This window comes from Oncorhynchus nerka, linkage group LG15, assembly GCF_034236695.1.
Source record: "Oncorhynchus nerka isolate Pitt River linkage group LG15, Oner_Uvic_2.0, whole genome shotgun sequence".
In the NCBI taxonomy this organism is placed as follows: Eukaryota; Metazoa; Chordata; class Actinopteri; order Salmoniformes; family Salmonidae; genus Oncorhynchus; species Oncorhynchus nerka.
The window spans coordinates 104,016,843-104,088,931 of NC_088410.1; the positions used below are offsets into that span (position 1 = coordinate 104,016,843).

The 72,089-nt window shown below is 48.8% G+C and overlaps 1 protein-coding gene and 1 pseudogene across 2 annotated transcripts; both read right to left on the minus strand.

Moving 5' to 3' along the window:
* Positions 1–28,258: 28,258 nt before the first annotated feature.
* Positions 28,259–47,339, minus strand: LOC115127867 (uncharacterized). 2 transcript variants are annotated; one of them, XM_065002115.1, is made up of 3 exons: positions 47,271–47,330; positions 44,147–45,675; positions 28,259–31,259 (listed from the first exon to the last, which is right to left on the minus strand). In XM_065002115.1, exon 3 carries the CDS (start codon positions 31,199–31,201, stop codon positions 30,299–30,301), a length of 903 nt encoding a protein of 300 aa, XP_064858187.1. In that variant the 5' UTR covers positions 31,202–31,259; positions 44,147–45,675; positions 47,271–47,330; the 3' UTR covers positions 28,259–30,298. The 2 variants fall into 2 exon arrangements, with proteins under 2 accessions (XP_064858187.1, XP_064858186.1); XM_065002114.1 differs by lacking the exon at positions 44,147–45,675 and having other exon boundaries at positions 47,271–47,339.
* A 9,952-nt stretch (positions 47,340–57,291) lies between these two features.
* Positions 57,292–72,089, minus strand: part of LOC135560270 (BTB/POZ domain-containing protein KCTD6-like) — a 25,285-nt pseudogene continuing 10,487 nt past the window's right edge.

The following is a 72,089-nucleotide window of genomic DNA, read 5'->3' on the forward strand; positions in this document are numbered from 1 at the left end:
GCGCTCTCCACCAGCGGTCTCCACCATGTAGGAGCAGGGCTCTCCACCATGTAGGAACAGCGCTCCCCACCATGTCGGAACAGCGCTCTCCACCATGTCGGAACAGCGCTCTCCACCATGTCAGAACAGCACTCTCCACCATGTAGGAACAGCGTTCTCCACCAGCGCTCTCCACCATGTAGGAACAGCGCTCTCCACCAGCACTGTCCACCATGTAGGAACAGCGCTCTCCACCATGTAGGAACAGCGCTCTCCACCAGGGCTCTCCACCATGTAGGAACAGCGCTCTCCACCATGTAGGAACAGCGCTCTCCACCATGTAGGAACAGCGCTCTCCAACATGAAGGAACAGCGCTCTCCAACATGAAGAAACAGCGCTCTCCACCATGTAGAAACAGCGCTCTCCACCATGTAGGAACAGTGCTCTCCACCAGCGCTCTCCACCATGTAGAAACAGTGCTCTCCACCAGCGCTCTCCACCATGTATGAACAGCGCTCTCCACCAGCACTCTCCACCATGTAGAAACAGCACTCTCCACCAGCGCTCTCCACCATGTAGGAACAGCGCCCTCCACCATGTAGGAACAGCGCTCTCCACCATGTAGGAACAGTGCTCTCCACCATGTAGAAACAGCACTCTCCACCAGCGCTCTCCACCATGTAGGAACAGCGCCCTCCACCATGTAGGAACAGCGCTCTCCACCATGTAGGAACAGTGCTCTCCACCAGCGCTCTCCACCATGTATGAACAGCGCTCTCCACCAGCGCTCTCCACCATGTAGGAACAGCGCTCTCCACCATTTAGGAACAGCGCTCTCCACCATTTAGGAACAGCGCTCACCACCATGTAGGAACAGCGCCCTCCACCATGTAGGAACAGCGCTCTCCACCATGTAGGAACAGTGCTCTCCACCAGCGCTCTCCCCCATGTAGGAACAGCGCTCTCCACCAGCACTCTCCACCATGTAGGAACAGCGCTCTCCACCAGCACTGTCCACCATGTAGGAACAGCGCTCTCCACCATTTAGGAACAGCGCTCTCCCCCATGTAGGAACAGCGCTCTCCACCATGTAGGAACAGCACTCTCCACCAGCGCTCTCCACCATGTAGGAACAGCGCTCTCCACCAGCGCTCTCCACCATGTAGAAACAGCGCTCTCCCCCATGTAGGAACAGCGCCCTCCACCATGTAGGAACAGCGCTCTCCACCATGTAGGAACAGCGCCCTCCACCATGTAGGAACAGCGCTCTCCACCATGTAGGAACAGCGCTCTCCACCATGTAGGAACAGCGCTCTCCCCCATGTAGGAACAGCGCTCTCCCCCATGTAGGAACAGCGCTCTCCCCCATGTAGGAACAGCGCTCTCCACCATGTAGGAACAGCACTCTCCACCAGCGCTCTCCACCATGTAGGAACAGCGCTCTCCAACAGCGCTCTCCACCATGTAGGAACAGCGCTCTCCCCCATGTAGGAACAGCGCCCTCCACCATGTAGGAACAGCGCTCTCCACCATGTAGGAACAGCGCTCTCCACCAGCGCTCTCCACCATGTAGGAACAGGGCTCTCCACCATGTAGGAACAGCGCTCTCCACCATGTAGGAACAGCGCTCTCCACCAGCGGTCTCCACCATGTAGGAGCAGGGCTCTCCACCATGTAGGAACAGCGCTCCCCACCATGTCGGAACAGCGCTCTCCACCATGTCAGAACAGCGCTCTCCCCCATGTAGGAACAGCGTTCTCCACCAGCGCTCTCCACCATGTAGGAACAGCGCTCTCCACCAGCACTGTCCACCATGTAGGAACAGCGCTCTCCACCATGTAGGAACAGTGCTCTACACAAGCGCTCTCCACCATGTAGGAACAGCGCTCTCCACCATGTAGGAACAGGGCTCTCCACCAGCGCTCTCCACCATGTAGGAACAGGGCTCTCCACCATGTAGGAACAGCGCTTTCCACCATGTAGGAGCAGTACTCTCCACCAGCGCTCTCCACCATGTAGAAACAGCACTCTCCACCATGTAGGAACAGTGCTCTCCACCAGCACTCTCCACCATGTAGGAACAGCGCTCTCCACCAGCACTGTCCACCATGTAGGAACAGCGCTCTCCACCATTTAAGAACAGCGCTCTCCCCCATGTAGGAACAGCGCTCTCCACCATGTAGGAACAGCACTCTCCACCAGCGCTCTCCACCATGTAGGAACAGCGCTCTCCACCAGCGCTCTCCCCCATGTAGGAACAGCGCCCTCCACCATGTAGGAACAGCGCTCTCCACCATGTAGGAACAGCGCCCTCCACCATGTAGGAACAGCGCTCTCCACCATGTAGGAACAGCGCTCTCCACCATGTAGGAACAGCGCTCTCCACCAGCACTCTCCACCATGTAGGAACAGCGCTCTCCACCAGCACTCTCCACCATGTAGGAACAGCGCTCTCCACCATGTCAGAACAGCGCTCTTCAACATGTAGGAACAGCGTTCTCCACCAGCGCTCTCCACCATGTAGGAACAGCGCTCTCCACCAGCACTGTCCACCATGTAGGAACAGCGCTCTCCACCATGTAGGAACAGTGCTCTACACCAGAGCTCTCCACCATGTAGGAACAGTGCTCTCCACCAGTGCTCTCCACCATGTAGGAACAGCGCTCTCCACCAGCGCTCTCCACCATGTAGGAACAGGGCTCTCCACCAGCGCTCTCCACCATGTAGGAACAGGGCTCTCCACCATGTAGGAACAGCGCTCTCCACCATGTAGGAACAGCGCTCTCCACCAGCGGTCTCCACCATGTAGGAACAGGGCTCTCCACCATGTAGGAACAGCGCTCTCCACCAGCGGTCTCCACCACGTAGGAACAGGGCTCTCCACCATGTAGGAACAGGGCTCTCCACCAGCGCTCTCCACCATGTAGGAACAGGGCTCTCCACCATGTAGGAACAGCGCTCTCCACCATGTAGGAACAGCGCTCTCCACCATGTAGGAACAGCGCTCTCCACCAGCGGTCTCCACCATGTAGGAACAGGGCTCTCCACCATGTAGGAACAGCGCTCCCCACCATGTCGGAACAGCGCTCTCCACCATGTCAGAACAGCGCTCTCCACCATGTAGGAACAGGGCTCTCCACCATGTAGGAACAGCGCTCTCCACCATGTAGGAACAGCGCTCTCCACCAGCACTGTCCACCATGTAGGAACAGCGCTCTCCACCATGTAGGAACAGTGCTCTACACCAGAGCTCTCCACCATGTAGGAACAGTGCTCTCCACCAGTGCTCTCCACCATGTAGGAACAGCGCTCTCCACCAGCGCTCTCCACCATGTAGGAACAGGGCTCTCCACCAGCGCTCTCCACCATGTAGGAACAGGGCTCTCCACCATGTAGGAACAGCGCTCTCCACCATGTAGGAACAGCGCTCTCCACCAGCGGTCTCCACCATGTAGGAACAGGGCTCTCCACCATGTAGGAACAGCGCTCTCCACCATGTAGGAACAAGCGCTCTCCACCAGCGGTCTCCACCATGTAGGAACAGGGCTCTCCACCATGTAGGAACAGCGCTCTCCACCAGCGGTCTCCACCACGTAGGAACAGGGCTCTCCACCATGTAGGAACAGGGCTCTCCACCAGCGCTCTCCACCATGTAGGAACAGGGCTCTCCACCATGTAGGAACAGCGCTCTCCACCATGTAGGAACAGCGCTCTCCACCATGTAGGAACAGCGCTCTCCACCAGCGGTCTCCACCATGTAGGAACAGGGCTCTCCACCATGTAGGAACAGCGCTCCCCACCATGTCGGAACAGCGCTCTCCACCATGTGAGAACAGCGCTCTCCACCATGTAGGAACAGGGCTCTCCACCATGTAGGAACAGCGCTCTCCACCATGTAGGAACAGCGCTCTCCACCAGCGGTCTCCACCATGTAGGAACAGGGCTCTCCACCATGTAGGAACAGCGCTCTCCACCATGTAGGAACAAGCGCTCTCCACCAGCGGTCTCCACCATGTAGGAACAGGGCTCTCCACCATGTAGGAACAGCGCTCTCCACCAGCGGTCTCCACCACGTAGGAACAGGGCTCTCCACCATGTAGGAACAGCGCTCTCCACCAGCGGTCTCCACCATGTAGGAACAGGGCTCTCCACCATGTAGGAACAGCGCTCCCCACCATGTCGGAACAGCGCTCTCCACCATGTCAGAACAGCGCTCTCCACCATGTAGGAACAGCGTTCTCCACCAGCGCTCTCCACCATGTAGGAACAGCGCTCTCCACCAGCACTGTCCACCATGTAGGAACAGCGCTCTCCACCATGTAGGAACAGTGCTCTACACCAGCGCTCTCCACCATGTAGGAACAGCGCTCTCCACCATGTAGGAACAGGGCACTCCACCAGCGCTCTCCACCATGTAGGAACAGGGCTCTCCACCATGTAGGAACAGCGCTCTCCACCATGTAGGAGCAGTACTCTCCACCAGCGCTCTCCACCATGTAGAAACAGCACTCTCCACCATGTAGGAACAGTGCTCTCCACCAGCGCTCTCCACCATGTAGGAACAGGGCTCTCCACCAAGTAGGAACAGCGCTCTCCACCAGCGCTCTCCACCATGTAGGAACTGCGCTCTCCACCAGCGCTCTTCACCATGTAGGAACAGCGCTCTCCACCAGCGCTCTCCACCATGTAGGAACAGCGCTCTCCACCAGCGCTCTCCACCATGTAGGAACAGCGCTCTCCACCATGTAGGAACAGCGCTCTCCACCAGCACTCTCCACCATGTAGGAACAGCGCTCTCCACCATGTCAGAACAGCGCTCTCCATCATGTCAGAACAGCGTTCTCCACCATGTAGGATCAGCGCTCTCCACCAGCACTCTCCACCATGTAGGAACAGCGCTCTCCACCAGCGCTCTCCGCCATGTAGGAACAGCGCTCTCCACCAGCGCTCTCCACCATGTAGGAACAGGGATCTCCACCAGCGCTCTCCACCATGTAGGAACAGCGCTCTCCACCATGTAGGAACAGGGCTCTCCACCATGTAGGAACAGCGCTCTCCACCAGCGCTCTCCACCATGTAGGAACAGGGCTCTCCACCATGTAGGGACAGCGCTCTCCACCATGTAGGAACAGCGCTCTCCACCATGTAGGAACAGCGCTCTCCACCAGCGCACTCCACCATGTAGGAACAGCGCTCTCCACCAGCACTCTCCACCATGTAGGAACAGCGCTCTCCACCATGTAGGAACAGCGCTCTCCACCATGTCGGAACAGCGTTCTCCACCATGTCGGAACAGCGCTCTCCACCATGTCGGAACAGCGCTCTCCACCATGTAGGAACAGCGCTCTCCACCATGTAGGAACAGCGCTCTCCACCAGCGCTCTCCACCATGTAGGAGCAGCGCTCTCCACCATGTAGGAACAGCGCTCTCCACCATGTAGGAGCAGCGCTCTCCACCATGTAGGAGCAGCGCTCTCCACCATGTAGGAGCAGCGCTCTCCACCAGGGCTCTCCACCATGTAGAAACAGCGCTCTCCACCAGCGCTCTCCACCATGTAGGAACAGCGCTCTCCACCAGCGCTCTCCACCATGTAGGAACAGCACTCTCCACCATGTAGGAGCAGCGCTCTCCACCATGTAGGAGCAGCGCTCTCCACCATGTAGGAGCAGCGCTCTCCACCATGTAAGAACAGCACTCTCCACCAGCGCTCTCCACCATTTAGGAACAGCGCTCTCCACCATGTAGGAACAGCGCTCTCCATGTAGGAACAGCGCCCTCCACCATGTAGGAACAGCGCTCTCCACCAGCACTCTCCACCATGTAGGAACAGTGCTCTCCACCAGCACTCTCCACCATGTAGGAACAGCGCTCTCCACCAGCACTCTCCACCATGTAGGAACAGCGCTCTCCACCATGTCAGAACAGCGCTCTCCACCATGTAGGAACAGCGTTCTCCACCAGCGCTCTCCACCATGTAGGAACAGCGCTCTCCACCAGCACTGTCCACCATGTAGGAACAGCGCTCTCCACCATGTAGGAACAGTGCTCTCCACCAGTGCTCTCCACCATGTAGGAACAGGGCTCTCCACCATGTAGGAACAGCGCTCTCCACCATGTAGGAACAGCGCTCTCCACCATGTAGGAACAGCGCTCTCCACCAGCGGTCTCCACCATGTAGGAACAGCGCTCCCCACCATGTCGGAACAGCGCTCTCCACCATGTAGGAACAGCGCTCTCCACCATGTAGGAACAGCGCTCTCCACCAGCGCTCTCCACCATGTAGGAACAGCGCTCTCCACCAGCACTCTCCACCATGTAGGAACAGCGCTCTCCACCAGCACTCTCCACCATGTAGGAACAGTGCTCTCCACCAGCACTCTCCACCATGTAGGAACAGCGCTCTCCACCAGCACTCTCCACCATGTAGGAACAGCGCTCTCCACCATGTCAGAACAGCGCTTTCCACCATGTAGGAACAGCGTTCTCCACCAGCGCTCTCCACCATGTAGGAACAGCGCTCTCCACCAGCACTGTCCACCATGTAGGAACAGCGCTCTCCACCATGTAGGAACAGTGCTCTACACCAGAGCTCTCCACCATGTAGGAACAGTGCTCTCCACCAGTGCTCTCCACCATGTAGGAACAGGGCTCTCCACCATGTAGGAACAGTGCTCTCCACCATGTAGGAACAGCGCTCTCCACCATGTAGGAACAGCGCTCTCCACCAGCGGTCTCCACCATGTAGGAACAGGGCTCTCCACCATGTAGGAACAGCGCTCCCCACCATGTCGGAACAGCGCTCTCCACCATGTAGGAACAGCGCTCTCCACCATGTAGGAACAGCGCTCTCCACCAGCGCTCTCCACCATGTTTGAACAGCGCTCTCCACCAGCACTCTCAGCCATGTAGGAACAGCGCTCTCCACCATGTCAGAACAGCGCTCTCCACCATGTAGGAACAGCGTTCTCCACCAGCACTGTCCACCATGTAGGAACAGCGCTCTCCACCATGTCAGAACAGCGCTCTCCACCATGTAGGAACAGCGTTCTCCACCAGCGCTCTCCACCATGTAGGAACAGCGCTCTCCACCAGCACTGTCCACCATGTAGGAACAGCGCTCTCCACCATGTAGGAACAGTGCTCTACACCAGAGCTCTCCACCATGTAGGAACAGTGCTCTCCACCAGTGCTCTCCACCATGTAGGAACAGGGCTCTCCACCATGTAGGAACAGCGCTCTCCACCATGTAGGAACAGCGCTCTCCACCATGTAGGAACAGCGCTCTCCACCAGCGGTCTCCACCATGTAGGAACAGGGCTCTCCACCATGTAGGAACAGCGCTCCCCACCATGTCGGAACAGCGCTCTCCACCATGTCGGAACAGCGCTCTCCACCATGTAGGAACAGCGCTCTCCACCAGCGCTCTCCACCATGTAGGAACAGCGCTCTCCACCAGCACTCTCCACCATGTAGGAACAGCGCTCTCCACCAGCACTCTCCACCATGTAGGAACAGTGCTCTCCACCAGCACTCTCCACCATGTAGGAACAGCGCTCTCCACCAGCACTCTCCACCATGTAGGAACAGCGCTCTCCACCATGTCAGAACAGCGCTCTCCACCATGTAGGAACAGCGTTCTCCACCAGCGCTCTCCACCATGTAGGAACAGCGCTCTCCACCAGCACTGTCCACCATGTAGGAACAGCGCTCTCCACCATGTAGGAACAGTGCTCTACACCAGAGCTCTCCACCATGTAGGAACAGTGCTCTCCACCAGTGCTCTCCACCATGTAGGAACAGGGCTCTCCACCATGTAGGAACAGCGCTCTCCACCATGTAGGAACAGCGCTCTCCACCATGTAGGAACAGCGCTCTCCACCAGCGGTCTCCACCATGTAGGAACAGGGCTCTCCACCATGTAGGAACAGCGCTCCCCACCATGTCGGAACAGCGCTCTCCACCATGTAGGAACAGCGCTCTCCACCATGTAGGAACAGCGCTCTCCACCAGCGGTCTCCACCATGTAGGAACAGCGCTCCCCACCATGTCGGAACAGCGCTCTCCACCATGTAGGAACAGCGCTCTCCACCATGTAGGAACAGCGCTCTCCACCAGCACTCTCCACCATGTAGGAACAGCGCTCTCCACCAGCACTCTCCACCATGTAGGAACAGTGCTCTCCACCAGCACTCTCCACCATGTAGGAACAGCGCTCTCCACCAGCACTCTCCACCATGTAGGAACAGCGCTCTCCACCATGTCAGAACAGCGCTTTCCACCATGTAGGAACAGCGTTCTCCACCAGCGCTCTCCACCATGTAGGAACAGCGCTCTCCACCAGCACTGTCCACCATGTAGGAACAGCGCTCTCCACCATGTAGGAACAGTGCTCTACACCAGAGCTCTCCACCATGTAGGAACAGTGCTCTCCACCAGTGCTCTCCACCATGTAGGAACAGGGCTCTCCACCATGTAGGAACAGTGCTCTCCACCATGTAGGAACAGCGCTCTCCACCATGTAGGAACAGCGCTCTCCACCAGCGGTCTCCACCATGTAGGAACAGGGCTCTCCACCATGTAGGAACAGCGCTCCCCACCATGTCGGAACAGCGCTCTCCACCATGTAGGAACAGCGCTCTCCACCATGTAGGAACAGCGCTCTCCACCAGCGCTCTCCACCATGTTTGAACAGCGCTCTCCACCAGCACTCTCAGCCATGTAGGAACAGAGCTCTCCACCATGTCAGAACAGCGCTCTCCACCATGTAGGAACAGCGTTCTCCACCAGCACTGTCCACCATGTAGGAACAGCGCTCTCCACCATGTCAGAACAGCGCTCTCCACCATGTAGGAACAGCGTTCTCCACCAGCGCTCTCCACCATGTAGGAACAGCGCTCTCCACCAGCACTGTCCACCATGTAGGAACAGCGCTCTCCACCATGTAGGAACAGCGCTCTCCACCAGCGCTCTCCACCATGAAGGAACAGCGCTCTCCACCAGCACTCTCCACCATGTAGGAACAGCGCTCTCCACCAGCACTCTCCACCATGTAGGAACAGTGCTCTCCACCAGCACTCTCCACCATGTAGGAACAGCGCTCTCCACCAGCACTCTCCACCATGTAGGAACAGCGCTCTCCACCATGTCAGAACAGCGCTCTCCACCATGTAGGAACAGCGTTCTCCACCAGCGCTCTCCACCATGTAGGAACAGCGCTCTCCACCAGCACTGTCCACCATGTAGGAACAGCGCTCTCCACCATGTAGGAACAGTGCTCTACACCAGAGCTCTCCACCATGTAGGAACAGTGCTCTCCACCAGTGCTCTCCACCATGTAGGAACAGGGCTCTCCACCATGTAGGAACAGCGCTCTCCACCATGTAGGAACAGCGCTCTCCACCATGTAGGAACAGCGCTCCCCACCATGTCGGAACAGCGCTCTCCACCATGTAGGAACAGCGCTCTCCACCATGTAGGAACAGCGCTCTCCACCAGCGCTCTCCACCATGTAGGAACAGCGCTCTCCACCAGCACTCTCAGCCATGTAGGAACAGCGCTCTCCACCATGTCAGAACAGCGCTCTCCACCATGTAGGAACAGCGTTCTCCACCAGCACTGTCCACCATGTAGGAACAGCGCTCTCCACCATGTCAGAACAGCGCTCTCCACCATGTAGGAACAGCGTTCTCCACCAGCGCTCTCAACCATGTAGGAACAGCGCTCTCCACCAGCACTGTCCACCATGTAGGAACAGCGCTCTCCACCATGTAGGAACAGTGCTCTACACCAGAGCTCTCCACCATGTAGGAACAGTGCTCTCCACCAGTGCTCTCCACCATGTAGGAACAGGGCTCTCCACCATGTAGGAACAGCGCTCTCCACCATGTAGGAACAGCGCTCTCCACCATGTAGGAACAGCGCTCTCCACCAGCGGTCTCCACCATGTAGGAACAGGGCTCTCCACCATGTAGGAACAGCGCTCCCCACCATGTCGGAACAGCGCTCTCCACCATGTAGGAACAGCGCTCTCCACCATGTAGGAACAGCGCTCTCCACCATGTAGGAACAGCGCTCTCCACCAGCACTCTCCACCATGTAGGAACAGCGCTCTCCACCAGCACTCTCCACCATGTAGGAACTGCGCTCTCCACCAGCGCTCTTCACCATGTAGGAACAGCGCTCTCCACCAGCGCTCTCCACCATGTAGGAACAGCGCTCTCCACCAGCGCTCTCCATGTAGGAACAGCGCTCTCCACCATGTAGGAACAGCGCTCTCCACCATGTAGGAACAGCGCTCTCCACCATGTAGGAACAGCGCTCTCCACCAGCACTCTCCACCATGTAGGAACAGCGCTCTCCACCAGCACTCTCCACCATGTAGGAACAGTGCTCTCCACCAGCACTCTCCACCATGTAGGAACAGCGCTCTCCACCAGCACTCTCCACCATGTAGGAACAGCGCTCTCCACCATGTCAGAACAGCGCTCTCCACCATGTAGGAACAGCGTTCTCCACCAGCGCTCTCCACCATGTAGGAACAGCGCTCTCCACCAGCACTGTCCACCATGTAGGAACAGCGCTCTCCACCATGTAGGAACAGTGCTCTACACCAGAGCTCTCCACCATGTAGGAACAGTGCTCTCCACCAGTGCTCTCCACCATGTAGGAACAGCGCTCTCCACCATGTAGGAACAGCGCTCTCCACCATGTAGGAACAGCGCTCCCCACCATGTCGGAACAGCGCTCTCCACCATGTAGGAACAGCGCTCTCCACCATGTAGGAACAGCGCTCTCCACCAGCGCTCTCCACCATGTAGGAACAGCGCTCTCCACCAGCACTCTCAGCCATGTAGGAACAGCGCTCTCCACCATGTCAGAACAGCGCTCTCCACCATGTAGGAACAGCGTTCTCCACCAGCACTGTCCACCATGTAGGAACAGCGCTCTCCACCATGTCAGAACAGCGCTCTCCACCATGTAGGAACAGCGTTCTCCACCAGCGCTCTCCACCATGTAGGAACAGCGCTCTCCACCAGCACTGTCCACCATGTAGGAACAGCGCTCTCCACCATGTAGGAACAGTGCTCTACACCAGAGCTCTCCACCATGTAGGAACAGTGCTCTCCACCAGTGCTCTCCACCATGTAGGAACAGGGCTCTCCACCATGTAGAAACAGCGCTCTCCACCATGTAGGAACAGCGCTCTCCACCATGTAGGAACAGCGCTCTCCACCAGCGGTCTCCACCATGTAGGAACAGGGCTCTCCACCATGTAGGAACAGCGCTCCCCACCATGTCGGAACAGCGCTCTCCACCATGTAGGAACAGCGCTCTCCACCATGTAGGAACAGCGCTCTCCACCATGTAGGAACAGCGCTCTCCACCAGCACTCTCCACCATGTAGGAACAGCGCTCTCCACCAGCACTCTCCACCATGTAGGAACTGCGCTCTCCACCAGCGCTCTTCACCATGTAGGAACAGCGCTCTCCACCAGCGCTCTCCACCATGTAGGAACAGCGCTCTCCACCAGCGCTCTCCATGTAGGAACAGCGCTCTCCACCAGCGCTCTCCACCATGTAGGAACAGCGCTCTCCACCAGCACTCTCCACCATGTAGGAACAGCGCTCTCCACCACGTCAGAACAGCGCTCTCCACCACGTCAGAACAGCGCTCTCCACCATGTCAGAACAGCGTTCTCCACCATGTAGGATCAGCGCTCTCCACCAGCACTCTCCACCTTGTAGGAACAGCGCTCTCCACCAGCGCTCTCCACCATGTAGGAACAGCGCTCTCCACCAGCGCTCTCCACCATGTAGGAACAGGGCTCTCCACCAGCGCTCTCCACCATGTAGGAACAGGGCTCTCCAACAGCGCCCTCCACCATGTAGGAACAGGGCTCTCCACCATATAGGAACAGCGCTCTCCACCAGCGCTCTCCACCATGTAGGAACAGGGCTCTCCACCATGTAGGGACAGCGCTCTCCACCATGTAGGAACAGCGCTCTCCACCATGTAGGAACAGCGCTCTCCACCAGCGCTCTCCATGTAGGAACAGCGCTCTCCACCAGCGCTCTCCACCATGTAGGAACAGCGCTCTCCACCATGTAGGAACAGAGCTCTCCACCAGCACTCTCCACCATGTAGGAACAGCACTCTCCACCATGTCAGAACAGCGCTCTCCACCATGTCAGAACAGCGTTCTCCACCATGTAGGATCAGCGCTCTCCACCAGCACTCTCCACCATGTAGGAACAGCGCTCTCCACCATGTAGGAACAGCGCTCTCCACCATGTAGGAACAGCGCTCTCCACCAGCTCTCTCCACCATGTAGGAACAGCGCTCTCCACCAGCGCTCTCCATGTAGGAACAGCGCTCTCCACCAGCGCTCTCCACCATGTAGGAACAGCGCTCTCCACCATGTAGGAACAGCGCTCTCCACCAGCACTCTCCACCATGTAGGAACAGCACTCTCCACCACGTCAGAACAGCGCTCTCCACCACGTCAGAACAGCGCTCTCCACCATGTCAGAACAGCGTTCTCCACCATGTAGGATCAGCGCTCTCCACCAGCACTCTCCACCTTGTAGGAACAGTGCTCTCCACCAGCGCTCTCCACCATGTAGGAACAGCGCTCTCCACCAGCGCTCTCCACCATGTAGGAACAGGGCTCTCCACCAGCGCTCTCCACCATGTAGGAACAGGGCTCTCCACCAGCGCCCTCCACCATGTAGGAACAGGGCTCTCCACCATATAGGAACAGCGCTCTCCACCAGCGCTCTCCACCATGTAGGAACAGGGCTCTCCACCATGTAGGGACAGCGCTCTCCACCATGTAGGAACAGCGCTCTCCACCATGTAGGAACAGCGCTCTCCACCAGCGCTCTCCATGTAGGAACAGCGCTCTCCACCAGCGCTCTCCACCATGTAGGAACAGCGCTCTCCACCATGTAGGAACAGAGCTCTCCACCAGCACTCTCCACCATGTAGGAACAGCGCTCTCCACCATGTCAGAACAGCGCTCTCCACCATGTCAGAACAGCGTTCTCCACCATGTAGGATCAGCGCTCTCCACCAGCACTCTCCACCATGTAGGAACAGCGCTCTCCACCAGCTCTCTCCACCATGTAGGAACAGCGCTCTCCACCATGTCAGAACAGCGCTCTCCACCATGTCAGAACAGCGTTCTCCACCAGCGCTCTCCACCATGTAGGATCAGCGCTCTCCACCAGCACTCTCCACCATGTAGGAACAGCGCTCTCCACCAGCGCTCTCCACCATGTAGGAACAGGGCTCTCCACCAGCGCTCTCCACCATGTAGGAACAGGGCTCTCCACCATGTCGGAACAGCGCTCTCCACCATGTCGGAACAGCGCTCTCCACCATGTCGGAACAGCGCTCTCCACCAGCGCTCTCCACCATGTAGGAACAGCGCTCTCCACCATGTAGGAGCAGCGCTCTCCCCCATGTAGGAACAGCGCTCTCCACCATTTAGGAACAGCGCTCTCCCCCATGTAGGAACAGCGCTCTCCACCATGTAGGAACAGCGCCCTCCACCATGTAGGAACAGCGCTCTCCACCAGCGCTCTCCACCATGTAGGAACAGCGCTCTCCACCAGCACTCTCCACCATGTAGGAACAGCGCTCTCCACCATGTAGGAACAGCGCTCTCCACCATGTAGGAACAGCGCTCTCCACCTTGTAGGAACAGGGCTCTCCACCATGTAGGAACAGGGCTCTCCACCATGTCGGAACAGGGCTCTCCACCATGTCGGAACAGCGCTCTCCACCATGTCGGAACAGCGCTCTCCACCATGTCGGAACAGCGCTCTCCACCAGCACTCTCCACCATGTCAGAACAGCGCTCTCCACCATATAGGAACAGCGCTCTCCACCAGCACTCTCCACCATGTAGGAACAGCGCTCTCCACCATATAGGAACAGCGCTCTCCATGTAGGAACAGCGCTCTCCATGTAGGAACAGCGCTCAGCGCTCTCCACCATGTAGGAACAGCGCTCTCCACCATGTAGGAACAGCGCTCTCCACCATGTAGGAACAGCGCTCTCCATCATGTAGGAACAGCGCTCTCCACCATGTAGGAACAGCGCTCTCCACCATGTAGGAACAGCGCTCTCCACCTTGTAGGAACAGGGCTCTCCACCATGTAGGAACAGGGCTCTCCACCATGTCGGAACAGGGCTCTCCACCATGTCGGAACAGCGCTCTCCACCATGTCGGAACAGCGCTCTCCACCATGTCGGAACAGCGCTCTCCACCATGTCGGAACAGCGCTCTCCACCAGCACTCTCCACCATGTCAGAACAGCGCTCTCCACCATATAGGAACAGCGCTCTCCACCAGCACTCTCCACCATGTAGGAACAGCGCTCTCCATGTAGGAACAGCGCTCTCCATGTAGGAACAGCGCTCTCCATGTAGGAACAGCGCTCAGCGCTCTCCACCATGTAGGAACAGCGCTCTCCACCATGTAGGAACAGCGCTCTCCACCATGTAGGAACAGCGCTCTCCACCATGTAGGAACAGCGCTCTCCACCATGTAGGAACAGCGCTCTCCACCATGTAGGAACAGCGCTCTCCACCATGTAGGAACAGCGCTCTCCACCATGTAGGAACAGCGCTCTCCACCTTGTAGGAACAGGGCTCTCCACCATGTAGGAACAGGGCTCTCCACCATGTCGGAACAGCGCTCTCCACCATGTAGGAACAGCGCTCTCCATGTAGGAACAGCGCTCTCCATGTAGGAACAGCGCTCAGCGCTCTCCACCATGTAGGAACAGCGCTCTCCACCATGTCGGAACAGCGCTCTCCACCAGCACTCTCCACCATGTCAGAACAGCGCTCTCCACCATATAGGAACAGCGCTCTCCACCAGCACTCTCCACCATGTAGGAACAGCGCTCTCCACCATATAGGAACAGCGCTCTCCATGTAGGAACAGCGCTCTCCATGTAGGAACAGCGCTCTCCATGTAGGAACAGCGCTCTCCATGTAGGAACAGTGCTCAGCGCTCTCCACCATGTAGGAACAGCGCTCTCCACCATGTAGGAACAGCGCTCTCCACCATGTAGGAACAGCGCTCTCCACCAGCACTCTCCACCATGTAGGAACAGGGCTCTCCACCATGTAGGAACAGGGCTCTCCACCATGTCGGAACAGCGCTCTCCACCTTGTAGGAACAGGGCACTCCACCATGTAGGAACAGGGCTCTCCACCATGTCGGAACAGGGCTCTCCACCATGTCGGAACAGCGCTCTCCACCATGTCGGAACAGCGCTCTCCACCATCACTCTCCACCATGTCAGAACAGCGCTCTCCACCATATAGGAACAGCGCTCTCCACCAGCACTCTCCACCATGTAGGAACAGCGCTCTCCATGTAGGAACAGCGCTCTCCATGTAGGAACAGCGCTCTCCATGTAGGAACAGCGCTCAGCGCTCTCCACCATGTAGGACCAGCGCTCTCCACCATGTCGGAACAGCGCTCTCCACCATGTCGGAACAGCGCTCTCCACCAGCACTCTCCACCATGTCAGAACAGCGCTCTCCACCATATAGGAACAGCGCTCTCCACCAGCACTCTCCACCATGTAGGAACAGCGCTCTCCACCATATAGGAACAGCGCTCTCCATGTAGGAACAGCGCTCTCCATGTAGGAACAGCGCTCAGCGCTCTCCACCATGTAGGAACAGCGCTCTCCACCATGTAGGAACAGCGCTCTCCACCATGTAGGAACAGGGCTCTCCACCATGTCGGAACAGCGCTCTCCACCTTGTAGGAACAGGGCTCTCCACCATGTAGGAACAGGGCTCTCCACCATGTCGGAACAGGGCTCTCCACCATGTCAGAACAGCGCTCTCCACCATATAGGAACAGCGCTCTCCACCAGCACTCTCCACCATATAGGAACAGCGCTCTCCATGTAGGAACAGCGCTCTCCATGTAGGAACAACGCTCAGCGCTCTCCACCATGTAGGAACAGCGCTCTCCACCATGTCGGAACAGCGCTCTCCACCATGTCGGAACAGCGCTCTCCACCAGCACTCTCCACCATGTCAGAACAGCGCTCTCCACCATATAGGAACAGCGCTCTCCACCAGCACTCTCCACCATGTAGGAACAGCGCTCTCCACCATATAGGAACAGCGCTCTCCATGTAGGAACAGCGCTCTCCATGTAGGAACAGCGCTCAGCGCTCTCCACCATGTAGGAACAGCGCTCTCCACCATGTAGGAACAGCGCTCTCCACCATGTAGGAACAGCGCTCTCCACCAGCACTCTCCACCATGTAGGAACAGCGCTCTCCACCATGTAGGAACAGCGCTCTCCACCATGTAGGAACAGCGCTCTCCACCATGTAGGAACAGCGCTCTCCACCTTGTAGGAACAGGGCTCTCCACCATGTAGGAACAGCGCTCTCCACCATGTCAGAACAGCGCTCTCCACCATGTAGGAACAGCGTTCTCCACCAGCGCTCTCCACCATGTAGGAACAGCGCTCTCCACCAGCACTGTCCACCATGTAGGAACAGCGCTCTCCACCATGTAGGAACAGTGCTCTACACCAGAGCTCTCCACCATGTAGGAACAGTGCTCTCCACCAGTGCTCTCCACCATGTAGGAACAGGGCTCTCCACCATGTAGGAACAGCGCTCTCCACCATGTAGGAACAGCGCTCTCCACCATGTAGGAACAGCGCTCTCCACCAGCGGTCTCCACCATGTAGGAACAGCGCTCTCCACCATGTAGGAACAGCGCTCTCCACCATGTAGGAACAGCGCTCTCCACCATGTAGGAACAGTGCTCTCCACCAGCACTCTCCACCATGTAGGAACAGCGCTCTCCACCAGCACTCTCCACCATGTAGGAACAGTGCTCTCCACCAGCACTCTCCACCATGTAGGAACAGCGCTCTCCACCAGCACTCTCCACCATGTAGGAACAGCGCTCTCCACCATGTCAGAACAGCGCTCTCCACCATGTAGGAACAGTGTTCTCCACCAGCGCTCTCCACCATGTAGGAACAGCGCTCTCCACCAGCACTGTCCACCATGTAGGAACAGCGCTCTCCACCATGTAGGAACAGTGCTCTACACCAGAGCTCTCCACCATGTAGGAACAGTGCTCTCCACCAGTGCTCTCCACCATGTAGGAACAGGGCTCTCCACCATGTAGGAACAGCGCTCTCCACCATGTAGGAACAGCGCTCCCCACCATGTCGGAACAGCGCTCTCCACCATGTAGGAACAGCGCTCTCCACCATGTAGGAACAGCGCTCTCCACCAGCGCTCTCCACCATGTAGGAACAGCGCTCTCCACCAGCACTCTCAGCCATGTAGGAACAGCGCTCTCCACCATGTCAGAACAGCGCTCTCCACCATGTAGGAACAGCGTTCTCCACCAGCACTGTCCACCATGTAGGAACAGCGCTCTCCACCATGTCAGAACAGCGCTCTCCACCATGTAGGAACAGCGTTCTCCACCAGCGCTCTCCACCATGTAGGAACAGCGCTCTCCACCAGCACTGTCCACCATGTAGGAACAGCGCTCTCCACCATGTAGGAACAGTGCTCTACACCAGAGCTCTCCACCATGTAGGAACAGTGCTCTCCACCAGTGCTCTCCACCATGTAGGAACAGGGCTCTCCACCATGTAGGAACAGCGCTCTCCACCATGTAGGAACAGCGCTCTCCACCATGTAGGAACAGCGCTCTCCACCAGCGGTCTCCACCATGTAGGAACAGGGCTCTCCACCATGTAGGAACAGCGCTCCCCACCATGTCGGAACAGCGCTCTCCACCATGTAGGAACAGCGCTCTCCACCATGTAGGAACAGCGCTCTCCACCATGTAGGAACAGCGCTCTCCACCAGCACTCTCCACCATGTAGGAACAGCGCTCTCCACCAGCACTCTCCACCATGTAGGAACAGTGCTCTCCACCAGCACTCTCCACCATGTAGGAACAGCGCTCTCCACCAGCACTCTCCACCATGTAGGAACAGCGCTCTCCACCATGTCAGAACAGCGCTCTCCACCATGTAGGAACAGCGTTCTCCACCAGCGCTCTCCACCATGTAGGAACAGCGCTCTCCACCAGCACTGTCCACCATGTAGGAACAGCGCTCTCCACCATGTAGGAACAGTGCTCTACACCAGAGCTCTCCACCATGTAGGAACAGTGCTCTCCACCAGTGCTCTCCACCATGTAGGAACAGGGCTCTCCACCATGTAGGAACAGCGCTCTCCACCATGTAGGAACAGCGCTCTCCACCATGTAGGAACAGCGCTCCCCACCATGTCGGAACAGCGCTCTCCACCATGTAGGAACAGCGCTCTCCACCATGTAGGAACAGCGCTCTCCACCAGCGCTCTCCACCATGTAGGAACAGCGCTCTCCACCAGCACTCTCAGCCATGTAGGAACAGCGCTCTCCACCATGTCAGAACAGCGCTCTCCACCATGTAGGAACAGCGTTCTCCACCAGCACTGTCCACCATGTAGGAACAGCGCTCTCCACCATGTCAGAACAGCGCTCTCCACCATGTAGGAACAGCGTTCTCCACCAGCGCTCTCCACCATGTAGGAACAGCGCTCTCCACCAGCACTGTCCACCATGTAGGAACAGCGCTCTCCACCATGTAGGAACAGTGCTCTACACCAGAGCTCTCCACCATGTAGGAACAGTGCTCTACACCAGAGCTCTCCACCATGTAGGAACAGTGCTCTCCACCAGTGCTCTCCACCATGTAGGAACAGGGCTCTCCACCATGTAGGAACAGGGCTCTCCACCATGTAGGAACAGCGCTCCCCACCATGTCGGAACAGCGCTCTCCACCATGTAGGAACAGCGCTCTGCACCATGTAGGAACAGCGCTCTCCACCAGCGCTCTCCACCATGTAGGAACAGCGCTCTCCACCAGCACTCTCCACCATGTAGGAACAGCGCTCTCCACCAGCACTCTCCACCATGTAGGAACAGTGCTCTCCACCAGCACTCTCCACCATGTAGGAACAGCGCTCTCCACCAGCACTCTCCACCATATAGGAACAGCGCTCTCCACCATGTCAGAACAGCGCTCTCCACCATGTAGGAACAGCGTTCTCCACCAGCGCTCTCCACCATGTAGGAACAGCGCTCTCCACCAGCACTGTCCACCATGTAGGAACAGCGCTCTCCACCATGTAGGAACAGCGCTCTCCACCATGTAGGAACAGCGCTCTCCACCAGTGCTCTCCACCATGTAGGAACAGGGCTCTCCACCATGTAGGAACAGCGCTCTCCACCATGTAGGAACAGCGCTCTCCACCATGTAGGAACAGCGCTCTCCACCAGCGGTCTCCACCATGTAGGAACAGGGCTCTCCACCATGTAGGAACAGCGCTCCCCACCATGTCGGAACAGCGCTCTCCACCATGTAGGAACAGCGCTCTCCATGTAGGAACAGCGCTCAGCGCTCTCCACCATGTAGGAACAGCGCTCTCCACCATGTAGGAACAGCGCTCTCCACCAGCGCTCTCCACCATGTAGGAACAGCGCTCTCCACCAGCACTCTCAGCCATGTAGGAACAGCGCTCTCCACCATGTCAGAACAGCGCTCTCCACCATGTAGGAACAGCGTTCTCCACCAGCACTGTCCACCATGTAGGAACAGCGCTCTCCACCATGTAGGAACAGTGCTCTACACCAGCACTCTCCACCATGTAGGAACAGCGCTCTCCACCATGTAGGAACAGGGCTCTCCACCAGCGCTCTCCACCATGTAGGAACAGGGCTCTCCACCATGTAGGAACAGCGCTCTCCACCATGTAGGAACAGCGCTCTCCACCATGTAGGAGCAGTACTCTCCACCAGCGCTCTCCACCATGTAGAAACAGCACTCTCCACCATGTAGGAACAGTGATCTCCACCAGCGCTCTCCACCATGTAGGAACAGGGCTCTCCACCATGTAGGAACAGGGCTCTCCACCATGTAGGAACTGCGCTCTCCACCAGCGCTCTTCACCATGTAGGAACAGCGCTCTCCACCATGTAGGAACAGCGCTCTCCACCAGCGCTCTCCATGTAGGAACAGCGCTCTCCACCAGCGCTCTCCACCATGTAGGAACAGCGCTCTCCACCATGTAGGAACAGCGCTCTCCACCAGCACTCTCCACCATGTAGGAACAGCGCTCTCCACCACGTCAGAACAGCGCTCTCCACCACGTCAGAACAGCGCTCTCCACCATGTCAGAACAGCGTTCTCCACCATGTAGGATCAGCGCTCTCCACCAGCACTCTCCACCTTGTAGGAACAGCGCTCTCCACCAGCGCTCTCCACCATGTAGGAACAGCGCTCTCCACCAGCGCTCTCCACCATGTAGGAACAGGGCTCTCCACCAGCGCTCTCCACCATGTAGGAACAGGGCTCTCCACCAGCGCCCTCCACCATGTAGGAACAGGGCTCTCCACCATATAGGAACAGCGCTCTCCACCAGCGCTCTCCACCATGTAGGAACAGGGCTCTCCACCATGTAGGGACAGCGCTCTCCACCATGTAGGAACAGCGCTCTCCACCATGTAGGAACAGCGCTCTCCACCAGCGCTCTCCATGTAGGAACAGCGCTCTCCACCAGCGCTCTCCACCATGTAGGAACAGCGCTCTCCACCATGTAGGAACAGAGCTCTCCACCAGCACTCTCCACCATGTAGGAACAGCGCTCTCCACCATGTCAGAACAGCGCTCTCCACCATGTCAGAACAGCGTTCTCCACCATGTAGGATCAGCGCTCTCCACCAGCACTCTCCACCATGTAGGAACAGCGCTCTCCACCATGTAGGAACAGCGCTCTCCACCATGTAGGAACAGCGCTCTCCACCAGCTCTCTCCACCATGTCAGAACAGCGCTCTCCACCATGTCAGAACAGCGTTCTCCACCAGTGCTCTCCACCATGTAGGATCAGCGCTCTCCACCAGCACTCTCCACCATGTAGGAACAGCGCTCTCCACCAGCGCTCTCCACCATGTAGGAACAGGGCTCTCCACCAGCGCTCTCCACCATGTAGGAACAGGGCTCTCCACCATGTCGGAACAGCGCTCTCCACCATGTAGGAACAGCGCTCTCCACCATGTAGGAACAGCGCTCTCCACCATGTAGGAACAGCGCTCTCTACCATGTAGGAACAGCGCTCTCCACCTTGTAGGAACAGGGCTCTCCACCATGTAGGAACAGGGCTCTCCACCATGTCGGAACAGGGCTCTCCACCATGTCAGAACAGCGCTCTCCACCATGTCGGAACAGCGCTCTCCACCATGTAGGAACAGCGCTCTCCATGTAGGAACAGCGCTCTCCATGTAGGAACAGCGCTCAGCACTCTCCACCATGTAGGAACAGCGCTCTCCACCATGTCGGAACAGCGCTCTCCACCATGTCGGAACAGCGCTCTCCACCAGCACTCTCCACCATGTCAGAACAGCGCTCTCCACCATATAGGAACAGCGCTCTCCATGTAGGAACAGCGCTCTCCATGTAGGAACAGCGCTCTCCATGTAGGAACAGCGCTCTCCATGTAGGAACAGCGCTCAGCGCTCTCCACCATGTCGGAACAGGGCTCTCCACCATGTCGGAACAGCGCTCTCCACCTTGTAGGAACAGGGCTCTCCACCATGTAGGAACAGGGCTCTCCACCATGTCGGAACAGGGCTCTCCACCATGTCGGAACAGCGCTCTCCACCATGTCGGAACAGCGCTCTCCACCAGCACTCTCCACCATGTCAGAACAGCGCTCTCCACCATATAGGAACAGCGCTCTCCACCAGCACTCTCCACCATGTAGGAACAGCGCTCTCCACCATATAGGAACAGCGCTCTCCATGTAGGAACAGCGCTCTCCATGTAGGAACAGCGCTCTCCATGTAGGAACAGCGCTCTCCATGTAGGAACAGCGCTCAGCGCTCTCCACCATGTAGGAACAGCGCTCTCCACCATGTCGGAACAGCGCTCTCCACCATGTCGGAACAGCGCTCTCCACCAGCACTCTCCACCATGTCAGAACAGCGCTCTCCACCATATAGGAACAGCGCTCTCCACCATGTAGGAACAGCGCTCTCCACCATATAGGAACAGCGCTCTCCATGTAGGAACAGCGCTCTCCATGTAGGAACAGCGCTCAGCGCTCTCCACCATGTAGGAACAGCGCTCTCCACCATGTAGGAACAGCGCTCTCCACCATGTAGGAACAGCGCTCTCCACCAGCACTCTCCACCATGTAGGAACAGCGCTCTCCACCATGTAGGAACAGCGCTCTCCACCATGTAGGAACAGCGCTCTCCACCTTGTAGGAACAGGGCTCTCCACCATGTAGGAACAGGGCTCTCCACCATGTCGGAACAGGGCTCTCCACCATGTTGGAACAGCGCTCTCCACCATGTCGGAACAGCGCTCTCCACCATGTCGGAACAGCGCTCTCCACCATGTCGGAACAGCGCTCTCCACCAGCACTCTCCACCATGTCAGAACAGCGCTCTCCACCATATAGGAACAGCGCTCTCCACCAGCACTCTCCACCATGTAGGAACAGCGCTCTCCACCATATAGGAACAGCGCTCTCCATGTAGGAACAACGCTCTCCATGTAGGAACAGCGCTCTCCATGTAGGAACAGCGCTCAGCGCTCTCCACCATGTAGGAACAGCGCTCTCCACCATGTAGGAATAGCGCTCTCCACCATGTAGGAACAGCGCTCTCCACCATGTAGGAACAGCGCTCTCCACCATGTAGGAACAGCGCTCTCCACCTTGTAGGAACAGCGCTCTCCACCTTGTAGGAACAGGGCTCTCCACCATGTAGGAACAGGGCTCTCCACCATGTCGGAACAGGGCTCTCCACCATGTCGGAACAGCGCTCTCCACCATGTAGGAACAGCGCTCTCCACCATGTCGGAACAGCGCTCTCCACCATGTCGGAACAGCGCTCTCCACCAGCACTCTCCACCATGTCAGAACAGCGCTCTCCACCATATAGGAACAGCGCTCTCCACCAGCACTCTCCACCATGTAGGAACAGCGCTCTCCACCATATAGGAACAGCGCTCTCCATGTAGGAACAGCGCTCTCCATGTAGGAACAGCGCTCTCCATGTAGGAACAGCGCTCTCCATGTAGGAACAGCGCTCAGCGCTCTCCACCATGTAGGAACAGCGCTCTCCACCATGTAGGAACAGCGCTCTCCACCAGCACTCTCCACCATGTAGGAACAGGGCTCTCCACCATGTCGGAACAGCGCTCTCCGCCTTGTAGGAACAGGGCTCTCCACCATGTAGGAACAGGGCTCTCCACCATGTCGGAACAGGGCTCTCCACCATGTCGGAACAGCGCTCTCCACCATGTCGGAACAGCGCTCTCCACCAGCACTCTCCACCATGTCAGAACAGCGCTCTCCACCGTATAGGAACAGCGCTCTCCACCAGCACTCTCCACCATGTAGGAACAGCGCTCTCCACCATATAGGAACAGCGCTCTCCATGTAGGAACAGCGCTCTCCATGTAGGAACAGCGCTCAGCGCTCTCCACCATGTAGGAACAGCGCTCTCCACCATGTAGGAACAGCGCTCTCCACCATGTAGGAACAGCGCTCTCCACCAGCACTCTCCACCATGTAGGAACAGCGCTCTCCACCATGTAGGAACAGCGCTCTCCACCATGTAGGAACAGCGCTCTCCACCATGTAGGAACAGCGCTCTCCACCAGCACTCTCCACCATGTAGGAACAGCGCTCTCCACCATGTAGGAACAGCGCTCTCCATGTAGGAACAGCGCTCAGCGCTCTCCACCATGTCGGAACAGCGCTCTCCACCAGCACTCTCCACCATGTCAGAACAGCGCTCTCCACCATATAGGAACAGCGCTCTCCACCAGCACTCTCCACCATGTAGGAACAGCGCTCTCCACCATATAGGAACAGCGCTCTCCATGTAGGAACAGCGCTCTCCATGTAGGAACAGCGCTCAGCGCTCTCCACCATGTAGGAACAGCGCTCTCCACCATGTAGGAACAGCGCTCTCCACCATGTAGGAACAGCGCTCTCCTCCAGCACTCTCCACCATGTAGGAACAGCGCTCTCCACCATGTAGGAACAGCGCTCTCCACCATGTCGGAACAGCGCTCTCCACCAGCACTCTCCACCATGTCAGAACAGCGCTCTCCACCATATAGGAACAGCGCTCTCCACCAGCACTCTCCACCATGTAGGAACAGCGCTCTCCACCATATAGGAACAGCGCTCTCCATGTAGGAACAGCGCTCTCCATGTAGGAACAGCGCTCAGCGCTCTCCACCATGTAGGAACAGCGCTCTCCACCATGTAGGAATAGCGCTCTCCACCAGCGCTCTCCACCATGTAGGAACAGCGCTCTCCACCATGTAGGAACAGCGCTCTCCACCAGCGCTCTCCACCATGTAGGAATAGCGCCCTCCACCATGTAGGAATAGCACTCTCCACCATGTAGGAATAGCGCTCTCCACCAGCGCACTCCACCATGTATGAACAGCGCTCTCCACCATGTATGAACAGCGCTCTCCACCATGTATGAACAGCGCTCTCCACCAGCGCTCTCCACCATGTAGGAACAGCGCTCTCCACCATGTAGGAATAGCGCCCTCCACAGCACTCTCCACCATGTATGAACAGCGCTCTCCACCATGTAGGAACAGCGTTCTCCACCAGTGCTCTCCACCATGTAGGAACAGCGCTCTCCACCAGCGCTCTCCACCATGTAGGAACAGGGCTCTCCACCAGCGCTCTCCACCATGTAGGAACAGCGCTCTCCACCAGCGCTCTCCACCATGTAGGAACAGGGCTCTCCACCATGTAGGAACAGCGCTCCCCACAATGTAGGAACAGCGCTCTCCACCATGGAGAGAGACATGCTCTGGTTATTTATGTTAGTGCAGGATGAGCTGCAAACGGTGGACTTCCTGCTAGGGCACACCGCCTCATACTGTTAGCACCAACTCTGGTTCATAGGCATAGGATTTCCGCATACAATAGCTGTAGGATCAGCAGAGGCATTCAGGGCAGTAAGAGGGACATAAATTAGGTTACTTACATTGTGTCTTCCAACGCCCCCTTCCAACAGCTTGAGCATCTACTTTTAAAGATCCATTTTTATCAGAAATAAGTCCCTCACTGTTGCTGCTTGTTATAGACCCCCCCCAGCTGTGCCCAGGACACCATATGTGAATTGATTGCTGCCCCCCCACCCCATCTATCTTCAGAGCTCGTGCTGTTAGGTGACCTAAACTGGGATATGCTTAACACCCCGGTCGTCCTTCAATCTAAGCTATATGCCCTCAATCTCCCACAAATTATCAAGGAACCTACCAGGTACAACCCAAATTCGTACACCCGGGGCACACTCATAGATATTATCCTAACCAACTTGTCCTCCAAATACACCTCTCTTGTCTTCAACCAGGATCTCAGAGATCAATGACTCATTGCCTGAGTCCGTTATGGGTCCGCGGTTAAACGCCCACCCCTCTTCACTGTCAAACGCTCCCTAAAACACTTTTGCGAGCAGGCCTTTCTATAATCGACCTGGCCCGGGTATCCTGGAAGGATCAAATCAAATTGTCTGTCACATATACAGGGTTAGCAGATGTTAATGCGAGTGTAGCGAAATGCTTGCTTGCATATGAGATTAGTAATGTAGGATATGTAAACATTATATAAAGTGGCTAGTGATACATTTATTACATCAATTTTCCATTATTAAAGTGGCTAGAGATTTGAGTCAGTGTGTTGGCAGCAGCCACTCAATGTTAGTGATGGCTGTTTAACAGTCTGTAGGCCTTGAGATAGAGACTGGAAAACATCTTCTTGGTCCCCGCTTTGATGCATCTGTACTGACCTCGCCTTCTGGATGATAGCGGGGTGAACAGGCAGCAGCTCGGGTGGTTGTTGTCCTTGATGATCCTTTTGGCCTTCCTGTGACATCGGGTGGTGTAGCTATTAACCTCATCCCATCAGTGGAGGATGCCTGGTTGTTCTATAAAAAAAAAGTGCTTTCCTCACCATCGTAAGCATGCCCCTTTCAAAAAATGTAGAACTAAGAACAGATGATATAGCTCTTGATTCACTCCAGACTTGACTGCCCTTGACCAGCAGAAAAACACCCTGTGGCATACAGCACTAGCATCGAATAGTCCCCGCGATATGCAACTTTTCAAGGAAGTCAGGAATCAGTACACACAGTCAGTTAGGAAAGCAAAGGCTAGCTTTTTCAAAACAGAAATGTACATCCTGCAGCACTAATTCCAAAAAGTTTTGGGACACTGTAAAGTCCATGGAGAATAAGAGTACCTCCTCCCAGCTACCCACTGCTCTGAGAATAAGAAACACTGTCACCACTGAAAAATCCACGATAATCGAGAATTTCAATAAGCATTTTTCTATGGCTGGCCATGCTTTCCACCAGGCTACCCCAACAGCTCTGTACCCCCCACAGCAACTGGACCAAGCCCCCCCAGCTTCTGCTTCACCCAAATCCAGACAGCTGATGTTCAGAAAGAGCTGCAAAACCTGGACCCGTACAAATCAGCCGGGCTAGACAATCTGGACCCTCTCTTCCTAAAATTATCCGCCGCCACTGTTGCAACCCCTATTGCTAGCCTGTTCAACCTCTCTTTTGTATCGTCCAAGATTCCTAAAGTTTGGAAAGCTGCTGCGGTAATCCCCCTCTTCAAAAGGGGGAGACACGCTAGACCCAAACTGTTATAGATCTATATCCATTCTTCCCTGCCTTTCTAAAGTCTTCGAAAGCCAAGTTAACAAAACAGATCACCAACCATTTTGAATCCCACCGTACCTTCTCCAATATGCAATCTGGTTTTCGAGCTGGTCATGGGTGCACCTCAGCCACGCTCAAGGTCCTACACAATATCATAAGCGCCATCGATAAAATACATTATTGTGCAGCCATATTCATCGACCTGGCCAAGGCTTTGTGCAGCCATATTCATCGACCTGGCCAAGGCTTTCGACTCTGTCAAATCACCACATTCTTATCGGCAGTCAACAGCCTTGGTTTCTCTAATGACTGCCTCGCCTGGTTCACCAACTACTTCTCAGATAGAGTTCGGAGTGTCAAATCAGAGGGCTTGTTGTCCAGACCTCTGGCAGTCTCTATGGGGGTGCCACAGGGTTCAATTATCAGGCCGACTCTTTTCTCTGTATAAATCAATGATGTCGCTCTTACTGCGGGTGATTCTTTGATCCACCTCTACGCAGATGACACCATTCTGTATACATCTGGCCCTTCTTTGGACAGTGTTAACAAACACTCCTTCCGTGGCCTCCAACTGCTAGACTGTAAACTCTCCTTCCAGACTCACATTAAGCATCTCCACGCTCCAGCAGATGTATTTCACTGGTCATCCCCAAAGCCAACACCTGCTTTGGCCACCTTTCCTTCCAGTTCTCTGCTGCCAATGACTGGAACGAATTGCAAAAATCACTGAAGCTGGAGACTCATATCTGCCTCACTAATGTTAAGCATCAGCTGTCAGAGCAGTTTACCGATTGCTGCAGCTGTACACAGCCCATCTGTAAATAGCCCATCCAACCAACCACCTACCTACCTCATCCCAATATTTGTTTTTTCTACACTTTTTCAAACCAGTATTTCTACTTGCACATCCACCACTCCAGTGTAAATTGCTAAATTGTAATTACTTCGCCACTATTAGCCTATTTATTGCCTTAACTCATTTGCACACACACTGTATACATACTTTTCTGTTGGGTTAAACACACATACAGTCAATAACACATGTGTAACTCTGTGTCGCACTGCTTTATCTTGGCCAGGTCGCAGTTGTAAATGAGAACTTGTCTCAACTGGCCTACCTGGTTAAATAAAATAGAAAGGAATATAGTTAAATGGTACAGTAGTTTTACACCACTGTTGGTTCCATTGGACTGGGCAAACTAAATCAAGTGCAGCTCCAGTATTTGACATATGATATACTTGACCAAGGAAGTCTGAAAGGAAGTCAAGTATTGATGGTACGGAGAAGTAGACTCCACACCCTTGGAGAAGTAGACTCCACACCCTTGGAGAAGTAGACTCCACACCCTTGGAGAAGTAGACTCCACACCCTTGGAGAAGTAGACTCCACACCCTTGGAGAAGTAGACTCCACACCCTTGGAGAAGTAGACTCCACACCCTTGGAGAAGTAGACTCCACACCCTTGGGTATCTCAATCAAATGCATTTTTTAGATTCATTTTATTTTATTCATTTTATTGAGCAATTTCTGAAAATGTAATCCAACACACACTGTACAATTTTGTTCAGCCAATTTCAACCAACTGCAACAAATCGGACACATCTGAGAGACACACGGTTGGTTGAGAAACTGCAGCACTGTGTCATGTGACAAGAGTACTTATCTATACAAGACACAAGAGTGCAACGCAAATAACACAATTATCTAAGCAAAATGGCCATTCTGCGTACATACAAATTGCAGGGCTGCACTCTGCATTTTGAGTAGATAATTACGTTCTTGCGTTCCATACTTGCATGAGGTATAAATGAGGCTTTAAAGATCCCGTGAAAAAAATCTATTTGTTGCAAATAAGTGTTGTATAAAACCCATGACCTGTACATACATACCCTAGTTCAAAATAACAACTTCATTTAATATCGTTACACTGAAATTAAGATTGGCTGAAATAAACAACACAAAAAAAAAAAAAAAACATTTTACAGCCATAGCAATCTGCTGTCATTTTCTCGAAGAACGCCTTTGGCAATCGCAATGACTGGTTGTTCCCTGGCCTGAACGCAACCACTCAGTAACATTTACAATATTTTCAACATATGGCAACAAAGGATCAACTTACGGCCCTGATTTTTGGGCCACAACATAATTCAAAACATTTGAACACTTCACTTTCCCTAACATTAAACCCGACCTAACAAAAACCTTAAACTTAACCCATTCCTTAATTTGACTGTACTTTTGTTCTGCAACTTCTGGGATGGTGAAAATGTTCAATTAAATCCAGATGAAGAAGCAGCAAGCCAATAAAAATAAAACACTAAAGAGTTGCTAAACCAGAATTATGGATGTTTCCCAAATGGCACCCTATTCAGTCCATTACATTTGACCAGAACCCTATGGGACCCGGGTCAAAAGTAGTGCACTATAAAGGGAAAAGGGTGCCATTTGGGACAGGACCCGTGAAGTAGGCTACCCTTGATGGACTGTGCCACGACAATACAACATGTTCAATACCAAACTTAAAATAAGTCATGGAAACAACACATCTGAAACCATTCAACTAAACTAATGATGAAAGATGGATCACAAAACACTGTGGCAACTTCTTCACAAATGGCCAGACTTAGCTGGTTCCCAGTTAGCACCGATGCAAAGTTAGCGTCCGATCTAAAACTAATATCTGTTCCATGTTTCCAATTTTCAAAAGTCTGGAATAATTCTGCAATCCAGGTTCAATACAATACTTCAAAGATGAAGAGGGTGGTTGATGATGCTATTAAATGCTTTGCCCAGAGAAAATATAATTATATATATAAAAAAAAAGCCACTACAAAAATATTATTTATTTTACTTAAAAAGAATAAGGCCATTTTAAACTTAGTCCTGCAATGGAATTGCTACGATTCAAGTGCTTACATTCAGAAAACACAGAATAAATCTGAGGCCGTCAAAGTTTAAACTCAATGAAACAGTCTAGACTACACAAAAGTAGATAAAAATGGCAATCAAACGAGTCAGTGACAACAGGAAGAGCTAAATCAAGAGAAGTCAACAGGAAGAGCTAAATCAAGAGAAGTCTTACACATTCATTTCAGGTGACCAAAATCAGCAAACTGTCGTGTAGGCTAGACCAAATAGGGTAAACATTTTATTTGATTTTTTGTTCTTGCAAGAAAAGTGGTCCTACACTGACACCGTTTACCAAATCCATCAGTCCATCCTCAAGGTACAAAACAGAAGCTCGTAAAAAAAATCAACTAAAATGTGCACCATTCTGCACTGTAAGGTCTATGGAGTGTCTTCCAAGCACCACCGTGTGTGTAACTTCTGTGACGCGTCAGTTTCTTCAGTCCTGTTGACGCGTTAGATCCATGACATCATCCCGTCGTTGCACAATACAAGAAACATACTTTACTGTAGTCAGACGACGATGCCGACGTAATGTCCCCCTTCTGGCTTCAACAGTAAAAGTCAAACCTCAACGTGCTCAGTCAAGCCGTGTTGCAAAATGAACGCTAGCCTAAACCAAGAAGTTACTGGAGATATCGTTCACGCTGGTATTCCGCTAGAGTTTCATATAGCGGTCGTATCTGTATCACAGGGGACAGGTTCACCTGCAGGATCCTCTGGGCCTTCCTCCTCAGTTCCTCCACTGTGATGCAGTCGTCCACTTTGACCACTTTCCACCGCAGGCTGTTCTCATCCAGACGACACTCCTCCTGATTGTTCATCGCCCACAGAGACTGGTCGTCCCTCCAGGACCGTCTGTGGTTTGACACGTCAATCTTGTAGTTGTAAACTCCTCGGCCGTTTTGATACATCACTGGGGCGGAGTCTCCGATAAGGGCCCCGTTCCATTCCGGACAGGAGGGATGATACCTTTGACCGACCAATGCCACGGCTTTTGGTGTTCTACCCATGTTCTGCAACGGTATCCCTGAAAGTTGAGAGTGAATCTGTAGTCTCGCGGTGTGGCCTCTCGTCAAACCTGTAATGTTTGTAAGTTTCAGACATTGCTGTATCAGTGGAGGTTCAATAGTCATAACCGGAGGTCGGGAAAAGACAGATCCTTTGTGAGATTCTGATGCACTAGTAGTCCACGATGCGTACTTGTTAGATTCCTTCTTCTTCTTCCTTCCCCTCTTCTTGCCTGTCCTTGAGCCCTTGCTAGTCGTGTCTGTACAGCACATCTCTTCTGGTAGTGTTCTGGCTGTACAGGATCTATATCCATAAACATCTTTGCTTCGTAGCACTGTGGGCTTGTGGCCTTCTTCTTTAAGCCCTTGGAGAAAGGTTACTAGTTCCTCGGTGTCCGAGAGATCCTTTGACATGGGGTTGAGGATCTGTAATGTCTCTAGAAGGACAGTCTGTCCAGCCGAGGCGATTCTGGACCAGGAGTTGACGGCCTTCTCCACAACCGGGTCTGTGTAATTCATGACATCTGCCTTGAGGTAAAATGTTTGAGAGCTCCCGAAGTCTGTCTTGCTTTTCACCCTGTTGAGAGAAATGAGAGTAGCAGTTTCCAATAAAAAATAATAATTGAGAAGACAAACTAAGAACTAATGCATGCTTACTGCTGTAGGCTGGAAAGGGTTCCTAAAGGGGATCACTTCTATGGGTTGGGACTGAATTCAAGCACTTATTTCAATTGCAAAAGAAGAAACAATGTGACTATCTGCACAAACATGTACAAAAGCTAAACAGACTTGGCTTTCCAAGCCATAAATAACTGAATTGTTTAGCTAGTAGGGATGGGCACAAGTACTCGGTCTAGGTTTGTATTCAGTTACCAATGAGTACTTAACATTCTCAAATGCAACCAATTAGCAAGTTGATATAACATTTCAAACAGGGATTGACACAAAGGGTTGCCTTATTGCCTGAGCAAAGTAAACTGAGCAGTCATGCAAGTTGAGCATGCGCTGAGGTTGCCCTATTGGACAAATAGAGGTGTGGGGGGGCGATAACAACAAAGTGCAAAGAATTACCGTAGCCTAAAGCTGATCTTTCTGGTTCCCCAGTATTCTAAGTGAAAGACCGATAATGTATGGCAGTTGAGCAAGCTGATCTTTCTGGTTCCCCAGTATTCTAAGTGAAAGACCGATAATGTATGGCAGTTGAGCAAGCTGATCTTTCTGGTTCCCCAGTATTCTAAGTGAAAGACCGATAATGTATGGCAGTTGAGCAAGCTGATCTTTCTGGTTCCCCAGTATTCTAAGTGAAAGACCGATAATGTATGGCAGTTGAGCAAGCTGATCTTTCTGGTTCCCCAGTATTCTAAGTGAAAGACCGATAATGTATGGCAGTTGAGCAAGCTGATCTTTCTGGTTCCCCAGTATTCTAGGTGAAAGACCGATAATGTATGGCAGTTGAGCAAGCTGATCTTTCTGGTTCCCCACAACTTGGAGTCCACCTGTGGCAAATTCAAATGATTGGACATGATTTAGAAAGGCACACACCTGTCTATACAAGGTCCCACAGTTGACAGTACATGTCAGAGGAAAAACAAAGCCATGAGGTCAAAGGAATTCTCTGTAGACCATCCGAGACAGGATTGTGTCGAGGCACAGATCTGGGGAAGGGTACCAAAATAGTGACCTCCATAATTCTTAAATGTTAGAAGTTTGGAACTACTAAGACTCTTCCTAGAGCTGCCCGGCCAAACTGAGCAACCGGAGGAGAAGGGCCTTGGTCAGGGAGGTGACCAAAAACCCGATGGTTTGTGGAGATGGGAGAAACTTCCAGAAGGACCATCTCTGCAGCACTCCACCAATCAGGCCTTTATGGTAGTGGCCAGACGAAAGCAATTCCTCAGTAAAAAGAGGCACATGACAGCCAGCTTGTAGTTTGCTAAAAGGCACCTAAATTGTCTTAGACCATGAGAAACAAGATTCTGTGGTCTGATGAAACCAAGATTGAACTCTTTGGCCTGAATGCCAAGTGTCACGTCTGGAGGAAACCTGGCACCATCCCTACGGTGAAGCATGGTGGTGGCAGCATCATGCTGTGGGGATGTTTATCAGCGGCAGGGACTGGGAGACTAGTCAGGGAAAGATGAACAAAGCAAAGTACAGAGAGATCCTTGATGAAAACCTTCTCCAGAGCGCTCAGGACCTCCGACTGGGGTGAAGGTTCACCTTCCAACAGGACAACGACCCTAAGCTCACAGCCAAGACAACGCAGGCGTGGCTTCGGGACAAGTCTCTGAATGTCCATGAGTGGCCCAGCCAGAGCCTGGACTTGAACCTGATCAAACATCTCTGGAGAGACCTGAAAATAGCTGTGCAGTGACGCTCCCCTTCCAACCTGACAGAGCTTGAGAGGATCTTGTAGTGTCATACCCAAGAAGACTGGAGGCTGTAATCGCTGCCAAAGGTGCTTCAACAAAGTACTGATTAAAAGGGTCTGAATACTTATGTAAATGTGATATTTTTGTTGTTGTTGAAATTAGCAGAGATTTCTACAAACCTGTTTTTGCTTTGTCATTATGGGGTATTGTGTGTAGATTGATAAGGGAATAAATTATTTAATCAATTTTAGAATTAGGCTGTAACCTAACAAAATGTGGAAAAAGTCTAGGGGTCTGAATACTTTCCAAAGGCACTGTATGTATGCATGTTCCAATAGTTCCTTTGGAAAGTATTCAGACCCCTTGACTTTTTTCACATTTTGTTAGGTTACAGCCTAATTCTAAAATGGATTAAACATTTACATTTTCCTTTATTATATTCTACTACCACCGCTCCCTAATTGGACTAAACTAAATTAACACTTAGGCTTCTACTTCCAGTTTATACGTACTATATACATTTTACTGACTATTTTAGAATAGTTATATTTTGTTTGTTTTAAGTCCTGGCCTTCCTCCATTTCTGATGTCAATCCAGTTCGATTTTTAATTTCCATTTATTTTTTAGAAAAGTTGGTTAAAGGTTCTGAACCTATATGCATTTTATGGACACAGTATATTTAGTCATCTTGGTTATTATAGTCCCACCCTTCAGCTCCATTCAACCCCTCCCATCTATCTCTTAACACCATCCAGTCCCGTCAGCTCCATTCAACCCCTCCCATCTATCTCTTAACACCACCCAGGCCCTTCAGCTCCATTCAACCCCTCCCATCTGTCTCTCAACACCATCCAGGCCCTTCAGCTCCATTCAACCCCTCCCATCTGAAAGTTCTGAGCCATTCCATTCTCAGTTCTGCCAATTTTTTGGTCCTGAAATAAAATTGGTGCCCTTTTTTTATTGATCACATTTTCTTTAACCAATTGTAGTCTTTAATGCAGGGCCGATAGACACGTTCCTTACTTTTTCCCCCTTCCATTTTTGCAGTAATGCTGCAATTAGTTGGTTGTCATTTTGGGTAGAGCAGACATTTCCATATCTATGTGTTAGCTGCATGTGTGACATAACACCACCAGTCTTATTATATCATTTAGAAAGATTCTACCATTTTTAAATTGATAAGTATATTTAAGTAAGTGCATTTAAGTACATAAGTATATATAACCACTAGGCTACCCTGGGGCGGCAGGGTAGCCTAGTGGTTAGAGTGTTGGACTAGTAACTGAAAGGTTAGGGTTAGCTCGGGATTTTTGCTCATAAAAGAATAAAAGCAGGTCACTAGGTGTAGGCAAAACCATAAGCAAATAGGTAAAATGGGATATTACTAAAGAGTTAATCAAGGTGAGTTTTCCACAAATAGACAGGTATTTTCCTTTCCATGTTAGCCAGAGCTTCTCTTTTTGCTATAAAAATGAATCGAGTGAGAATGTATTTATTTAGGGATATGTATCCAGAGTATATCCACATCGCCATCAGACCATTTTATTGGTAAACTACACGGTAATGTCAAAGTTGTATTTTTTAATACGCATTTATAATTTGGTTGTAATCCGGAAAGAAAAAGTATCTAGATCCTCTATGAGGCGGTGGAGCTGAAGAAAGTATCTAGATCCTCTATGAGAAAGTATCTAGATCCTCTATGAGAAAGTATCTAGATCCTCTATGAGGCGGTGGAGCTGAAGAAAGTATCTAGATCCTCTATGAGGCGGTGGAGCTGAAGAAAGTATCTAGATCCTCTATGAGAAAGTATCTAGATCCTCTATGAGGCGGTGGAGCTGAAGAAAGTATCTAGATCCTCTATGAGGCGGTGGAGCTGAAGAAAGTATCTAGATCCTCTATGAGGCGGTGGAGCTGAAGAAAGTATCTAGATCCTCTATGAGGCGGTGGAGCTGAAGAAAGTATCTAGATCCTCTATGAGAAAGTATCTAGATCCTCTATGAGGCGGTGGAGCTGAAGAAAGTATCTAGATCCTCTATGAGGCGGTGGAGCTGAAGAAAGTATCTAGATCCTCTATGAGAAAGTATCTAGATCCTCTATGAGGCGGTGGAGCTGAAGAAAGTATCTAGATCCTCTATGAGGCGGTGGAGCTGAAGAAAGTATCTAGATCCTCTATGAGAAAGTATCTAGATCCTCTATGAGGCGGTGGAGCTGAAGAAAGTATCTAGATCCTCTATGAGAAAGTATCTAGATCCTCTATGAGGCGGTGGAGCTGAAGAAAGTATCTAGATCCTCTATGAGGCGGTGGAGCTGAAGAAAGTATCTAGATCCTCTATGAGGCGGTGGAGCTGAAGAAAGTATCTAGATCCTCTATGAGGCAGTGGAGCTGAAGAAAGTATCTAGATCCTCTATGAGAAAGTATCTAGATCCTCTATGAGAAAGTATCTAGATCCTCTATGAGAAAGTATCTAGATCCTCTATGAGAAAGTATCTAGATCCTCTATGAGGCGGTGGAGCTGAAGAAAGTATCTAGATCCTCTATGAGGCGGTGGAGCTGAAGAAAGTATCTAGATCCTCTATGAGGCGGTGGAGCTGAAGAAAGTATCTAGATCCTCTATGAGGCGGTGGAGCTGAAGAAAGTATCTAGATCCTCTATGAGGCGGTGGAGCTGAAGAAAGTATCTAGATCCTCTATGAGGCGGTGGAGCTGAAGAAAGTATCTAGATCCTCTATGAGGCGGTGGAGCTGAAGAAAGTATCTTCAGATACTTTAGAATCGGAACCCTCATCAGAAGCTAGCCGCTAACTAGCTACTAGCTAGCCACTGCTAGCGGTCTTCAACGCTAACTAGGACACCAGCGCGACATCTACCCAAAGCATATCAGACTGCTTTTTCTCTACCACATCTCCGGATTCCTACCGCAAGCTCTGAAGCTTTATACCGGATCATCGTAAATAGCTAGCTGCAATCCGAGTGGCTACTCCTGGCTAACGTCTCTGTCCCAGAGCAAGCACCAGTTAGCCTGGAGCTAGCCTCGAGCTAAGCCCATCTCCCGACGACCCGAAGAGGTCCAAAAATACCTAATTTGCCAATTGGCCTGGACCCTCTACTGACCCTCTACTGCCGACACGGAGCCCCGCCGATCCATCACGACTGGTCCGCCGACATAATCGTCCGAGGGGTTTCAACAGGCTTTTCCGCTGCGACATCGCCAAAGATCCATCTGCTGGCCAAGGCCCGCGAGCTTTCTGAATCACTGTATCTCCAGCTCACCGCATGAAGAGGAATAAATAAACAGACTCACCCCATCGCGACGTCCCCCAAAGGTTAACTCTCTAGCCCTCGCTATCTCCCTGCTTGCTAATTCGGCCTGCTAACGGCTAGCTTGTCAAGCTCCGGTCCGCTAACTGCTACCTTGTCTAGCTCGGGCCTACGAACTGTTAGCTTGTTAGCACAGGCCTGCTAACCGTCTGTACCACCGCGTCCCAATCACTCTCTGACCCCATTTACTTTCTATCTCTTTTTGATTTTTAATTTGTTTATACCTTCCGGAAACCTGCCTCACCCAATGTGATACGGAATCGCTATTACTTTTACTCTTATTTTTATGACACACTCAAGAACCTCCAGACGCTAACCAGCTAACTAGCTACAAGCTAGTTAGTCATTGTTAGTTTAAAAAAAAAAAAAAAAAAAAACTGGATAACACTCGCCAGCCCCCCTGCCCATCCACCGCTGCCCCCTGGACACTGATCTCTTGGCTACATAGCTGACGCACGCTGGACTGTCCATTAATCACGGTACTCCTTTCTGCTTTCTGCTTGTTTGTCTTACCTGTCGGCCCCGTTGCCTAGTCAACGCCATTTTACCTGCTGTTTGTTGTGCTAGCGGATTAGCCTCGCCTACTGTTTTTAGCTAGCTTTCCAAATTCAACACCTGTGATTACTGTATGCCTCGCTGTATGTCTCTCTCAGATGTCAATATGCCTTGTATACTGTTGTTCAGGTTAGTTATAATTGTTTTAGTTCACAATGGAGCCCCTAGACCCACTCTGCATACCCCTGTTACCTCCTTTGTCCCACCTCCCACACATGCGGTGACCTCACCCATTACAACCAGCATGTCCAGAGATACAACCTGTCTCATCATCGCCCAGTGCCTGGGCTTACCTCCGCTGTACCCGCACCCCACCATACCCCTGTCTGTGCATTATGCCCTGAATATATTCTACCATGCCCAGAAACCTGCTCCTCTTATCCTCTGCCCCCAACGCTCTAGGCGACCAGTTTTGATAGCCTTTAGCCGCACCCTCATACTACTCCTTCTCTGTTCCGCAGGTGATGTGGAGGTAAACCCAGGCCCTGCATGTCCCCAGGTACCCTCATTTGTTGACTTCTGTGATCGTAAAAGCCTTGGTTTTATGCATGTCAACATCAGAAGCCTCCTCCCTAAGTTTGTTTTACTCACTGCTTTAGCACACTCTGCTAACCCTGATGTCCTTGCCGTGTCTGAATCCTGGCTCAGGAAGGCCACCAAAAATTCAGAGATTTCCATACCCAACTATAACATCTTCCGTCAAGATAGAACTACCAAAGGGGGCGGAGTTGCAGTCTACTGCAGAGATAGCCTGCAAAGTAATGTCATACTTTCCAGGTCCATACCCAAACAGTTCGAACAACTAATTTTGAAAATTACCCTCACCAGAAATAAGTCTCTCACTGTTGCCGCCTGCTACCGGCCACCCTCAGCTCCCAGCTGTGCCCTGGACACCATTTGTGAATTGATCGCCCCCCATCTAGCTTCAGAGTTTGTTCTGTTAGGTGACCTAAACTGGGATATGCTTAACACCCCGGCAGTCCTACAATGTAAGCTAGATGCCCTCAATCTCACTCAAATCATCAAGGAACCCACCAGGTACAACCCTAACTCTGTAAACAAGGGCACCCTCATAGACGTCATCCTGACCAACTGGCCCTCCAAATACACCTCCGCTGTCTTCAACCAGGATCTCAGCGATCACTGCCTCATTGCCTGTATCCGCTACGGAGCCGCAGTCAAACGACCACCCCTCATCACTGTCAAACGCTCCCTAAAACACTTCTGTGAGCAGGCCTTTCTAATCGACCTGGCCCGGGTATCCTGGAAGGACATTGACCTCATCCCGTCAGTTGAGGATGCCTGGTCATTCTTTAAAAGTAACTTCCTCACCATTTTAGATAAGCATGCTCCGTTCAAAAATGCAGAACCAAGAACAGATACAGCCCTTGGTTCACTCCAGACCTGACTGCCCTCGACCAGCACAAAAACATCCTGTGGCGGACTGCAATAGCATCGAATAGCCCCGTGATATGCAACTGTTCAGGGAAGTCAGGAACCAATACATGCAGTCAGTCAGGAAAGCTAAGGCCAGCTTCTTCAGGCAGAAGTTTGCATCCTGTAGCTCCAACTCCAAAAAGTTCTGGGACACTGTGAAGTCCATGGAGAACAAGAGTACCTCCTCCCAGCTGCCCACTGCACTGAGGCTAGGTAACACGGTCTCCACCGATAAATCCACGATTATCGAAAGCTTCAATAAGCACTTCTCAACGGCTGGCCATGCCTTCCGCCTGGCTACTCCAACCTCGGCCAACAGCTCCGCCCCCCGCAGCTCCTCGCCCAAGCCTCTCCAGGTTCTCCTTTACCCAAATCCAGATAGCAGACGTTCTGAAAGAGCTGCAAAACCTAGACCCGTACAAATCAGCTGGGCTTGACAATCTGGACCCTCTATTTCTGAAACTATCTGCCGCCATTGTCGCAACCCCTATTACCAGCCTGTTCAACCTCTCTTTCATATCGGCTGAGATCCCCAAGGATTGGAAAGCTGCCGCAGTCATCCCCCTCTTCAAAGGCGGAGACACCCTGGACCCAAACTGCTATAGACCTATATCCATCCTGCCCTGCCTATCTAAGGTCTTCGAAAGCCAAGTCAACAAACAGGTCACTGACCATCTCGAATCCCACCGTACCTTCTCCGCTGTGCAATCTGGTTTCCGAGCCGGTCACGGGTGCACCTCAGCCACGCTCAAGGTACTAAACGATATCATAACCGCCATCGATAAAAGACAGTACTGTGCAGCCGTCTTCATCGACCTCGCCAAGGCTTTCGACTCTGTCAATCACCATATTCTTATCGGCAGACTCAATAGCCTCGGTTTCTCGGACGACTGCCTTGCCTGGTTCACCAATTACTTTGCAGACAGAGTTCAGTGTGTCAAATCGGAGGGCATGCTGTCCGGTCCTCTGGCAGTCTCTATGGGGGTGCCACAGGGTTCAATTCTCGGGCCGACTCTTTTCTCTGTATATATCAATGATGTTGCTCTTGCTGCGGGCGATTCCCTGATCCACCTCTACGCAGACGACACCATTCTATATACTTTCGGCCCGTCATTGGACACTGTGCTATCTAACCTCCAAACGAGCTTCAATGCCATACAGCACTCCTTCCGTGGCCTCCAACTGCTCTTAAACGCGAGTAAAACCAAATGCATGCTTTTCAACCGATCGCTGCCTGCACCCGCATGCCCGACTAGCATCACCACCCTGGATGGTTCCGACCTTGAATATGTGGACATCTATAAGTACCTAGGTGTCTGGCTAGACTGCAAACTCTCCTTCCAGACTCACATCAAACATCTCCAATCGAAAATCAAATCAAGAGTCGGCTTTCTATTCCGCAACAAAGCCTCCTTCACTCACGCCGCCAAGCTTACCCTAGTAAAACTGACTATCCTACCGATCCTCGATTTCGCGATGTCATCTACAAAATGGCTTCCAACACTCTACTCAGCAAACTGGATGCAGTCTATCATAGTGCCATCCGTTTTGTCACCAAAGCACCTTATACCACCCACCACTGCGACTTGTATGCTCTAGTCGGCTGGCCCTCGCTACATATTCGTCGCCAGACCCACTGGCTCCAGGTCATCTACAAGTCCATGCTAGGTAAAGCTCCGCCTTATCTCAGTTCACTGGTCACGATGGCAACACCCATCCGTAGCACACGCTCCAGCAGGTGTATCTCACTGATCATCCCTAAAGCCAACACCTCATTTGGCCGCCTTCGTTCCAGTACTCTGCTGCCTGTGACTGGAACGAACTGCAAAAATCGCTGAAGTTGGAGACTTTTATCTCCCTCACCAACTTCAAACATCAGCTATCCGAGCAGCTAACCGATCGCTGCAGCTGTACATAGTCTATTGGTAAATAGCCCACCCATTTTCACCTACCTCATTCCCATACTGTTTTTATACTGTTTTTTTATTTATTTATTTACTTTTCTGCTCTTTTGCACACCAATATCTCTACCTGTACATGACCATCTGATCATTTATCACCCCAGTGTTAATCTGCAAAATTGTATTATTCGCCTACCTCCTCATGCCTTTTGCACACATTGTATATAGACTGCCCATTTTTTTTCTACTGTGTTATTGACTTGTTAATTGCTTACTCCATGTGTAACTCTGTTGTCTGTTCACACTGCTATGCTTTATCTTGGCCAGGTCGCAGTTGCAAATGAGAACTTGTTCTCAACTAGCCTACCTGGTTAAATAAAGGTGAAATAAAAAAAATAAAAAAAATCTAGATCCTCTATGAGGCGGTGGAGCTGAAGAAAGTATCTAGATCCTCTATGAGGCGGTGGAGCTGAAGAAAGTATCTAGATCCTCTATGAGGCGGTGGAGCTGAAGAAAGTATCTAGATCCTCTATGAGGCGGTGGAGCTGAAGAAAGTATCTAGATCCTCTATGAGGCGGTGGAGCTGAAGAAAGTATCTAGATCCTCTATGAGGCGGTGGAGCTGAAGAAAGTATCTAGATCCTCTATGAGAAAGTATCTAGATCCTCTATGAGGCGGTGGAGCTGAAGAAAGTATCTAGATCCTCTATGAGGCGGTGGAGCTGAAGAAAGTATCTAGATCCTCTATGAGAAAGTATCTAGATCCTCTATGAGGCGGTGGAGCTGAAGGGGTCATTGTATGGTGTTAAGCCCTGAATTTCTAATCCTTTAAGAATATTGTTGGACCTGATTTTAACAGCTAACATTTCGATGGCAATATAAATAGATATGCCGATAGTGGACAACCTTGTGTTACTCCTCTTGAGAGTTTAAAACTTTGAGAAGTAGCCATTATTTACTATTTTACACCTATGGTTACTATACATGACTTTAACCCATTTTATAAGAGATTCTCCAAAATTGAAATGTTCTAGGCATTTATATATAAACTCCAGTCATAGTTTATTAATCTGCCTTTTCAAAGTCAGCTATGAAAACCAGGCCTAGTTTCCCCAGACGCTAATATATGCATATTATTATTGGATAGAAAACACTCTGAAGTTTCTAAAACTGTTTGAATTATGTCTGAGTATAACATAACTCATATGGCAGGCAAAAAAAAAACGGAGAAAAAAAATCCAAACAGGAAGTGGGAAATCTGAGGTTTGTAGTTTTTCCAACTCAGCCCTATCGAATACACAGTGGGATATGGGTCAAGTTGCACTTCCTCAGGCTTCCACTAGATGTCAACCATCTTTAGAACGTTGTTTCAGGCTGCTACTGTGAAGGGGGGCCGGATGGGAGCTGTTTGACTAAGGGGTCTGCCTGCAGCCTCGTTCTCAGTCACGCGGTTTCACATGAGAGGTATCTCTTGTTCCATTGCTTTTCTACAGACAATGGAATTCTCCGGTTGGAACATTATTGAACATTTATGATAAAAACATCCTAAAGATTGATTCTATACTTAGTTTGACAAGTTTCTTCAACCTGTAATATGACTTTTTTTAACTTTTCAACCTGAACGCAATTTTGAATGTTAACCAAACGCCCTAACAAAAGGGGCTATTGGACATAAATGGACATTATCGAACAAAACAAGCATTTATTGTGGAACTTTGATTCCTGGGAGTGCATTCTGATGAAGATCACCGAAGGTAAGTGAATATTTATAATTCTATTTAGTTTTGGAACTACTGAATGTAACGATTTTTGGATATAAATATGAACTTTACCGAACAAAACACACATGTATTGTGTAACATGAAGTCCTATGAGTGTCATCTGATGAAGATCATCAAATGTTAGTGATTGATTTTATCTCTAATTGTGCTTTTTGTGACTCCTCTCTTTGGCTGGAAAAATGACTGGGTTTTTCTGTGAGACCTAACATAATCGTTTGTGGAGCTTCCGCTTTAAAGCATTTTTTAAATCAGACACCGTGGCTGGATTAACAAGAAATGGTGCCGCTAGTGGAACCCCAGTCCTAGACAGGTTAAAAATCAGTACATTTATATAAACAAATAACCTTAAATTCATTACATTTTCATCTCATATCAAAATGAAAACAAACCAGTAAAATGTTATTTTTCAAAATCTCAACTGTGTTTGTATATTCTCCCATACAATAATCTCACTTCAGTTTGCGAACCCATGGGGTCCTCCGTCAACAAGAAGGGTGTGAACAGCTTGTGTCATGAACAGCCCATAGAAATAGACGTGGCAGCGCATTCCCCAATGCTGGAAGGGGGCCCTGAGAGAAAAGTTTGCGAACCTCTGATCTAGCTTAGTTTCTTCCAAAAATCAAGCTTTGCTCTCTTATTAACAGTAGAAAGAATCCCCTCCTGGATCTAGAGCCTTGCTGTGTAATATATATTTTTTTTTACAGAAAACTGTATAGCATTTTTTGAGTTACTTGTATAACTTTAAGCTGGGATGTCTGTTCTGCAAATAGCTTAGGTCTGACTGTATAAAAATAAAAAATGTCTGCAATGTGCTTGTTAGCATTCTCTATGGGAGTTTACATGTACATGGGGGTAGAAAATGTCACCCCTTGTGTTCAGTGCCGGTATTACCAAATATCTCAGTATGGCACTAGGTCAGTATAAAAAAAAAAATGGTATGGCAATCTGGATACCGCTAAACCTAAATATTAGTGTTAAATTCAGTGATACCCGATCCCTAACCTAGTTAATGAGAAAACAATCTCTAACCATACCCTAGATAATGAGAAAACAATCCCTACTCGATCCCTAACCATAACCTAGATAATGAGAAAACAATCCCTAACCATACCCTAGTTCATGAGAAAACAATCCCTAACCATACCCTAGTTAATGAGAAAACAATCCCTAACCATACCCTAGATAATGAGAAAACAATCCCTAACCATACCCTAGTTCATGAGAAAACAATCCCTAACCATACCCTAGTTAATGAGGAAACAATCCCTAACCATACCCTAGATAATGAGAAAACAATCCCTAACCATACCCTAGATAATGAGAAAACAATCCCTAACCATACCCTAGATAATGAGAAAACAATCCCTACTCAGCCCTAACTCAAGTGTCGAGCTCAGTAGAAACAACAGGATTAGATATCCGCTCTTGGGGCCGGCGTTGTCTGATTTATACGGCCATTCAGAGACATGTCCTAAACGAACACGTCTGGACTCTCTGTAATAACGATCAACTGCTCTCGTCATTAGTTCATCTGGTAAAAGGACTGTTTTCAGTTGGCTAAATTATGTATATCATTATGACGCCCTCCCAGCCAACTTGACAACTGTGTGAAGCATTGGAGTCAACATGGACTAACATCCCTGTAAATGCTTTCAACACCTTGTCGAGTCCACGCCCTGACGAATTAAGGCTGTTCTGAGGGCAAAGAGGGGGTGCAACTCAATATTAGGAAGGTGTTCCTAATGTTTAGTACAGTGTCTTGCAAAAAATATTCATCTCCCTTGGCATTTTTCCTATTTTGTTGCATTACAACCTGTAATTTAAATATATTTTTATTTGGATTTCATGTAATGGACATACACAAAATAGTCCAAATTGGTGAAATAAAAAAACATGTTTCAAAAAATTCCTAAAAATAAAAAACAGAAAAGTGGTGTGTGCATATGTAGTCACCCCCTTTGCTATGATGCCCCTAAATAAGATCTGGTGCAACCAATTACCTTCAGAAGTTACATAATTAGTTAAAATAAAGTCCACCTGTGTGCAATCTAAGTGTCACATGATCTGTCACATGATCTCAGTATATACACACACACACACACCTGTTCTGAAAGATTCAGAGTCTGCAACACCACCAAGCAAGCGGCCCCATGAAGACCAAGGAGCCTCTCCAAACAGGTCAGGGACAAAGTTGTGGAGAAGTACAGATCAGGGTTAGGTTATAGAAACATCAGAAACTTTGAACATCCCACACAGCACCATTAAATCCATTATTAAAAAATTGAAATAATATGGCACCACAACAAACCTGCCAAGAGAGGGCCGCCCACCAAAACTCACAGACCAGGCAAGGAGGACATTAATCAGAGAGGCAACAAAGAGACAGAAGATAACTCTGAAGGAGCTGCAAAGCTCCACAGTGGAGATTGGAGTATCTGTCTATAGGACCACTTTAAGCTGAACACGCCACAGAGCTGGGCTTTATGGAAGAGTGGCCAGAAAAAAGCCATTGATAAAAGAAAAAAATAAGCAAGCACATTTGGTGTTCGCCAGAAGGCATTTGGGAATCTCCCCAAACATATGGAAGAAGGTACCTCTGGTCAGACGAGACTAAAATGTAGCTTTTTGACCATCAAGGAAAACGCTATGTCTGGCGCAAACCCAACACCTCTCATTATGCCGAGAACACCATCCCCAGAGTGAAGCATGGTGGTGGCAGCATCATCATGTTGTGGGGATGTTTTTCATTGGCATGGACTGGGAAACTGGTCAGAATTGAAGGAATGATGGATGGTGCTAAATACAGGGAATTTCTTAAGGGAAACATGTTTCAGTCTTCCAGAGATTTGAGACTGGGACTTAGGTTCACCTTCCAGCAAGACAATGACCCTAAGCATACTGCTAAGCAACACTCGAGTGGTTTAGGAGGAAACATTTAAACGTCTTGGAATGGCCTAGTCAAAGGCCAGACCTCAATCCAATTGAGAATCTGTGGTATGACTTAAAGATTGCTGTACACCAGCGGAACCCATCCAACTTGAAGGAGCTGGAGCAGTTTTGCCTTGAAGAATGGGAAAAAAAATCCCAGTGGCTAGATGTGCCAAGCTTATAGGGACGTACCCCAAGAGACTAGCAGCTGTAATTGCTGCAAAAGGTGGCTCAACAAAGTATTGACTTTGGTGGGTGAATAGTTATAGTACACTCAAGTTGTTTTTTTAATCTTGTTTGTTTCACAATAAAAATATACTGTGCATCTTCAAAGTGGTAGGCATGTTGTGTCAATCAAATGATACAACCCCCCCCCCAAAAAAAATATTTTAATTTCAAATTGTAAGGCAACAAAATAGGAAAAATGCCAAGGGGGGTGAACTTTCGCAAGGCACTGTATAGTAGTAAAATATGGTATACCGCAAAGTAGGGCTGTGACGGTCTTGTAATTTTTGATGTCTTCATTGGTTATCCAAATGACCACGGTCACCAATATAATCATTCTAACAGCAAAACAGACTAAACATTTGTGTATATATTTTTTTTAACGGCTAATTCTGCTCACCTCCGCTCCTGATTGCATGTGCTGCATGGAGGAGGGGGAGCTTTGCCTAGGCAACCGAAGAGTCAGTACAACACCTTGCTGAAATAAGGAGCAACAAAGTTATTACGTTTTAATATTTTAAAAAAAATACACGAGTCATCTTTTTGACCACCTTCAATCAGCTGTTTGTTCCACAACATAATACTGAAACGGTATGTCTTTCTCCTCCCATCTCTCCTGATGTTGACGTTAGATGAAAACCAGGCTTACTTTTACTTTGCTGCTTTTGGGTCAAGTTTGTGGACTTGAAGTTCATTTAAAATTTACATTTATTTGTTAAGTTATTATATTTTTCATGATGGTCTTCATCAATAATCATTGGGTATACAAATATAAAATGACCTGACAGCGCTAATGTCAAGTGCAGTGAAAATGTGTTATGGTAAAATTCCCTTCTCAGTTAATAATTGGCATTCAGTCTCGTTTTACTTTAAAAAGGCTTAAATGAGAGTAAACTATATTTTCACAAGTATATGAAAACAGACCTCTCAAATGACAAACTAGGCTAGTTAGCTATATTTATTAACAGTTAGCAGCCACCCCTAAAGTATTTTCTACTAGCTACCATATCACTTTGGTCAATAACATGGTCTTCAAAAAGTGTCTTGACTACTCAATATTCAATCAAGGGAGGGAAAATGTTCGCCGTGCTGAATAGGCTGCCAACCAACTGTTTCCCATGCTGTTCCATAGAGATGTAGGCGATGCCTTCTTACAAAAGGTAGTAGGCTATAATGTGAGCGTCCTAGTACTAATCAGAGACTACGAAACACAAACTACAAACTCAATGGTGGAGCAGTTGTAGCACAGGAAAGCAGTGGGCGCGGCTCACCCCCACAACAGTTGAACAGTGAGATCTAAATATTGATCATTTTTCAGTGATATAAGTTACTTTCGATGGAAAATAGGCCTAAAATGTTATTTATACCATTACGCAAGAACACAATCTACGCAAATTGGTGATCTTTCGTAATTCTGCCGAGTTACAAATTGAGAAGTTGTTCACATTTCTGTATTTTTTGCTAAACAACTACAGCAGATTATTGCCATTTTGCGTAGCTAAATTTTACTTTTTGCATGTAGTTTGTTTAGTTTTGCGTAGGGGATAAATTAGGCTTAAACGTAATGGATTACTGTTCTTAGAAGTAACGAGTCGTGAATTATTACACATAACGACCCCAACATTGGTGGTAGTGCCCCTTGTGGTATGGAGGAACAAATCCACCCCCCCCCCAATATGAAAACCTTTGGTAACTCCCATCCCAAAACTAGCTAGTTTTAAATTAAATGTAAATATGACCAAATAAACTTAGTAAGAACAGAAAGGGGTTTACAATAAACTACAAACAAAGAAAATCCAATGTATTTTAAAATTAAAATCTCAGTAGTAAGACGTAAATTAGACTTCACACAAAGCTAGCTAGCGACAGCCGGGTCACTAGTAGACTGACGTTAACACACACTTCCCTCTCAGTTATCAAGCAACACAGTTTGCTATGCGATTTTGTGTTTCCTTACGCTTTCCCTGCGTTCAACGCGAAATTGGAGCCCAGAATTGGAGGGAAATGTCATTAGATGAAACACTGACAGCTACAAAGAGACGCACATTTTTTTAAATCTAAATAAAACCTTACCTTTCAACGGTCTTAAACAAGCATCATTCAGTCCACTGGCAACTGAAGTCTAGATTAAAATGGCTGCAATGGGGCGAATTGACTCAGTGAAAAGAGGCGGGGATAATAAAAAAAAGGAAACTGGGTGGAGTGAACACCCATATAAGGAAGAAGGGGCGTTTGTGAACGTTCACCCGTCCGGTAAAAAGGCTGCTTTTTTAGTTCGGTCAAAGATTGTCTATTATATTGACAAGATATTCGAGTGAACATTCTAATAATGGCAATAGATGTCCACAAATATGTAAAGCAGGCGGGAGGAGACGAGATCAGGTGGGACCATTCTAGCCAATGAGACGGCAGATACGCGAGTGCACAACAGGCCATAGATATCGGTAGAGGACTCATCTTTGTATCTGTGCCATTATAGCGTCTGTGACAACATGGGCTTCGCAGGGGTTGGAACCGAAATTATTGCCCAATCGTTTCGTTTTGAACAGAACCACAATTTTTTTGTTCTGTTCCAGTGTTTTCCAGCAAAATAAAGTTCTGAACCGGATTTAACCCCCAAAAAGTAATGGTTTATATTTCTCCTTTCTGTTCTTTTTGTAACCTGTGAAATCAACCAATTTTGACCTTTATCTCATTAAATGACTTCACCAAATCAGTGCGGATGGAGCAGGCAAGCTAGTTGTTCTGATGCATGATGGACAGAGAAGTGTAGCTTATGTTGCAAAATGTGACAAAAAAATGTACAGGTGGGGAGAGAGCGAGGGTTGAGGAGCAGGCTTGAAGCGCTAAGCATTTTATTACAAGCATTATCTGAATTAGGTCCATAGAATTATACCTAGGACGAGAGGCTTCTATGAAGGAATCTTGAATATCCTTTGAGCTAGTGTTGCACATGGGGATGTGTGAAACTTACTCCTCAGCCTAAAATGTCCCCACTTGCACCAGTGTATAGCTAACTTTTCGAATTGCACCAACTGGTAAGACACTTCAGGAAGGCAGTCATGAGTGCTAGCGAGGCAGAGGTCCCAAGTTTGTGCCAGGTCTGGGCCAGATCGGGAGAAAGAGGTACTTGCTAAGCAAGCAGTGGTTGCATCCCCGCCTGGTATGGCAATAGCTCGGCATCGGGTAGTGCATCAGATGCTGTGCAGTACATCACTGGGGCCAAGCTTCCTGACATCCAGGACCTATATACTAGGGGGTGTCAGAGGAAGGCCCCAAAAATGGTCATAGACTGTTCTCTCTGCTACCGGGCGGAAGTCTAGGAACAAAAGGCTCCTTAACAGCTTCTAACCCCAAGCCATAAGCCTGCTGAACAATTAATCAAATGGCCACCGGGACTATTTACATTGACCCCCCCCCCCCCCACCCCCACTGCTACTCACTGTACATTATCTATGCACAGTCACTTTACAACTGACCTCGACTAACCTGTACCGCCACAGATTGGCTCAGTACCGATACCCCCGGCATAAAGCCTTGTTATTATTATGCCATTTTCTTCTGTTACTTTTTATTTTATAAATATATATTTTTGCTTTAGTTTATTTAGTAAATATTTTCTTAACTGTATTTCTTGAATATTGCATTGTTGGTTAAGGGTTTGTAAGTCAGCATTTCACAGTAAGGTCTACTACACCTGTTGTATTCGGAGCAAGTCCTTCGCAGTGGTGCAATGACCTGGATCTACTGCTGGGGGCACTGTTGAGTAGTGACTGTAGCACATGGGGATGTGTGAAACTTACTTCTCAGCCTGAAATGTCCCCACTTGCGCCAGCGAATAGCTAGCTGTTCGTGTGGCACCGACTAGTAAGTTTGGGCCGAATCTGGAGGAAGTTGTACTGCTAAGCGAGCAGTGTAACGTCCCTTACACTAGCAAGCTATGCCCCCATTCTCTCCCCCAGTCCCCCTATGCCCTCATTCTCTCCCCCAGTCCCCCTATGCCCCCATTCTCTCCCCCAGTCCCCCTATGCCCCCATTCTCTCCCCCAGTCCCCCTATGCCCCCATTCTCTCCCCCAGTCCCCCTATGCCCTCATTCTCTCCCCCAGTCCCCCTATGCCCCCATTCTCTCCCCCAGTCCCCCTATGCCCTCATTCTCTCCCCCAGTCCCCCTATGCGCCCATTCTCTCCCCCAGTCCCCCTATGCCCTCATTCTCTCCCCCAGTCCCCCTATGCCCTCATTCTCTCCCCCAGTCCCCCTATGCCCTCATTCTCTCCCCCAGTCCCCCTATGCCCTCATTCTCTCCCCCAGTCTTTAATACATTCAGTGCCAGAAAAAGATGTCACTTTTTTCAAGTGGTTCATTGGACATAGTAAGTGGGTGGGCAGAAAGATGTTCAGTAATATACTGGGAAAAATATATACACACAACATGCAACAATTTGACTGATTTACAGTTCATATAAGGAAATCAGTCAACTGAAATACATTTTTTAGGCCCTTATCTATGGCTTTCACATGACTGGGCAGAGGCGCAGCCATAGGTGGGCCTGGGTGGGCATCGGCCAATCGACTTGGGAACGAGGCCCAGTCAATCAGAATGAGTTTTTCCCCCACAAAAAGGGCTTTATTACAGGCAGAAATACTCAATTGTCTGGGTGGCTGGTCTCAGACGATCCTGCATGTGAAGAAGCCAGATGTGGAGGTCCTGGGCTGGTCTGCGGATGTGAAGCCGGTTGGACGTACTGCCAAATTCTCTAAAACGATGGAGGCAGCTTATGGCAGAGAAATTAACATTCAATTCTCTGGCAACAGCTCTGGTAGACATTCCTGCTGTCAGCCAATTGCACAAAAAGTTGATACTGTAAGTGTTTTACAGTATAAAATAATGGTACAGGATTTATAAAGATATCTGGTCTGCTAAATGAACAAGTCTACAGTCTATAGCCAGATAACATACAGTATCTAGTCTGCTAAATGAACAAGTCTACAGCCTATAGCCTGATAACATACAGTATCTAGTCTGCTAAATGAACAAGTCTACAGCCTATAGCCAGATAACATACAGTATCTAGTCTTATAAATGAACTAGTCTACAGTCTACAGCCAGATAACATACAGTATCTAGTCTGATAAATGAACAAGCCTATAGCCAGATAACATACAGTATCTAGTCTGATAAATGAACTAGTCTACAGTCTATAGCCAGATAACATACAGTATCTAGTCTGATAAATGAACTAGTCTATAGCCAGATAACATACAGTATCTAGTCTGATAAATGAGCAGGTCTACAGTCTATAGCCAGATAACATACAGTATCTAGTCTGATAAATGAACAGGTCTATAGCCAGATAACATACAGTATCTAGTCTGATAAATGAACTAGTCTATAGCCAGAAAACATACAGTATCTAGTCTGATAAATGAACAGGTCTATAGTCTACAGCCAGATAACATCCAGTATCTAGTCTGATAAATGAACAGGTCTATAGCCAGAAAACATACAGTATCTAGTCTGATAAATGAACAAGTCTACAGCCAGATAACATACAGTATCTAGTCTGATAAATGAACAGGTCTACAGCCAGATAACATACAGTATCTAGTCTGATAAATGAACAAGTCTACAGTCTATAGCCAGATAACATACAGTATCTAGTCTGATAAATGAACTAGTCTACAGTCTATAGCCAGATAACATACAGTATCTAGTCTGATAAATGAACTAGTCTACAGTCTATAGCCAGATAACATACAGTATCTAGTCTGATAAATGAACAAGTCTACAGTCTATAGCCAGATAACATACAGTATCTAGTCTGATAAATGAACTAGTCTACAGTCTATAGCCAGATAACATACAGTATCTAGTCTGATAAATGAACTAGTCTACAGTCTATAGCCAGATAACATACAGTATCTAGTCTGATAAATGAACTAGTCTACAGTCTATAGCCAGATAACATACAGTATCTAGTCTGATAAATGAACTAGTCTACAGTCTATAGCCAGATAACATACAGTATCTAGTCTGATAAATGAACTAGTCTACAGTCTATAGCCAGATAACATACAGTATCTAGTCTGATAAATGAACTAGTCTACAGTCTATAGCCAGATAACATACAGTATCTAGTCTGATAAATGAACTAGTCTACAGTCTATAGCCAGATAACATACAGTATCTAGTCTGATAAATGAACTAGTCTACAGTCTATAGCCAGATAACATACAGTATCTAGTCTGATAAATGAACTAGTCTACAGTCTATAGCCAGATAACATACAGTATCTAGTCTGATAAATGAACTAGTCTACAGTCTATAGCCAGATAACATACAGTATCTAGTCTGATAAATGAACAAGCCTACAGTCTATAGCCAGATAACATACAGTATCTAGTCTGATAAATGAACTAGTCTACAGTCTATAGCCAGATAACATACAGTATCTAGTCTGATAAATGAACTAGCCTACAGTCTATAGCCAGATAACATACAGTATCTAGTCTGATAAATGAACTAGCCTACAGTCTATAGCCAGATAACATACAGTATCTAGTCTGATAAATGAACAGGTCTACAGTCTATAGCCAGATAACATACAGTATCTAGTCTGATAAATGAACAAGTCTACAGTCTATAGTCTGATAACATACAGTATCTAGTCTGATAAATGAACAGGTCTACAGTCTATAGCCAGATAACATACAGTATCTAGTCTGATAAATGAACAAGCCTACAGTCTATAGCCAGATAACATACAGTATCTAGTCTGATAAATGAACTAGTCTACAGTCTATAGCCAGATAACATACAGTATCTAGTCTGATAAATGAACTAGTCTACAGTCTATAGCCAGATAACATACAGTATCTAGTCTGATAAATGAACTAGTCTACAGTCTATAGCCAGATAACATACAGTATCTAGTCTGATAAATGAACTAGTCTACAGTCTATAGCCAGATAACATACAGTATCTAGTCTGATAAATGAACTAGTCTACAGTCTATAGCCAGATAACATACAGTATCTAGTCTGATAAATGAACTAGTCTACAGTCTATAGCCAGATAACATACAGTATCTAGTCTGATAAATGAACAAGCCTACAGTCTATAGCCAGATAACATACAGTATCTAGTCTGATAAATGAACTAGTCTACAGTCTATAGCCAGATAACATACAGTATCTAGTCTGATAAATGAACTAGCCTACAGTCTATAGCCAGATAACATACAGTATCTAGTCTGATAAATGAACTAGCCTACAGTCTATAGCCAGATAACATACAGTATCTAGTCTGATAAATGAACAGGTCTACAGTCTATAGCCAGATAACATACAGTATCTAGTCTGATAAATGAACAAGTCTACAGTCTATAGTCTGATAACATACAGTATCTAGTCTGATAAATGAACAGGTCTACAGTCTATAGCCAGATAACATACAGTATCTAGTCTGATAAATGAACTAGTCTACAGTCTATAGTCTGATAACATACAGTATCTAGTCTGATAAATGAACAGGTCTACAGTCTATAGCCAGATAACATACAGTATCTAGTCTGATAAATGAACTAGTCTACAGTCTACAGCCAGATAACATACAGTCTATAGTCTGATAAATGAACAGGTCTATAGTCTATAGCCAGATAACATACAGTATCTAGTCTGATAAATGAACAGGTCTATAGTCTATAGCCAGATAACATACAGTATCTAGTCTGATAAATGAACAGGTCTATAGTCTATAGCCAGATAACATACAGTATCTAGTCTGATAAATGAACAAGCCTACAGTCTATAGCCAGATAACATACAGTATCTAGTCTGATAAATGAACAAGTCTACAGTCTATAGCCAGATAACATACAGTATCTAGTCTGATAAATGAACTAGTCTACAGTCTATAGCCAGATAACATACAGTATCTAGTCTGATAAATGAACAAGTCTACAGTCTATAGCCAGATAACATACAGTATCTAGTCTGATAAATGAACAAGTCTACAGTCTATAGCCAGATAACATACAGTATCTAGTCTGATAAATGAACTAGTCTACAGTCTATAGCCAGATAACATACAGTATCTAGTCTGATAAATGAACAGGTCTACAGCCAGATAACATACAGTATCTAGTCTGATAAATGAACAAGTCTACAGTCTATAGCCAGATAACATACAGTATCTAGTCTGATAAATGAACTAGTCTACAGTCTATAGCCAGATAACATACAGTATCTAGTCTGATAAATGAACAAGTCTACAGTCTATAGCCAGATAACATACAGTATCTAGTCTGATAAATGAACTAGTCTACAGTCTATAGCCAGATAACATACAGTATCTAGTCTGATAAATGAACTAGTCTACAGTCTATAGCCAGATAACATACAGTATCTAGTCTAATAAATGAACAAGTCTACAGTCTATAGTCTGATAACATACAGTATCTAGTCTGATAAATGAACTAGCCTACAGTCTATAGCCAGATAACATACAGTCTATAGCCAGATAACATACAGTATCTAGTCTGATAAATGAACCAGTCTACAGTCTATAGCCAGATAACATACAGTATCTAGTCTGATAAATGAACTAGTCTACAGTCTATAGCCAGATAACATACAGTATCTAGTCTGATAAATGAACTAGTCTACAGTCTATAGTCTGATAACATACAGTATCTAGTCTGATAAATGAACTAGCCTACAGTCTATAGCCAGATAACATACAGTATCTAGTCTGATAAATGAACTAGTCTACAGTCTATAGCCAGATAACATACAGTATCTAGTCTGATAAATGAACTAGTCTACAGTCTATAGCCAGATAACATACAGTATCTAGTCTGATAAATGAACTAGTCTACAGTCTATAGCCAGATAACATACAGTATCTAGTCTGATAAATGAACTAGTCTACAGTCTATAGCCAGATAACATACAGTATCTAGTCTGATAAATGAACAGGTCTACAGTCTATAGCCAGATAACATACAGTATCTAGTCTGATAAATGAACAAGTCTACAGTCTATAGCCAGATAACATACAGTATCTAGTCTGATAACATACAGTATCTAGTCTGATAAATGAACTAGTCTACAGTCTATAGCCAGATAACATACAGTATCTAGTCTGATAAATGAACTAGTCTACAGCCCTATAGCCAGATAACATACAGTATCTAGTCTGATAAATGAACAGGTCTACAGTCTATAGCCAGATAACATACAGTATCTAGTCTGATAAATGAACTAGTCTACAGTCTATAGCCAGATAACATACAGTATCTAGTCTGATAAATGAACTAGTCTACAGTCTATAGCCAGATAACATACAGTATCTAGTCTGATAAATGAACAAGCCTACAGTCTATAGCCAGATAACATACAGTATCTAGTCTGATAAATGAACTAGCCTACAGTCTATAGCCAGATAACATACAGTATCTAGTCTGATAAATGAACTAGCCTACAGTCTATAGCCAGATAACATACAGTATCTAGTCTGATAAATGAACAGGTCTACAGTCTATAGCCAGATAACATACAGTATCTAGTCTGATAAATGAACAAGTCTACAGTCTATAGTCTGATAACATACAGTATCTAGTCTGATAAATGAACAGGTCTACAGTCTATAGCCAGATAACATACAGTATCTAGTCTGATAAATGAACAAGTCTACAGTCTATAGCCAGATAACATACAGTATCTAGTCTGATAAATGAACAAGTCTACAGCCAGATAACATACAGTATCTAGTCTGATAAATGAACAAGCCTACAGTCTATAGCCAGATAACATACAGTATCTAGTCTGATAAATGAACTAGTCTACAGTCTATAGCCAGATAACATACAGTATCTAGTCTGATAACATACAGTATCTAGTCGGATAAAGGAACAAGTCTACAGTCTATAGCCAGATAACATACAGTATCTAGTCTGATAAATGAACTAGTCTACAGTCTATAGCCAGATAACATAGCAGGCCAACTCATATTCTGTTCTTCTTCATAAAGTGTTTTTTTAGACCTGCCTAAAATAAATAAATGAGTTTATTGTGATGGTGTTTAATCAGGTGATTTATTAGACTTTAAAATGTAGATGTTCCAAAGGTGCATCATCAGCCTGAATGGAGGCCTGGAGACGATCAACATGTTTATCTTCATTAACAGTCAATTACCGTGAGACCGGCAGTCTTCTGCTTGACAATAACCAGCTGACAGAATATATCTGCCACAGCCCTTAGGTCCCCAACACATGACCTTAACCCTGACAGAATATATCTGCCACAGCCCTTAGGTCTGGCAGTCTTCTGCTTGACAATAACCAGCTGACAGAATATATCTGCCACAGCCCTTAGGTCCCCAACACATGACCTTAACCCTGACAGAATATATCTGCCACAGCCCTTAGGTCTGGCAGTCTTCTGCTTGACAATAACCAGCTGACAGAATATATCTGCCACAGCCCTTAGGTCCCCAACACATGACCTTAACCCTGACAGAATATATCTGCCACAGCCCTTAGGTCCCCAACACATGACCTTAACCCTGACAGAATATATCTGCCACAGCCCTTAGGTCTGGCAGTCTTCTGCTTGACAATAACCAGCTGACAGAATATATCTGCCACAGCCCTTAGGTCCCTAACACATGACCTTAACCCTGACAGAATATAACTGCCACAGCCCTTAGGTCCCCAACACATGACCTTAACCCTGACAGAATATATCTGCCACAGCCCTTAGGTCCCCAACACATGACCTTAACCCTGACAGAATATATCTGCCACAGCCCTTAGGTCCCCAACACATGACCTTAACCCTGACAGAATATATCTGCCACAGCCCTTAGGTCCCCAACACATGACCTTAACCCTGACAGTGTCAACAGGTGGGTTCACTAGACTGGGTTACAGCCAGGGTTGATTATGACCAGAGTTACAGCCAGAGTTACAGCCAGGGTGATTATGACCAGAGTTACAACCAGGGTTGATTATGACCATGGTGATTATGACCAGAGTTACAACCAGGGTGATTATGACCAGAGTTACAACCAGGGGTGATTATGACCAGAGTTACAACCAGGGTTGATTATGACCAGAGTTACAACCAGGGTGATTATGACCAGAGTTACAACCAGGGTTGATTATGACCAGAGTTACAACCAGGGTGATTATGACCAGAGTTACAACCAGGGAGATTATGACCAGAGTTACAGCCAGGGTGATTATGACCAGAGTTACAACCAGGGTTGATTATGACCAGAGTTACAACCAGGGTGATTATGACCAGGGTTACAACCAGGGTGATTATGACCAGAGTTACAACCAGAGTTACAACCAGGGTTGATTATGACCAGGGTGATTATGACCAGGGTGATTATGACCAGGGTGATTATGACCAGGGTGATTATGACCAGGGTTACAACCAGGGTTGATTATGACCAGGGTTACAGCCAGGGTGATTATGACCAGAGTTACAACCAGGGTGATTATGACCAGAGTTACAGCCAGGGTGATTACAACCAGGGTGATTATGACCAGGGTTACAGCCAGGGTGATTATGACCAGGCGTATAGCCAGGGTGATTATGACCAGGGTTGATTATGACCAGGGTGATTATGACCAGGGTTACAGCCAGGGTGATTATGACCAGGGTTGATTATGACCAGGGTGATTATGACCAGGCGTATAGCCAGGGTGATTATGACCAGGGTTGATTATGACCAGGGTTACAGCCAGGGTGATTATGACCAGGGTTACAGCCAGGGTGATTATGACCAGGGTTACAGCCAGGGAGATTATGACCAGGGTTACAGCCAGGGTGATTATGACCAGAGTTACAACCAGGGTGATTATGACCAGAGTTACAACCAGGGAGATTATGACCAGGGTTACAGCCAGGGTGATTATGACCAGGGTTACAGCCAGGGTGATTATGACCAGGGTTACAGCCAGGGTGATTATGACCAGGGTTACAGCCAGGGTGATTATGACCAGGGTTACAGCCAGGGTGATTATGACCAGGGTTACAGCCAGGGTGATTATGACCAGGGTTACAGCCAGGGTGATTATGACCAGAGTTACAGCCAGGGTGATTATGACCAGGGTTACAGCCAGGGTGATTATGACCAGGGTTACAGCCAGGGTGATTATGACCAGGGTTACAGCCAGGGTGATTATGACCAGGGTTGATTATGACCAGGGTTACAGCCAGGGTGATTATGACCAGGGTTACAGCCAGGGTGATTATGACCAGGGTTACAGCCAGGGTGATTATGACCAGGGTTACAGCCAGGGTGATTATGACCAGGGTTACAGCCAGGGTGATTATGACCAGGGTGATTATGACCAGGGTGATTATGACCAGGGTTACAGCCAGGGTGATTATGACCAGGGTTACAGCCAGGGTGATTATGACCAGGGTTGATTATGACCAGGGTTACAGCCAGGGTGATTATGACCAGGGTTACAGCCAGGGTGATTATGACCAGGGTTACAGCCAGGGAGATTATGACCAGGGTTACAGCCAGGGTGATTATGACCAGGGTTACAGCCAGGGAGTAAGTACAAGGAGTTGATGTCCACTCAGCAATAAATGAACCCCAAATAATCCTGGTCAGTCGTCGACCTTGTGAGCCAGCCGGCAGAAAATCCTGCAATGCTCCACTGTTTTCTCGGTGGCCCTCTCACTCATCTGGTGGACCCTGGTGTTCCTGAAGCCCTGTTTGGAGATACAGTCCAACAGGAACACTCTCAGAGACACCTCCTGGTGATCGTCACATGGACCAAAAGGTGAAGGACACCTGGAAGTCACTGGAATAGTGTTTGATCCACTTGGTGAAGCTGTTACACACCCTCTCCAGTAGGGAGTGGACTTTGGTGGTGATGGTGAGCTGGGTGATGGTGACGACGGCAACAGGGTTGGAGTACTTGGACAGCTTCCTGGTTGACGAGAGCTTCACCACCTCCTCGAAAGGTGTCCGGGGGGGGGGGTAGAGGGGTTTAGTGTCGGTGAGAGACTGCATCAACGGCTCGATCTGGTAGAAGTCTGCCTCCGAAAAAGAAGAAGAAGGATATTACTTTAAAATGTCAAATGTCAAGACAAAGATACTGAAATGTTTATTTATTTTATCTTAACACCCACGAGAAACACACTAAGAAGATAATACTGGCTCAGATTTGAACCGGCAACCCTCCAGTGGCAGGCCCACCGCTCTAACCCCTAGGCGACCTTACGCAGCAGATCCATCTCCGTGATGTCACAGGGCTCTGAGGTGCGTAGGAGGTTGAGGACATAGCGGAAGAGGGGCCCCATCTCCGTGATGTCACAGGGCAGGCTCTGAGGTGCGTAGGAGGTTGAGGACATAGCGGAAGAGGGGCCCCATCTCCGTGATGTCACAGGGCAGGCTCTGAGGTGCGTAGGAGGTTGAGGACATAGCGGAAGAGGGGCCCCATCTCTGTCGATGAAGTAGTGCACCTGTCAAATCAAAGATGGTCATATTCCCATATCACGCAGACATACCGGTATGTACAGTGCATTCAGAAAGTATTCAGAACCCTTGACTTTTTCCACATTTTGTACATTACTGCCTTATTATAAAACGGATTAAAGAATATTTTCCCCCCCATCAATCATGCAGTGGGGAGATTGTTTCAGCTGCAGGTACTGGGAGACTAGTCAGGATCAAGGGAAAGATAAACGGAACAAAGTACAGAGAGATCCTTGATGAAAAGCACTCTGGAACAGGTTAAGAATGGGGAGAAGGTTCACCTTAAAAAAAGGACAACGACCCTAAGCACACAGCCAAGACAACGCAGGAGTGGCTTCGGGACAAGTCTCTGAATGTCCTTGAGTGGCCCAGCCAGACCCCGGACTTAAACCCGATCGAACATCTCTGGAGAGACATGAAAATAGCTGTGCATTAACGGTCCCCATCCAACCTGACAGAGCTTGAGAGGATCTGCAGAGAAGAATGGGAGAAACTCCCCAAATACAGGTGTGCCAAGCTTGTAGCATCATACCCAGGAAGACTCAAGGCTGTAATCGCTGCCAAAGGTTCTTGAACAAAGTACAGAGTAAGGGGTCTGAATACTTATGTAAATATGATATCAGTTATTTATTTTAATACATTTGCACAATTTAAAAAACAAAACAGTTTTTGCTTTATCATTATGAGGTATTGTAGGTAGATTTCATCTATTTTAGAATAAGGCTGTAACGTAACAAAAACGTGGAACATTTTCCAAATGCACTGCATACCTACAGAACGGTGTCAAAGTGCCTGAGCGTCGTGTATGGTGGATGAAGTCCCTGTGGAACATGGGCCCCCCAGCATGGAGTCAGGGTAGCGCTGCAGGGTGGACTGGGACGTGGTGTACAGACAGCCACCCACGTCGAGGGTCAACCGGGTCAGTCATCTATAGACAGAGACAAACACATTACAGAAAGTATTCACATTCAGCCTATTATTATCACCCAGTCAATATGAAAATACAGACGTCCTTCCTAACTCAGTTGCCGGAGAGGAAGGAAACCGCTCAAGGTTTTCACCATGAGGCCAATGGTGACTTTAAATCAGGTACAGAGTTGAATGGCTGTGATTGGAGAAAACTATGGATGGATCAACAACATGGTTATGTGGACATCTATAAGTACCTAGGTGTCTGGCTAGACTGTAAACTCTCCTTCCAGACTCATATCAAACATGTCCAATCGAAAATCAAATCTAGAGTCGGCTTTCTATTCCGCAACAAAGCCTCCTTCACTCACGCTGCCAAACTTACCCTAGTAAAACTGACTATCCTACCGATCCTCGACTTCCAACACTCTACTCAGCAAACTGGATGCAGTTTATCACAGTGCCATCCGTTTTGTCACTAAAGCACCTTATACCACCCACCACTGCGACCTGTATGCTCTAGTCGGCTGGCCCTCGCTACATATTCGTCGCCAGACCCACTGGCTCCAGGTCATCTACAAGTCCATGCTAGGTAAAGCTCCGCCTTATCTCAGTTCACTGGTCACGATGGCAACACCCACCCGTAGCACGCGCTCCAGCAGGTGTATCTCACTGATCATCCCTAAAGCCAACACCTCATTTGGCCGCCTTTCGTTCCAGTACTCTGCTGCCTGTGACTGGAACGAATTGCAAAAATCGCTGAAGTTGGAGACTTTTATCTCCCTCACCAACTTCAAACCAACTTCAAACATCTGCTATCTGAGCAGCTAACCGATCGCTGCAGCTGTACATAGTCTATCGGTAAATAGCCCACCCATTTTTACCTACCTCATCCCCATACTGTTTTTATTTATTTACTTTTCTGCTCTTTTGCACACCAATATCTCTACCTGTACATGACCATCTGATCATTTATCACTCCAGTGTTAATCTGCTAAATTGTAATTATTCGCCTACCTCCTCATGCCGTTTGCACACAATGTATATAGACTCTCTTTTTTTTCTACTGTGTTATTGACTTGTTAATTGTTTACTCCATGTGTAACTCTGTGTTGTCTGTTCACACTGCTATGCTTTATCTTGGCCAGGTCGCAGTTGCAAATGAGAACTTGTTCTCAACTAGCCTACCTGGTTAAATAAAGGTTAAATAAATAAAAATAAATAAAAAATGGTAGTTACTCCACAATACTAACCTAACTGACAGAGTGAAAAGGAAGCCTGTACAGAATAACAAATATTCTAAAACATGCATCATGTTTGCAACTAAAGTAATACTGCATCAAATGTGGCAAAGCAATTACCTCTTTGACCTGAATACAAAGTGTTATGTTTGGGGTAAATCCAATACAAGACATTACTGAGACCCACTCTCCATATTTTCAAGCATAGTGGTGGCTGCATCATGTTATGGGTATGCTTGAAGTCGTTAAGGACTAGGGAGTTTTTCAGGATAAAAAAATTAATGAAATGGAGCTAAGCACAGGCAAAATCCTAGAGGAAAACCTGGTTCAGTCTGCTTTCCACCAGACACTGGGAGATGAATTCACCTTTCAGCAGGACAATAACCTGGTTCAGTCTGCTTTCCCCCAGACACTGGGAGATGAATTCACCTTTCAACAGGACAATAACCTTAAACACAAGGCCAAATCTACACTGGAGTTGCTTACCAAGAAGACAGTGGATGTTTCTGAAAGGCCGAATTACAGTTCGGACTTAAATCTAGTTGAAAATCTATGGCAATACCTGAAAATTGTTGCCTAGCAATAATCAACAAGATATTTGACAGAGCGTGAAGAATTTTTAAAACATTAATGGGCAAATGTTGTCCAATCTGTGTGGAAAGCTCTTACAGACCTACCAGAAAGACAGCAGTAACGGCAGATTTTTCCACAAAATATTGACTCAGGGGTGTGAATGGAAATTAGACATTTCTGTACTTAATTTTCAATACATTTGCAAACATTTCTAAAGACATGTTTTCACTTCATCATTATAAGTTATTGTGTGTTGATGGGTGAGAAAAATAATACATTTTAAATTCAGGCTGTAACAACAAAACGTGGATTAAGTCAAGGGGTGTGAATACCTTCTGAAGGCTCTGTATCAGTCAAGGGGTATGAATACTTTCTGAAGGCTCTGTACCAGTCAAGGGGTATGAATACTTTCTGAAGGCTCTGTACCAGTCAAGGGGTATGCATACTTTCTGAAGGCTCTGTACCAGTCAAGGGGTGTGAATACCTTCTGAAGGCTCTGTACCGGTCAAGGGGTGTGAATACCTTCTGAAGGCTCTGTACCAGTCAAGGGGTATGAATACCTTCTGAAGGCTCTGTACCAGTCAAGGGGTGTGAATACCTTCTGAAGACTCTGTACCAGTCAAGAGGTGTGAATACTTTCTGAAGGCTCTGTATCAGTCAAGGGGTGTGAATACTTTCTGAAGGCTCTGTATCAGTCAAGGGGTGTGAATACTTTCTGAAGGCTCTGTATCAGTCAAGGGGTGTGAATACTTTCTGAAGGCTCTGTATTAGTCAAGGGGTGTGAATACCTTCTGAAGGCTCTGTACCAGTCAAGGGGTGTGAATACCTTCTGAAGGCTCTGTACCAGTCAAGGGGTGTGAATACCTTCTGAAGGCTCTGTATCAGTCAAGGGGTGTGAATACCTTCTGAAGGCTCTGTACCAGTCAAGGGGTGTGAATACCTTCTGAAGGCTCTGTACCAGTCAAGGGGTGTGAATACTTTCTGAAGGCTCTGTACCAGTCAAGGGGTGTGAATACCTTCTGAAGGCTCTGTACCAGTCAAGGGGTGTGAATACCTTCTGAAGGCTCTGTATCAGTCAAGGGGTGTGAATACCTTCTGAAGGCTCTGTACCAGTCAAGGGGTGTGAATACCTTCTGAAGGCTCTGTACCAGTCAAGGGGTGTGAATACTTTCTGAAGGCTCTGTACCAGTCAAGGGGTGTGAATACTTTCTGAAGGCTCTGTACCAGTCAAGGGGTGTTAATACCTTCTGAAGGCTCTGTACCAGTCAAGGGGTGTGAATACCTTCTGAAGGCTCTGTACCAGTCAAGGGGTGTGAATACCTTCTGAAGGCTCTGTACCAGTCAAGGGGTGTGAATACTTTCTGAAGGCTCTGTAAAGACAGCCATCTACAGGAGACAGAAAGACAAACAAACTGGCAGTGTAAATCCTGGGTTAAATGTCCCGTCTAGCCTGGCCCAGAGCCCGTCTGTACCGTCTAGTCTGGCCCAGGGCCCGTCTGTACCGTCTAGTCTGGCCCAGGGCCCGTCTGTACCGTCTAGTCTGGCCCAAGGCCCGTCTGTACCGGCCCAAGGCCCGTCTGTACCGGCCCAAGGCCCGTCTGTACCGGCCCAAGGCCCGTCTGTACCGTCTAGTCTGGCCCAAGGCCCGTCTGTACCGGCCCAAGGCCCGTCTGTACCGTCTAGTCTGGCCCAAGGCCCGTCTAGTCTGGCCCAAGGCCCGTCTAGTCTGACCCAAGGCCCGTCTAGTCTGACCAGTCTGGCCCAAGGCCCGTCTAGTCTGGCCCAAGGCCCGTCTGTACCGTCTAGTCTGGCCCAAGGCCCGTCTGTACCGGCCCAAGGCCCGTCTGTACCGGCCCAAGGCCCGTCTGTACCGTCTAGTCTGGCCCAAGGCCCGTCTAGTCTGGCCCAAGGCCCGTCTAGTCTGACCCAAGGCCCGTCTAGTCTGACCAGTCTGGCCCAAGGCCCGTCTAGTCTGGCCCAAGGCCCGTCTGTACCGTCTAGTCTGGCCCAAGGCCCGTCTAGTCTGGCCCAAGGCCCGTCTGTACCGTCTAGTCTGGCCCAAGGCCCGTCTGTACCGTCTAGTCTGGCCCAAGGCCCGTCTGTACCATCTAGTCTGGCCCAAGGCCCGTCTAGTCTGGCCCAAGGCCCGTCTAGTCTGGCCCAAGGCCCGTCTGTACCGTCTAGTCTGGCCCAAGGCCCGTCTGTACCGTCTAGTCTGGCCCAAGGCCCGTCTAGTCTGGCCCAAGGCCCGTCTGTACCGTCTAGTCTGGCCCAAGGCCCGTCTGTACCGTCTAGTCTGGCCCAAGGCCCGTCTGTACCGTCTAGTCTGGCCCAAGGCCCGTCTAGTCTGGCCCAAGGCCTGTTTGTACTGTCTTGCCAACTGGACCATATATGTTAACAGAAGCCAACTGTTAGACCTACTCATCGTCACATGACAGCACAAACAGATCTGGGATCAGGCTACCACTGACCTGTCCTTGCAGATCTGGGATCAGGCTACCACTGACCTGTCCTAGCAGATCTGGGATCAGGCTACCACTGACCTGTCCTAGCAGATCTGGGATCAGGCTACCACTGACCTGTCCTAGCAGATCTGGGATCAGGCTACCACTGACCTGTCCTAGCAGATCTGGGATCAGGCTACCACTGACCTGTCCTAGCAGATCTGGGATCAGGCTACCACTGACCTGTCCTAGCAGATCTGGGATCAGGCTACCACTGACCTGTCCTAGCAGATCTGGGATCAGGCTACCACTGACCTGTCCTAGCAGATCTGGGATCAGGCTACCACTGACCTGTCCTAACTGTTGTAGCCGATTTCGTCACATTTCACCTCCTTCATGAGACATGGATTGTCACTTACTCTTATTGACACTCACCATATATCCCCAGTCTCCATCTTCCTATTCACTACCATACGGCCCCCACCGCCACCCTCCTCCCCGGGTGAACAGAGGCAGGGTGGAACGAATGGCTGTTCCGTCTGTTATACCACAGTCTTTTCTTGTCACACACCTGGGATCTGTTCTGTGTTAAGCAGCTCCAGTGGAGGACCCTGCAGAAGTCAAGAGAGAAAAAGAGTCATAAAAAAAATATATATATATATGCAGGGATGAAGAACTGTCAACAAGACATCAATAGATTGGTCTGATTTGACCCTTATCAAATGTCAATATAGCTAGTAGGGCCAAAATATCATATCATGGTATTTTATATTTTTGATTAATAAAAGTTCTAGATGTGCTTCTTGAGTAGTCCAGGGTGGCAACACATATATTCTACATGATTTCAATGGGTCCTTCTCCATTCTGATTGGTTTATACTGTTCATTTCAACAATCATTTCCTGCACTCATTTGAGATCATTTCCACAATATGGGCAATAATACTAGGCCTTATTTTAAACCAAATGTTGCAATTGCGATTTAGATCAAAACACTTGGGTGAACTTTTGGAATCATGGAAATAGAGTGTTTATTATAATTCTATAGTTAGAATATAAATAATAGTGGGCACTTTGAATAGTGTTGTTTGACATGACAACGAATGAAAATGCAACACAGACAAATTTTTGTGACAGGGTAGGAACCAAAGTGATGTTCAGTGTTTCCTAGGGGACCCTATAATCTTTGGCTACATTAAATGTTTATTCATATAGCCAACATATTCATGCTTCGCCTATTCCTCTTTGATTTAGAAGATAATGTTGCACAAACAACGTGCTGATTTAAGCCTCCACCAGTACTGGTATCAGGCTGTATTAGCTAGCTACGTAGCCAGCTAACTAGCAATTAGCATTAGTGGCTAACACGAATTTAGCTTAACATGCTAAGAAAATACAAAACTAGCTGTTTGCAGATGTAATAAACACAAACTAATATTCTAATTATAGGATGTTTGTCAATTTATATGAAGATGAAAGTGGAAACAACAACGTCGTCAACATTGTTGCATTGACCATGCAGACTGAACACAAGTGTCTCGAGGTCAAGCAACAACAAACGAGCTCCTTGAGTGACGAGGGAGGGGGGTCTGCGTGGAAAGCAGTGACGAGGGAGGGGGTCTGCGTGGAAAGCAGTGACGAGGGAGGGGGTCTGCGTGGAAAGCAGTGACGAGGGAGGGGGTCTGTGTGGAAAGCAGTGACGAGGGAGGGGGTCTGCGTGGAAAGCAGTGACGAGGGAGGGGGTCTGCGTGGAAAGCAGTGACGAGGGAGGGGGTCTGCGTGGAAAGCAGTGACGAGGGAGGGGGTCTGTGTGGAAAGCAGTGACGAGGGAGGGGGTCTGCGTGGAAAGCAGTGACGAGGGAGGGGGTCTGTGTGGAAAGCAGTGACGAGGGAGGGGGTCTGCGTGGAAAGCAGTGACGAGGGAGGGGGTCTGTGTGGAAAGCAGTGACGAGGGAGGGGGTCTGTGTGGAAAGCAGTGACGAGGGAGGGGGTCTGTGTGGAAAGCAGTGACGAGGGAGGGGGTCTGTGTGGAAAGCAGTGACGAGGGAGGGGGTCTGCGTGGAAAGCAGTGACGAGGGAGGGGGTCTGTGTGGAAAGCAGTGACGAGGGAGGGGGGTCTGCGTGGAAAGCAGTGACGAGGGAGGGGGGTCTGTGTGGAAAGCAGTGACGAGGGAGGGGGGTCTGTGTGGAAAGCAGTGACGAGGGAGGGGGGTCTGCGTGGAAAGCAGTCAAATACAGATTTGGAGTTAACCTTGGATTTTTTTTGGCAGGGGGACTTGTACAGGATTCTACCCTCCACAGATCAAAACATGCAACCTGTTTTTGGACGGAATTACCTGGAAGGCCCAAGCTATACAGCAAATGCTCTGGCAAACCAACAGAAAACACCATCCAACCTGGAACTGAGTGAGTAATGTTTAGTCTGAAGCTATATTTTATATTTAAAAGCCACGAATACATTACAATGATATATTTTACTTTATGAGGACTGAATGCTGAGTTGGACTACCAAGCCTGCCAGGACAAGGAGATTCAGCTTCAACTAGCACTGACGTGTCAGATGAGAGGTGTCACGAGACCTTTAGCCCAACAATGGCAGGAGAATCCAACCGGCTACTCCAAACCAAATGTAGAGGGCTTTGAAGCTGCCTCCCGCTGATCAGAGGTAATTAAAATACAGTACCCTCTGTATGTAAAAAAAATGATAAGGCAAGAAAAGAATATAAAATGGAGCTCCTTATGGAAAAATCAAGAGACACTTTTTGCTGACTATTATAAAAATGGGAACATCAGCAACCTCATGTTCCACACTGATCATCCCTTGGCAGGGCACAGTGCTACAGTGCCTTGCGAAAGTATTCGGCCCCCTTGAACTTTGCGACCTTTTGCCACATTTCAGGCTTCAAACATAAAGATATAAAACTGTATTTTTTTGTGAAGAATCAACAACAAGTGGGACACAATCATGAAGTGGAACGACATTTATTGGATATTTCAAACTTTTTAACAAATCAAAAACTGAAAAATTGGGCGTGCAAAATTATTCAGCCCCTTTACTTTCAGTGCAGCAAACTCTCTCTCCAGAAGTTCAGTGAGGATCTCTGAATGATCCAATGTTGACCTAAATGACTAATGATGATAAATACAATCCACCTGTGTGTAATCAAGTCTCCGTATAAATGCACCTGCACTGTGATAGTCTCAGAGGTCCGTTAAAAGCGCAGAGAGCATCATGAAGAACAAGGAACACACCAGGCAGGTCCGAGATACTGTTGTGAAGAAGTTTAAAGCCGGATTTGGATACAAAAAGACTTCCCAAGCTTTAAACATCCCAAGGAGCACTGTGCAAGCGATAATATTGAAATGGAAGGAGTATCAGACCACTGCAAATCTACCAAGACCTGGCCGTCCCTCTAAACTTTCAGCTCATACAAGGAGAAGACTGATCAGAGATGCAGCCAAGAGGCCCATGATCACTATGGATGAACTGCAGAGATCTACAGCTGAGGTGGGAGACTCTGTCCATAGGACAACAATCAGTCGTATATTGCACAAATCTGGCCTTTATGGAAGAGTGGCAAGAAGAAAGCCATTTCTTAAAGATATCCATAAAAAGTGTCGTTTAAAGTTTGCCACAAGCCACCTGGGAGACACACCAAACATGTGGAAGAAGGTGCTCTGGTCAGATGAAACAAAAATGGAACTTTTTGGCAACAATGCAAAACGTTATGTTTGGCGTAAAAGCAACACAGCCCATCACCCTGAACACACCATCCCCACTGTCAAACATGGTGGTGGCAGCATCATGGTTTGGGCCTGCTTTTCTTCAGCAGGGACAGGGAAGATGGTTAAAATTGATGGGAAGATGGATGGAGCCAAATACAGGACCATTCTGGAAGAAAACCTGATGGAGTCTGCAAAAGACCTGAGACTGGGACGGAGATTTGTCTTCCAACAAGACAATGATCCAAAACATCAAGCAAAATCTACAATGGAATGGTTCAAAAATAAACATATCCAGGTGTTAGAATGGCCAAGTCAAAGTCCAGACCTGAATCCAATCGAGAATCTGTGGAAAGAACTGAAAACTGCTGTTCACAAATGCTCTCCATCCAACCTCACTGAGCTCGAGCTGTTTTGCAAGGAGGAATGGGAAAAAAATTTCAGTCTCTCGATGTGCAAAACTGATAGAGACATACCCCAAGCGACTTACAGCTGTAATCGCAGCAAAAGGTGGCGCTACAAAGTATTAACTTAAGGGGGCTGAATAATTTTGCACGCCCAATTTTTCAGTTTTTGATTTGTTAAAAAAGTTTGAAATATCCAATAAATGTCGTTCCACTTCATGATTGTGTCCCACTTGTTGTTGATTCTTCACAAAAAAATAAAGTTTTATATCTTTATGTTTGAAGCCTGAAATGTGGCAAAAGGTCGCAAAGTTCAAGGGGGCCGAATACTTTCGCAAGGCACTGTATATTAGCACACTACCACTGTGTTAAGAGGGGGGGGGGTGTTAATGAGGGGTGGAAACTCAGGATATTAAGACAATGAGGACCTCTGAGTCAGCTAATATAAATCTTCATAAGTCTGGAACAGTATTGGTACAGGCCAACCCCAAACAGTTTTAGTTTTCACCTAATCAAAGAAATAGCCCAGCAGGAGAAGCTCTCCATTGAAAGATACCCCCACCCCGAGCGGGTCAGACCAGACCTCTTTCATTATATAACCCCACAGACGAGCCACCCCCAGCGGAAAGTCAACCTCCCAGCACAGAGTACTACTCCCTCATTGAAATGAAAGATACCTCCAGCTGGGTGAATTTAAGGCAGGTGGAGCTGGAACAGCAGGTGATTTCACCCCAGTCAGCACAGACCCAAACAACAGGTCAGCACAACACCACTCCCTTAACCAGACCCGTGAGGGGGATGGAGGAGAGGGTGAGGGGGATGGAAGAGAGGGTGAGGGGGATGGAGGAGAGGGTGAGGGGGATGGAGGAGAGGGTGAGGGGGTGGAGGAGAGGGTGAGGATGAGGGGGATGGAGGTGAGGGTGGGGGGGATGGAGGAGAGGGTGAGGGGGATGGAAGAGAGGGTGAGGGGGATTTATTTTACCTTTATTTAACCAGGCAAGTCAGTTAAGAACAAATTCTTATTTTCAATGACGGCCTGGGAACAGTGGGTTAACTGCCTGTTCAGGGGCAGAACGACAGATTTGTACCTTGTCAGCTCGGGGTTTGAACTTGCTAGTCCAACGCTCTAACCACTAGGCTACCCTGCCGCCCCAAGGAGAGGGTGAGGGGGATGGAGGAGAGGGTGAAGGGGGATGGAGGAGAGGGTGAGGGGGATGGAGGAGAGGGTGAGGGGGATGGAGGAGAGGGTGAGGGGGATGGAGGAGAGGGTGAGGATGAGGGGATGGAGGTGAGGGGGACGGCATGTGACAGAGAACAACCTACTAGAGAGGTGGCCACCCCCACAGAGAAGCCAGCAGAACAGCCCACCTCAGCTCCCGACAAAAGTCTAGACACCATAGCAGAACAGTCCACCTGACCATAGCATCAAAATCACAGAGGGACAGACCCTTCTGAGCACCCCCCATCAGCCACCTTGATAGCCCTCCTGACAACCCCCCCCACACCCACTGAGGACAAACATAACACAGATTGTACTCCTTATGGACTCAAACTGGAAATATATACAAGAGAGTGTCTAAACTCTGGTGTCCAAACACCCAGCGCGCCCTAGACCTTCTGTCTGAGGACCGACTAGGGTCACCCAGCGCTCCCTAGACCTTCTGTCTGAGGACCGACTAGGGTCACCCAGCGCTCCCTAGACCTTCTGTCTGAGGACCGACTAGGGTCACCCAGCGCTCCCTAGACCTTCTGTCTGAGGACCGACTAGGGTCACCCAGCGCTCCCTAGACCTTCTGTCTGAGGACCGACTAGGGTCACCCAGCGCTCCCTAGACCTTCTGTCTGAGGACCGACTAGGGTCACCCAGCGCTCCCTAGACCTTCTGTCTGAGGACCGACTAGGGTCACCCAGCCACATAATAATACACACAGGGCCAAACTACCTGAGAACACCGCTGGAAAGTGTGGCCACAGCACTGAAGGGAATGATTGAAAAGGCTTCTTCTACTTTCCCCACTGCACAAGTGGTTACCAACTAAAGTATTCCAGTCTGCTACCATACAGCGGGTAAACGCAAGTATTTTCCATGACTGTGCCTCAAAACCAAATGTTTTCCTGGCCCACCACTTTATCCTGGACTTGAACAGCCTCTATGACCAGGTCCACCTCTACAAGGCAGCAGTGACCACCTTTGCCCGGACCCTAAAGGACATCACTCTCAAACGTATCCCACACAGGAGGACCAGATCAATAGACACCCCAGACCTGCGGGACACCCCACCCCGGACCTGCGGGACACCCCCACCCCGGACCTGCGGGACACCCCACCCCGGACCTGCGGGACACCCCCACCCCGGACCTGCGGCCGGACCTGCGGGACACCCCACCCCGGACCTGCGGGACACCCCACCCCAGACCTGCGGGACACCCCACCCCAGACCTGCGGGACACCCCACCCCGGACCTGCATTATAGAGGACCCACAGCGAGAGGACCTACATCCAGACCACAACACCACCAGCCACATACACACCCCCACCCCAACCAATCAACACTCCCCCAAGTCAACCATGCCCACACCCCATTTAGGCCCCCTCAGATCAGACCTATGCCACTCCTGCCCACCCCATGCACCCCACCCCCGCAAAGAGGGCCCAAACATGGAAGTCACACATCCGCCCAGGCCGTGAGCAGGCAAACAGTAGCCCAAGCTAATGGCATGTACCAGATGCTCAGCAGGCTCTGCTCACACTTACTGGCCTGAGGCCAAACCACACGACCAAAAACATTGGACACTATGGAACACAAAGTCTTCACTATATCATCCTGGAATATCCAAGGCCTGAGGTCATCTGCCTTTGGCCTAAAGAGCAGGAACCTGGACTTCACCAAAGAAATCGGAAATACAGACATTGTCATCCTACAAGAAACATGGTATATAGGAGACGGACCCACTGGTTGCTCTCTAGCTTATGGAGGGCTGGTAGTCCCATCCACCAAACTACCAAGTGTGAAACAGGGAAGGGACTCAAATTATGCTAATTTGGTATAGAGCAGACCTAACTCACTCCAATAAATTAATGAAAATAGGAACATTTTACATTTGACTAGAAATTCAAAAGGAAATTATCTTAACAGAGAAAATTGTCCTCCTGTATGCTACCTATATCCCGCAAGTAGAACCCCCATACTTTAATGAAGACAGCTTCTCCATCCTGGAGGGGGAAATCAATCATTTCCAGGTCCAGGGACATGTACTAGTCTGTGGTGACCTAAAATACCAGAACCAGACAATAACCTGACACCCTCAGCACACAGGGGGACAAACACCTGCCTGGAGGTGACAGCATTCCCATAACCAACAAAAACAGGTCACAACTCCGTCGCACACTGGGTCTGTACATAGTCAATGTTAGGCTTCGAGGGGACTCCTATGGTAGGTACACCTATAGCTAATCTCTTGGCAGTAGTACTGTAGACTACTTTATCACTGACCTCAACCCAGAGTCTCTCAGGGCGTTCACAGTCAGCCCACTGACACCCCGATCAGATCACAGCAAAATCACGGTCTACTTGAACAGAGCAATACTCTGTCGTGAGGCATCAAAGACAAAGGAACTGAGTAATATTAAGAAATGCTATAGATGGAAGGAAAGTCGTGTGGAAACCTAATAAAAAAACAATTAGGCAACAACAAATTCAATCCCTTTTAGACAACTTCCTGGACAAAACGTTCCACTGTAATAGTGAAGGTGTAAACTTGGCAGTAGAAAATCTAAACAGCATATTTGACCTCTCAGCTTCCCGATAAAATAAAATAAATTCAAACAGAAAACCAAAGAAAAATGAACAACAATGACAAATGATTGATGAAGAATGCAAAAACCTAAGAAAGAAATTGAGAAACCTGTCCAACCAAAAAAATTGAGACCCAGAAAACCTGAGTCTACGCCTTCACTATGGTGAATGACTAAAACAATACAGAAATACACTACGGAAAAAGAAGGACCAGCATGTCAGAAATCAGCTCAATGTAATTGAAGAATCCATAGACTAACCACTTCTGGGAAAATTGGAAAACATTACAACAAACGA

Excerpts from the sequence above, each read along its gene's own strand:
- LOC115127867 (XM_065002114.1), bottom strand. The coding sequence starts at position 31,201 with ATGAATTACACAGACCCGGTTGTGGAGAAGGCCGTCAACTCCTGGTCC.